Source organism: Lolium rigidum, chromosome 7, assembly GCF_022539505.1.
Source record: "Lolium rigidum isolate FL_2022 chromosome 7, APGP_CSIRO_Lrig_0.1, whole genome shotgun sequence".
In the NCBI taxonomy this organism is placed as follows: Eukaryota; Viridiplantae; Streptophyta; class Magnoliopsida; order Poales; family Poaceae; genus Lolium; species Lolium rigidum.
The window spans coordinates 317,709,034-317,781,122 of record NC_061514.1 but is presented as its reverse complement, the minus strand read 5'-3'; the positions used below and the strand labels follow the sequence as shown (position 1 = coordinate 317,781,122).

The 72,089-nt window shown below is 40.6% G+C and overlaps 1 protein-coding gene across 1 annotated transcript; it reads left to right on the top strand.

The window, feature by feature from the left end:
• Positions 1 to 32,573: 32,573 nt before the first annotated feature.
• LOC124675496 (lon protease homolog, mitochondrial-like) lies at positions 32,574 to 42,347 on the top strand. Its single transcript, XM_047211576.1, has 20 exons — positions 32,574 to 32,885; positions 33,520 to 33,585; positions 33,688 to 33,882; positions 33,975 to 34,040; positions 34,127 to 34,168; positions 34,658 to 34,780; positions 35,256 to 35,354; positions 35,932 to 35,997; positions 36,082 to 36,168; positions 36,473 to 36,512; positions 36,611 to 36,782; positions 36,866 to 36,990; positions 37,549 to 37,679; positions 37,776 to 37,880; positions 38,064 to 38,177; positions 38,877 to 39,044; positions 39,880 to 39,981; positions 40,386 to 40,640; positions 41,267 to 41,785; positions 41,906 to 42,347. The coding sequence occupies exons 1-20, from the start codon at positions 32,574 to 32,576 to the stop codon at positions 42,086 to 42,088; spliced, it is 2,970 nt and encodes a 989-aa protein (XP_047067532.1). The 3' UTR covers positions 42,089 to 42,347.
• The last annotated feature ends 29,742 nt before the right edge of the window (positions 42,348 to 72,089 follow it).

The window sequence follows — 72,089 nt, the reverse complement described above, 5'->3', positions numbered from 1 at the left end:
CCTTGATCATAGTATATCATTCTCCTCTCTTGACCCTTGAAAACTTCCTTCACACCAAACTCAAAACAAACTCATTAGAGGGTTAGTGCATAATCAAAAACTCACATGTTCAGAGGTGACACAATCATTCTTAACACTTCTGGACATTGCTCAAAGCTACTGGAAGTCAATGAAACAAAGAAATCCATCCCACATAGCAAAATAGGCAATGCGAAATAAAAGGCAGAATCTGTCAAAACAGAACAGTCCGTAAAGACGAATTTTAAAACGGCACCAGACTTGCTCAAATGAAAATGCTCAAATTGAATGAAAGTTGCGTACATATCTGAGGATCACTCACGTAAATTGGCATAATTTTCTGTGTTACCTACAGAGAATTTTGCCCAGATTCGTGATAGCAAAGAAATCTGTTTCTGCGCAGTAATCCAAATCTAGTATGAACCTTACTATCAACGACTTTACTTGGCACAACAAAACACTAAACTAAGATAAGGAGAGGTTGCTACAGTAGTAAACAACTTCCAAGACACAAAATAAAAATAAAGTACTGTAGCAAAATAACACATGGGTTATCTCCCAAGAAGTTCTTTCTTTATAGCCATTAAGATGGGCTCAGCAGTTTTAATGATGCACTCGCAAGAAATAGTATTTGAAGCAAAAGAGAGCATCAAGAGGCAAATACAAAACACATTTAAGTCTAACATGCTTCCTATGAAAAGGAATCTTGTAAATAAACAAGTTCAAGAAGCATAATGCAACAAGCATAGAAAGATAAAACAAGTGTAGCTTCAAAAATTTCAGCACATAGAGAGGTGTTTTAGTAACATGAAAATTTCTACAACCATATTTTCCTCTCTCATAATAACTTTCAGTAGTGTCGTGAGCAAACTCAACAATATAACTATCACATAAAGCATTCTTATCATGAGTCTCATACATAAAATTATTACTCTCCACATGAGCATAGTCAATTTTATTAGTTGTAGTGGGAGCAAATTCAACAAAGTAGCTATCATTATTATTCTCATCATCAAATATAGGAGGCATATTGTAATCATAATCAAATTTATCCTCCATAACAGGTGGTAACAAAAGACTACTATCATTATAATCATCATAAATGGGAGGCAAAGTATCATCAAAGTAAATTTCCTCCTCAATGCTTGGGGGACTAAAAAGATCATGCTCATCAAAACCAGCTTCCCCAAGCTTAGAATTTTCCATAGCATTAGCAACAATAGTGTTCAAAGCATTCATATTAATAACATTCCCATTAGCATGCATATAAAGTTCCATGGGTTTTTTAATTCTCTCTTCAAACACATCATGTCCTAATTCAAGATAAAGTTCATAAAGATCTCTCATATTTTTGTTGTTTTCCATTATGCCTAACTAGTGTAAACAAAAAACAAAAAGTTGCAATTGCAGGATCTAAAGGAAATAGCTTCGAGCACACACACAATGGCGCCAGAAAAGTACTTTACCTGGAACCGGAGTATGAGTGCCTTTTACCTTTCCTCCCCGGCAACGGCGCCGTGAAAATAGCTTGATGTCTACGCCCTCCTTTTCCTGTAGACGGTGTTGGGCCTCCAAGAGCGAGAGGTTTGTAGAACAGCAGCAAGTTTTCCCTTAAGTGGATCACCCAAGGTTTATCGAACTCGAGGGAGGAAGAGGTCAAAGATATCCCTCTCATGCAACCTCGCAACCACAAAGCAAGAAGTCTCTTGTGTCCCCAACACACCTAATAGGTGCACTAGTTCGGCGAAGAGATAGTGAAATACAGGTGGTATGAATATATATATGAGCAGTAGCAACGGCACCGGAAAAGTGCTTTGCCCGAGACGGTAAACAAGCGGTAGTAACGCAGCAGTAGTAATGCGAGAAAACAAGAAACAAGCAGCGATAGCGTATTTAGGAACAAGGCCTAGGGATTAGACTTTCACTAGTGGACACTCTCAACTTTGATCACATAACAGAATAGATAGATGCATACTCTACACTCTTTGTTGGATGATGAACACATTGCGTAGGATTACACGAACCCTCAATGCCGGAGTTAACAAGCTCCACAATTCAATGTTCATATTTAAATAACCTTAGAGTGTAAGATAGATCAACACAACTAAACCAAGTACTAACATAGCATGCACACTGTCACCTTCATGCTAAGAAAGGAGGCATAGATCACATCAATACTATCATAGCAATAGTTAACTTCGCAATCTACAAGAGATCACAATCATAGCCTACGCCAAGTACTAACACGGATGCACACACTGTCACCATTACACCGTGCAGGAGGAATAAAACTACTTTAATAACATCACTAGAGTAGCACATAGATAAATTGTGATACAAACACATTGCAATCATAAAGAGATATAAATAAGTACTTCACTATGCCATTCATAACAGTGAATAAGTATTCTGTGAAATATAGCATAAGAGACCCACACGGTGCACACACTGTCACCTTCACACACGTGGGACAAGGAGTCTCCGGAGATCACATAAGTAAAATTCACTTGACTAGCATAACGACATCTAGATTACAAGCATCATCATATGAATCTCAATCATGTAAGGCAGCTCATGAGATTATTGTATTGAAGTACATAGGAGAGAGATGAACCACATAGCTACCGGTACAGACCCCGAGCCTCGATGGAGAACTACTCCCTCCTCATGGGAGCAGCAGCGGTGATGAAGATGGCGGGGAGATGGCAGCGGTGTCGATGGAGAAGCCTTCCGGGGCACTTCCCGTCCCGGCGGCGTGCCGGAGACGAGACTCCTGTCCCCCAGATCTTGGCTTCGCGATGGCGGCGGCTCTGGATGGTTTCTCGTACCGTGGCTTTTTCGTATCGAGGTTTTAGGTCGAGGACCCTTAAATAGGCGAAGAGGCGGCGTCAGAAGGTCGAAGGGGCGACGACACCATAAGGCGGCGCGGCCAGGGCCTGGGCCGCGCCGGCCTATGGTCTGGGTGGCCTGTGGCCCCCCTCTGGTCCTTCCCGGGTGTTCTGGAAGCTTCGTGGAAAAATAGGATGCTTTGGGCGTTGATTTCGTCCGATTCCGAGAATATTTCGTTACTAGGATTTCCGAAACCAAAAACAGCGAGAAAACAAGAATCGGCCCTTCGGCATCTCGTCAATAGGTTAGTTCCAGAAAACGCATAATTATGACATAAAGTATGCATAAAACATGTAGATATCATCAATAATGTGGCATGGAACATAAGAAATTATCGATACGTCGGAGACGTATCACTAGACAAGTTTGTCATCGTATTCATCGATGATATCTTGATATATTCCAAGAACAAGGCCGAACATGCTGAACATTTGAGGTTAGTGTTGCAAACACTAAGGGAACATCAACTCTATGCCAAATTTAGCAAGTGTGAATTTTGGCTAGATCAAGTGGAATTCCTTGGTCATGTTATTAGTAAAGATGGAATAGTCTGTTAACCCGAGTAAGGTAGCAGCGAGTTCTAGAATGGGAAGCACCCAAGACTCGTCAAGGAGATCCGAGGATTCCTAGGAATGGCAGGATATTATCGAAGATTCATAGAAGGATTCTCCAAGATAGCAGGACCTATGACGAAGCTGTTAAGAAAGAACACACCATTCGTGTGGTCAGAGGAGTGTGAGAAGAGTTTTCAAACTCTGAAGGAGAAACTCACCACGGCACCGGTGTTAGCAGTTCCGGAAGTTGGCAAGGACTACACCGTGTACTGTGACGCATCCAAGCATGGATTGGGTTGCGTACTCATGCAAGATCGGAAAGTGATATCTTATGGATCGAGGCAACTCAGACCTCATGAAGTGAATTATCCAACACATGACTTGGAATTAGCAGCAGTCGTATTTGCACTCAAAACTTGGAGACATTTTCTTTATGGAGCCAAGTGTGAGCTCTATACCGATCATAAAAGTCTCAAATATTTCTTCACCCAGAAGGAACTCAACATGAGGCAGAAAAGATGGCTTGAACTAATCAAGGATTATGATCTGACAATCAATTACACTCCAGGGAAGGCCAATGTTGTAGCAGATGCCTTGAGTAGGAAGAGCACCGGAGGAGTGGAACAAGAAATCTCACCGGAGTTGAGGAAGGAAATAAGTCAAGCCCAAATACAACTTTGGGAGAAGGAAGCTCATGAAGGATTATCGGCGTTGCAAGTAGCCGATGAGTTAAATGTTAACTCGAAGAATGAGATAATGATGGGTCAGTCTGGACAATCCATTTATCGTTGAGGAGATGAGAAGAATAGATGAAGGAAGACCATCAGAATTTCACCGCGGAGAATCTGGATCATTATGGTTCCAGAAGAGAATTTGCGTTCCGGATATTGCTGAAATTAAGGAAGTAATACTCCGGGAAGCCCATCAAACACCATATTCCATACATCCGGGAAGTACAAAGATGTACATGGATCTAAAGGAACTATTCGGTGGAATAACATGAAGAGAGAGATAGCACAATATGTGGCGGAATGCCATACCCGCAGTGAGTCCCGAGCAGGAAAGTTACAACCTTTACCTATTCCAGAGTGGAAATGGGAGGAAATAGGGATGGATTTCATCACCGGACTACCCATGACTAATAAAAAGAAGGACATGATATGGGTAATCGTGGACCGGTTGACGAAGAGTGCACACTTCCTAGCGGTAAATCAGCAGGATAAAGGAGAGAAACTCATCGATCTTTAAATCAAAGAGATCGTGAGTAAGCATGGAGTGCCTAAGAAGATAGTGTCGGATCGAGGATCCGTGTTCACATCAGACATTCCGGAAGCAACTACACGAAGCTTTAGGATCCAAGTTGGACTATAGTACCGCTTACCATCCCCAGACAGGTGGACAAACCGAGAGAACCAACCAGATCTTAGAGGATATGCTTAGGGCTTGTGCCCTAGACTTCGGAGGATCATGGGAGGAGCACTTACCACTAGCAGAGTTTTCATACAATAATAGCTATCAAAGCAGCATCAAGATGGCACCGTTTGAAGCTCGTATGGAAGGAAGTGTAGATCACCGATATGTTGGTATGAAGCTGGAGCAAGCAAGGAGTTTAATCTCGATTATGTCCAGGAAAAGCAACAAATTATTGACATTATAAGAGATAGGCTCAAGATCGCCCAAAGCCGACAAAAGAGTTACGCCGATCAGAAGAGGAGAACATGGGAGCCACGAGTTGGAGACATGGTATATCTTAAGGTAAGCCCGATGAAAGGACTCCAGAGGTTTGGAGTAAAAGGAAAGCTCAGTCCTAGATACATCGGACCTTTCAAGATTTTGAGTCAAAACCGAGGGTTAGCCTTTGAATTGGAATTACCGGGAAGGTTATCTCAGGTTCACAATGTATTCCATGTGTCGCAACTCCGAAAGTGTCTGAAAACCCCTGATGAACCAGTATCACATGAGGAGCTCGAGTTGCAACCAGACTTGACTTACATCGAGAAGCCAGCAAAGATTCTTGAGGAAAACTGGAAACAACTCAGGAATCGAGCCATAAAATACTGCAAGATACAATGGAAGCATCATCCCGAGAGGGAAGCTACCTGGGAAAAGGAGGAAGACCTGAGGAAAACATACCCCGAACTCTTCAGGTATTACAACCACAACTTCGGGACGAAGTTTTCTTTAAGGGGGAAAGGCTGTAATGTCCCGGGTTTAGAGACGATCGAGGGGTAGATTTTAGAAAGGGATGTGCATTGCATTGTAATTTACGGGGAAATTTCGCGCTTTTAAACAAAAACTGCATCGAAGGGGGACAAGTTTCTCTCTCGACACCTTACAGGGTTAGGGTTTCGAGAGTGCGACAAACCTGTTCCTTATTCAACTAAACTAGGGTTTTGAGAAGAGAGTGGAGAGTTTGCATCACAAACTTAAGTTGCATGATTGAATTCTAAACTAAGTTGTATGATTGAATTCAATCCAAATTTGAATTTGAATTTCAAATTCAAACATCAAATGATTATCACATAATTCAAACTTGAGATAATTTCATAAACAATTATCAATAATCAAGATTATAAGTAATACAACAATTATGTAAAGCTCATTAAGGAAAATGGGAGCTTTATTGATAATCACACATAATACAATGTCATTTACAATATCCAGAATAGATATATGATATATTACAATACATTACACAAATTGGGAAAATAGAAAAGAATATAAAAAGAAAAGTACAAGGATAGATTCTATCCTAAATACTACAAGATCATCTTCATTTGATCTTGGACTTGATCATCTTCTGGATCATCTTGATCAGCTCACTTATACCCTGCACACAAGCACAACAAAGCAAAGAATTATGCCAAGTGGCATTGCCACTTGGCAAGGTTAGAAACAAAATAGAACTTGAGCGAGATATGGATCAGCTCGCCGAGCCGATCATCTCACAGCCAAGGATCAAGCCGGATACCAAGTATCGGTACACACACACACACCTAGTAGCTCACAAGGCACGTGTGCATGCAGCACAACACACACACACAGCTCGTGTGTCACCAAGAGAGCCAGGCCTTGCTGTCGACCGAGAGATCAACACCGGGCTCATATAAAACCTTTTCCACCGCCGGATTCAACGAGCTCATCGGCAGACATCAACTCGGGTAAGTCACAAGAACACAAGAACAGAGTTGAACAGACCACCGTCGTTCAACAAATCTTCACAACCACGGAACTGAATCCAAGCACCACAGGCTTGCTAGGAGGAGCAGGGCAAGCATAAGATCATCACAGAAGCAAACCCTCTACACCAACACCCAATCTAGGAGCTGGAGTGAGGTATAAACAAGAAATCATGGGCAAACAACTGTTTTGCTCATAAATAAGCATGTGCATAACATATACACAAGCCGTAGGGGTGTGATTACCCCGTGTGCATCATCATTTGGTGATCAAACCATTTGATGCCGGCAAAAAGGGAATTAAGCCAGAAGAAATCATCCCGGGGAAGAAATGGTCAAACCCATTGTGTTAACACTCGAGGTAAACCAAAGAATCCAGCAAGGGAAAGATTCACAGACTAGCCTACCCAACTCACCTAGCACTACATGGTTTGCTAACCATCAGACAGATAGGCAACTTGTGCCTATTCTAGTTTGTCAACAGCAAAGAGCACTGGAAATCCAACAAGGATTGCCCAGTGATGTATCCACAAAGCCACAACAAGCCACAGAGATGGGGAGCTACCCATGACAGCATCAAAGAGCTGCCAGGGCCACCTCAACCCATAACCAACACCTTAAGCCACCACATCATCACCCAGTAGGGTTCAGTAGTGGGCTAGGGTACCCAACCAGTGGTTGGCATCCATCTAGCCCTAACAAATTCATTGAAATGATCATCACTGCAAACAGTTCACATCATTTATCCATCTAATAAAGCAAGCTGGATAGCGGTCTATGTACTTTGTCCTGGAGGTGGACTTTTTAGGCATAGATGCATGCTGGATAGCGGTCTATGTACTTTGTCGTAATGCCCAATTAAATCTCACAATACTCATCATATCATGTATGTGCATTGTCATGCCCTCTCTATTTGTCAATTGCCCAACTGTAATTTGTTCACCCAACATGCTATTTATCTTATGGGAGAGACACCACTAGTGAACTGTGGACCCCGGTCCATTCTTTTACATCGAATACAATCAGCTGCAATACTTGTTCTACTGTTCTCTGCAAACAATCATCATCCACACTATACATCTAATCCTTTGTTACAGCAAGCCGGTGAGATTGACAACCTCACTCGTTTCGTTGGGGCAAAGTACTTTGGTTGTGTTGTGCGGGTTCCACGTTGGCGCCGGAATCCCTGGTGTTGCGCCGCACTACATCTCGCCGCCATCAACCTTCAACGTGCTTCTTGGCTCCTACTGGTTCGATAAACCTTGGTTTCTTACTGAGGGAAAACTTGCTGCTGTACGCATCATACCTTCCTCTTGGGGTTCCCAACGGACGCGTGTTGTACGCGTATCAAGCTCTTTTTCTTGCGCCGTTGCCGAGGAGATCAAGACACGCTGCAAGGGGAGTCTCCACATTGCAATCTCTTTACTTTGTTTTTGTCTTGCTTTATTTTATTTACTACTTTGTTTGCTGCACTAAACCAAAACACAAAAAAATTAGTTGCTAGTTTTACTTTACTTACTATCTTGTTTGCACTCTATATCAAAAAACACACAAAAAAATTAGTTACTTGCATTTGCTTTACTTATTTCAACATGTTTCCTTTTAATTTTACTGTAAAAGATATACCTGTGGAACAAGGGTCTATAATTGGGAGAGATAATATAGAAGAATTTTTCACCCATGTTAGTATGCATGAAGATCTTAAAGATATACCTCTTGCAAAAGTTGTCCCTACTTATGAAGATGCCTCTATTTGTTTGGTACGCATGATGGAAGCTAGATTTATTAGTCTCAACCCCATGATACAACACATGTTTCTTACACTTTCTGATATGGAGAGGGGAGATAAGAGAGATTTTGTTCTAAAAGTCTTAGTGCGAGAATTTGCGGATATAGCTAAAGAAGCTAGAAAAGTTTTTAGTAAGCATGATAGGCTTGGTATGATCACCGATTTTAAAAGAACACTTGAGAAGATGGATATGGATAGAATTAAGTATACTAATAATGTTAATAATGGTGGGGAGATTAAAGCACCAATACCATGTAAGCTCCTAGCAATGCATGAGGCACTAGAAAATAACTATGCTTGGCTTGTTCCCGAAAATTTGTTTGATGAGAGTAGCAAGCCCAAGACTAATGAAAAGGGAGCCGCTGAAACTTATGTATCCAATATACTATGCATGGTTGAGAAAACTCCACACCCCGCTGTAGATGCACCATCTCTTGATAATACTTGATACACACTTTCTGTGCCTAGCTGAAAGGCATTAAAGAAAAGCGCTTATGGGAGACAACCCATGTTTTTACTACAGTACTTTTATTTTATATTTGAGTCTTGGAAGTTGTTACTATTGTAGCAAACTCTCCTTATCTTAGTTTTGTGCATTGTTGTGCCAAGTAAAGTCGTTGATAGTAAGGTTCATACTAGATTTGGATTACTGCGTGAAACAGATTTCTTCTGTCGTCACGAATCTGGGCCTAATTCTCTGTAGGTAACTCAGAAAATTATGCCAATTTACGTGAGTGATCCTCAGATATGTGCGCACCTTTCATTCAATTTGAGCATTTTCATTTGAGCAAGTTTGGTGCCTCAATAAAATTCGTCTTTACGATCTGTTCTGTTTTGAAAGATTCTGCCTTTTATTTCGCATTGCCTGTTTTGCTATGCTTGATGGATTTTTCGATACCATTGACTTTCAGTAGCTTTGTGCAATATACAGAAGTGTTAAGAATGATCATGTCACCTCTGAACATGTAAATTTTGATTGTGCACTAACCCTCTAATGAGTTGTTTTGAGTTTGGTGTGGAGGAAGTTTTCAAGGATCAAGAGAGGGAGATGATACAACATGATCAAGGAGAGTGAAAGCTCTAAGCTTGGGGATGCCCCGGTGGTTCACCCATGCATATATCAAGAAGACTCAAGTGTCTAAACTTGGGGATGCCCAAGGCATCCCCTTCTTCATCGACAACATTATCAGGTTCCTCCCCTGAAACTATATTTTTATTCCATCACATCTTATGTGCTTTGCTTGGAGCGTCTGTTTGTTTTTGTTTTTGTTTTGTTTGAATAAAATGGATCCTAGCATTCTTTGTGTGGGAGAGAGACACGCTCCGCTGTTGCATATGGACAAATATGTCCTTAGGCTTTACTCATAGTATTCATGGCGAAAGTTTCTTCTTCGTTAAATTATTATATGGTTGGAATTGGAAAATGATACATGTAGTAGTTGCTATAATGTCTTGGATAATGTGATACTTGGCAATTGTTGTGCTCATGTTTAAGCTCTTGCATCATATACTTTGCACCTATTAATGAAGAAATACATAGAGCATGCTAAAATTTGGTTTGCATAATTGGTCTCTCTAAGGTCTAGATAATTTCTAGTATTGAATTTGAACAACAAGGAAGACGGTGTAGAGTCTTATAATGTTTACAATATGTCTTTTATGTGAGTTTTGCTGCACCGGTTCATCCTTGTGTTTGTTTCAAATAACCTTGCTAGCCTAAACCTTGTATCGAGAGGAAATACTTCTCATGCATCCAAATTCTTGAGCCAACCACTATGCCATTTGTGTCCACCATACCTACCTACTACATGGTATTTCTCCGCTATTCCAAAGTAAATTGCTTGAGTGCTACCTTTAAAATTTCCTTTCTTCACCTTTACAATATATAGCTCATGGGACAAATAGCATAAAAACTATTTTGGTATTGAATATGTACTTATGCACTTTATCTCTTATTAAGTTGCTTGTTGTGCGATAATGATGTTCCTGGAGACGCCATCAACTACTCTTTGTTGAATATCATGTGAGTTGCTATGCATGTTCGTCTTGTCTGAAGTAAGGGAGATTTACCGCTAGAATGGTTAGAGCATTGCATAATGTTAGAGAAGAACATTGGGCCGCTAACTAAAGCCATGATCCATGGTGGAAGTTTCAGTTTTGGACAAATATCCTCAATCTCATATGAGAAAATTAATTGTTGCTACATGCTTATGCATATAAGAGGAGTCCATTATCTGTTGTCTATGTTGTCCCGAGTATGGATGTCTAAGTTGAGAATAATCAATAGCGAGAAATCCGATGCGAGCTTTCTCCTTAGACCTTTGTACGAGCGGCATAGAGGTACTCCTTTGTGACACTTGGTTAAAACATGTGCATTGCGATGATAATCCAGGTAATCCGAGCTAATTAGGACAAGGTGCGGGCACTATTAGTATACTATGCATGAGGCTTGCAACTTGTAAGATATAATTTACATAACACATATGCTTTATTACTACCGTTGACAAAATTGTTTCTTGTTTTCAAAATCAAAGCTCTAGCACAAATATAGTAATCGATGCTTTCCTCTTTGAAGGACCTTTCTTTCACTTTTATGTTGAGTCAGTTCACCTATCTCTCTCCATCTCAAGAAGCAAACACTTGTGTGAACTGTGCATTGATTTCTACATACTTGCATATTGCACTTGTTATATTACTCTATGTTGACAATATACATGAGATATACATGTTACAAGTTGAAAGCAACCGCTGAAACTTCATCTTCCTTTGTGTTGTTTCAACGCCTTTACTTTGAATTATTGCTTTATGAGTTAAATTTTATGCAATACTTATTGATGCTTGTCTTGAAGTACTATTCATGAAAAGTCTTTGCTATATGATTCATTTGTTTACTCATGTCATTTACATTGTTTGGATCGCTGCATTCATTACATATGCTTACAATAGTATGATCAAGGTTATGATGGCATGTCACTCCGGAAATTATCTTTGTTATCGTTTACATGCTCGGGACGAGCGGAAACTAAGCTTGGGGATGCTGATACGTCTCCGACGTATCGATAATTTCTTATGTTCCATGCCACATTATTGATGATATCTACATGTTTTATGCATACTTTATGTCATATTTATGCATTTTCCGGCACTAACCTATTAACGAGATGTCGAAGAGTCGATTCTTTGTTTTCTGCTGTTTTTGGTTTCGAAATCCTAGTAAGGAAATATTCTCGGAATTGGACGAAATCAACGCCCAGGGGCCTATTTTACCACGAAGCTTCCGGAAGACCGAAGAGGAGACGAAGTGGGGCCACGAGGTGGCCAGACACCAGGGCGGCGCGGCCCAAGCCCTGGCCGCGCCGGCCTGTCATCTGGGCCCCTCATGTGGCCCCCTGACCTGCCCTTCCGCCTACATATAGTCTTCGTCGCGAAACCCCCGCATGCGAGAGCCACGATACGGAAAACCTTCCGGAGACGCCGCCGCCGCCAATCCCATCTCGGGGATTCTGGAGATCGCCTCCGGCACCCTGCCGGAGAGGGGATTCATCTCCCGGAGGACTCTACACCGCCATGGTCGCCTCCGGAGTGATGAGTGAGTAGTTCACCCCTGGACTATGGGTCCATAGCAGTAGCTAGATGGTTGTCTTCTCCTTATGTGCTTCATTGTCGGATCTTGTGAGCTGCCTAACATGATCAGGATCATCTATCTGTAATGCTATATGTTGTGTTTGTTGGGATCCGATGGATAGAGAATACTATGTTATGTTGATTATCAATCTATGTGTTGTTTATGATCTTGCATGCTCTCCGTTACTAGTAGATGCTTTGGCCAAGTTGATGCTTGTAACTCCAAGAGGGAGTATTTATGCTCGATAGTGGGTTCATGTCTCCGTGAATGCTGGGGAGTGAGAGAAACCTCTAAGGTTATGGATGTGCTGTTGCCACTAGGGATAAAACATTGATGCTATGTCCGAGGTTGTAGTTATTGATTACATTACGCACCATACTTAATGCAATTGTATGTTGTTTGCAACTTACTACTGGAAGGGGTTCGGATGATAACCTGAAGGTGGACTTTTTAGGCATAGATGCATGCTGGATAGCGGTCTATGTACTTTGTCGTAATGCCCAATTAAATCTCACAATACTCATCATATCATGTATGTGCATTGTCATGCCCTCTCTATTTGTCAATTGCCCAAGCTGTAATTTGTTCACCCAACATGCTATTTATCTTATGGGAGAGACACCACTAGTGAACTGTGGACCCCGGTCCATTCTTTTACATCGAATACAATCTGCTGCAATACTTGTTCTACTGTTCTCTGCAAACAATCATCATCCACACTATACATCTAATCCTTTGTTACAGACAAGCCGGTGAGATTGACAACCTCACCTGTTTCGTTGGGGCAAAGTACTTTGGTTGTGTTGTGCAGGTTCCACGTTGGCGCCGGAATCCCTGGTGTTGCGCCGCACTACATCTCGCCGCCATCAACCTTCAACGTGCTTCTTGGCTCCTACTGGTTCGATTAACCTTGATTTCTTACTAAGCGAAAACTTGCCGCTATACGCAGCACACCTTCCTCTTGGGGTTCCCAAAGGACGCGTGCTGTACGCGTATCAAGGCTCTGGCCAAGTTTTTACTCTTAACTCCAAGAGGGAGTATTTATGCTCGATAGTGGGTTCATGCCTCCATTAAATCTGGGACAGTGACAGAAAGTTCTAAGGTTGTGGATGTGCTGTTGCCACTAGGGATAAAATATTGATGCTATGTCCGAGGATGTAGTTATTGATTACATTACGCACCATACTTAATGCAATTGTCTCGTTGTTTTCAACTTAATACTCGGAATGGGTTCGGATGATAACTCTGAAGGTGGACTTTTTAGGCATAGATGCATGCTTGGATAGCGGTCTATGTACTTTGTCGTAATGCCCAATTAAATCTCACTATACTCATCATATCATGTATGTGCATGGTCATGCCCTCTCTATTTGTCAATTGCCCAACTGTAATTTGTTCACCCAACATGCTATTTATCTTATGGGAGAGACACCTCTAGTGAACTGTGGACCCCGGTCCATTCTTTTACATCGAATACAATCTATCGCAATACTTGTTCTCATTGTTCTCTGCAAACAATCATCATCCACACTATACATCTAATCCTTTGTTACAGCAAGCCGGTGAGATTGACAACCTCACTGTTTCGTTGGGGCAAAGTACTTTGGTTGTGTTGTGCAGGTTCCACATTGGCGCCGGAATCCCTGGTGTTGCGCCGCACTACATCTCGCCGCCATCAACCTTCAACGTGCTTCTTGGCTCCTGCTAGTTCGATAAACCTTGGTTTCTTACTGAGGGAAAACTTGCCGCTGTACGCATCACACCTTCCTCTTGGGGTTACCAACGGTCGCGTGCTGTACGCGTATCAGTAGCACTCAAGCAATTTACTTTGGAATGGCGGAGAAATACCATGTAGTAGGTAGGTATGGTGGACACAAATGGCATAGTGGTTGGCTCAAGGATTTTGGATGCATTAGAAGTATTCCCTCTCAATACAAGGCTTAGGCTAGCAAGGCTATTTGAAACAAACACAAGTATGAACTAGTACAGCAAAATTTACATAAGAACATATTGCAAGCATTATAAGACTATACATTGTCTTCCTTGTTATTCAAACCCTTACTAGAAAATATCTAGACCTTAGAGAGACCAATCATGCAAACCAAATTTTAGCAAGCTCTATGTATTTCTTCACTAATAGGTGCAAAGTATATGATGCAAGAGCTTAATCATGAGCACAACAATTGCCAAGTATTACATTATTCAAGACATCATACCAATTACTACATGTAGCATTTTCTGTTTCCAACCATATAACAATTAACGAAGCAGTTTCAACCTTCGCCATGAAAATTAAAAGCTAAGAACACATGTGTTCATATGAACCAGCGGAGCGTGTCTCTCTCCCACACAAGTATGAATTTATTCAAACAAAAACAAAAACATACAGACGCTCCAAGTAAAGTACATAAGATGTGACCGAATAAAAATATAGTTTCAAGGGAGGAACCTGATAATTTTGTCGATGAAGAAGGGGATGCCTTGGGCATCCCCAAGCTTAGATGCTTGAGTCTTCTTGAAATATGCAGGGATGAACCACCGGGGCATCCCCAAGCTTAGAGCTTTCACTCTTGTTGATCATATTGTATCATCCTCCTCTCTCGACCCTTGAAAACTTCCTTCACACCAAACTCGAAACAAACTCATTAGAGGGTTAGTGCATAATCAAAAATTCACATGTTCAGAGGTAACACAATCATTCTTAACACTTCTGGACATTGCTCAAAGCTACTAGAAGTTAATGGAACAAAGAAATCCATCCCACATAGCAAAAGAAGCAATGCGAAATAAAAGGCAGAATCTGTCAAAACAGAACAGTCCGTAAAGACGAATTTTATAGAGGCACCAGACTTGCTCAAATGAAAATGCTCAAATTGAATGAAAGTTGCGTACATATCTGAGGATCACTCACAAAAATTGGCATAATTTTATGAGTTACCTATAGAGAATTCAACCCAGATTTGTGACAGACAGAAATCTGTTTCTGCGCAGTAATCCAAATCTAGTATGAACCTTACTATCAAAGACTTTACTTGGCACAACAATGCAACAAAACTAAGATAAGGAGAGGTTGCTACAGTATTAACAACTTCCAAGACTCAAATATAAAGCAAAAGTACTGTAGTAAAATAAACACATGGGTTATCTCCCAAGAAGTTCTTTCTTTATAGCCATTAAGATGGGCTCAGCAGTTTTAATGATGCACTCGCAAGAAATAGTATTTGAAGCAAAAGAGAGCATCAAGAAGCAAATTCAAAACACATTTAAGTCTAACATGCTTCCTATGCATAGGAATCCTGTAAATAAACAAGTTCATGAAGAGCAAAGTGACAAGCATAGGAAGATAAAACAAGTGTAGTTTCAAAAAAATTAGCACATAGAGAGGTGTTTTAGTAACATGAAAATTTTCTACAACCATATTTTCCTCTCTCATAATAACTTTTAGTAGCATCATGAGCAAACTCAACAATATAACTATCACATAAAGCATTCTTATCATGAGTCTCATGCATAAAATTATTACTACTCCCAACATAAGCATAGTCATTCTTATTAATTGTAGTGGGAGCAAATTCAACCAAGTAGCTATCATCAAATATAGGAGGCATATTGTAATCATAATCAAATTTATCCTCCATAACAGGCGGCACCAAAAGACCAATATCATTATAATCATCATAAATAGGAGGCAAAGTATCATCAAAGTAAATTTTCTCCTCAATGCTTGGGGGACTAAAAAGATCATGCTCATCAAAACCAGCTTCCCCAAGCTTAGAATTTTCCATATCATTAGCAACAATGGTGTTCAAAGTATTCATACTAATATGTTCCATGGGTTTTTCAATTTTCGTATCAAACCATCCATGTCTTAACTCAGAAAAAAGAATAAAAAGCTCCATCTTGCTTTCCATTATGCCAAACTAGTGATAAACAAGAAACAAAAAAATGCAATTGCAGGATCTAAAGGAAATAGCTTCGAGCACTTACAACGGTGCCGGAAAATAGCTTAGTAGCCGAGATCCGGAGTGTGAGTACCTTTTACCTTTCCTCCCCGGCAACGGCGCCTGGAAAAGTGCTTGATGTCTACGGGTGCTTCTATTCTTGTAGACAGTGTTGGGCCTCCAAGAGCGAGAGGTTTGTAGAACAGCAGCAAGTTTCCCTTAAGTGGATCACCCAAGGTTTATCGAACTTAGGGAGGAATAGGTCAAAGATATCCCTCTCATGCAACCCTGCAACCACAAAGCAAGAAGTATCTTGTGTCCCCAACACACCTAATACACTTGTCAGATGTATAGGTGCACTAGTTCGGCGAAGAGATAGTGAAATACAGGTGGTATGAATGAATATGAGCAGTAGTAACGGCACCAGAAAATAGCTTGATACTACAACTGGCGTGTGGTTGATGGTGGGAATATTGCAGGCAGTACAGATGCAGTAAAACAGTAAACAAGCAGCGATTTCAGTATTTGGGAATAAGGCCTAGGGATTATACTTTCACTAGTGGACACTCTCAACATTGATCACATAATAAAACCACTCTACACTCTGTTGTTGGATGATGAACACCACTAATTGTGTAGGATTACACGAACCCTCAATGCCGGAGTTAACAAGTTCCACAATATTCGATATTCATATTTAAATAACCTTAGAGTGCATGATAGATCAACACAACTACACCAAGTACTAACATAGCATGCACACTGTCACCATCACACTATGAAGGAGGCATAGATCACATCAATACTATCATAGCAATAATTAACTTCATAATCTACAAGAGATTACAATCATAACCTACGCCAAGTACTACACGATGCACACACTGTCACCTTTACACCGTGCAGGAGGAATAGAGTACTTTAATAACATCACTAGAGTAGCACATAGATGAATAGTGATACAAAACACATTGCAATCATAAAGGGATATAAATAAGCACTTCACTATGCTATTCATAACAGTGAATAAGTATTCTGTGAAATATAGCCTAAGAGACCCACACGGTGCACACACTCGTCACCTTTACACACGTGGGACAAGGAGTCTCCGGAGATCACATAAGTAAAATTCACTTGACTAGCATAACGACATCTAGATTACAAGCATCATTATATGGATCTCAATCATGTAAGGCAGCTCATAAGATCATTGTATTGAAGTACATAGGGAGAGAGATTAACCACATAGCTACCGGTACAGCTCTTAGCCTCGATGAAGAACTACTCCCCCTCATGGGAGACAATAGCGGTGATGAAGATGGCGGTGGTGTCGATGGAGAAGCCTTCCGGGGGCACTTCCCCGTCTCGGCGGCATGCCGGAACAGAGACTCCTGTCCCCCAGATCTTGGCTTCGCGATGGCGGCGGCTCTGGAAGGTTTCTCGTACCGTGGCTTTTCCGTATCGAAGATTTAGGTCAGGGACCTTTATATAGGCGAAGAGGCGGAGTCGGAAGGTCGACGAGGGGACGACACAATAGGGGGGCGCGGGCCCCCCTCTGGCCGCGCCAGGGTAGTGTGTGGTGGCTCTCGGGTGTTCTGGAAGCTTCGTGGGATTCTAAGACTCTTGGCGTTGATTTCGTCCAATTCCGAGAATATTTCCTTACTAGGATTTCTGAAACCAAAAACAGCAGAAAACAGGAACTGACACTTCGGCATCTCGTCAATAGGTTAGTGCCGGAATATGCATAAATATGACATAAAGTATGCATAAAACATGTAGGTGTCATCAATAAAGTGGCATGGAACATAAGAAATTATCGATACGTTGGAGACGTATCAACCCTTTACTCCGATGAAAATCGAAACATAGATTATCAATGCTATTAGAGTATCTGCCCAAGGGAGAGCATATCGATGTGTTCTTTATTAATCTATGTCATAGACTGATGAGAAAATTTGTAGCTCAAATTTGTAGCTCAAATTTGTAGTTCAAAAAATTATTCAAATCTCACATTACTATGATTGGTACAAAAATTCCGTTACAATTTCCGTAGCAACGCGCGGGATATCAACTAGTATAGGATATGTTTCATGTACACATGATATCTCTTCATATAAGACGAACATGAGTTATCTAGCCCGTGTAGGGGGAATTATTAAAAAAGTATAAACAAAATAATTTTATCATTTTTGTGTAGCTCAAACAAAGTATTGCAAACTGAGGTTTTTAGTTACATCATTGACTACATAAATATCTCTTACAATGTTTTAATATGATTATTTATTTTTTAAATAAAGGCATCATGGGAGCTTGAAATCTCTACTCCACAATATTGTGATACTTACTACGATGCAAGGGAAATCATCAAGTTCTACAAGAATCCACTAGTGTTGCCGCGGCGATCCGCATGGATGCGTGAATGGATTATGTTGCAGCCTACCATGCAACCTTCATAATCACAGACTATAAAGATCACGTGCAATCCAACTCACCTCTCTTAGGAAAATTCATCATTCCTCATTTTGTTTACATATGTTTTGTTTTTGCAATGCTTAATTAAGTTCCGTTAGATTTCTTCTAGACTCACCTTCCTTTTAAAACATCAATTTATTTTAACTCTAAAAAATATTTAATTACTCTCACCAATTTTGATCTCCGGTAGTAATATTTGAGCATGCATATTATTTTGTTCGTAATGGTGAACATTTATGATGTATACAAATATTTTTTGGGTATATATCATATGTTTTTATCGGATAAATATTGCATGCCAATCATGAAAACCCAAAAATATATAAACACATACGGCCAAATTAATCCAACTATGTAATACCTCATATGTTGTTGCAGGAATGTGTTGGTAAAAAATCTAAATAATTACATAAAAATTCTAAAAGGATAATTTGTGTATATGATATAAAAATATAATGTCTTGTTAAAACCTGGCACTTTGCGTAAATGAATTCCCAAGACGAAGTTGGTGGTAAGTACAAATATTGTAACATAATACCAAATTACTAACGATATATAGCATGACCATGGTAACATTTGGTTGAATGTATGGTCACCAATTTACTTATTATAGGAAAAATTGATAACTACATTCAAACCAAAAGATATATTTCTAGAAAATAAGATGTTACTCTAAATCAAGAAATATGTGCATTTGCCTCAAACTGAGCAACATACTTGTTCATTCTTTTTTAAGGCTTAGTTGTTTTATAATTTTAGTCCACACTGAGAGAACTAGTACTAGCGAAAGTGTAAAATTAATCTAGAATCACTCGGGGTGCTTGTGATAATTTTAACATGCATGAAAAAGAGGGGAAGGCCACTTACAAAGGATTAGAAAATTCCAAGCCCGAGGCTGGTGCCGCCACGCCCTTCTTTCACATGAATATAGTTCTCAAACACCAATTCCCTCTTCTCCGTTGGTATCCCACACCAGTATCAACAACCATGAAGTAAACTCAGCCGAGTTGGGATCATTCTAAAGTGGCATGCAAGTATTTTGCGCGGCTTCGTCCTCCCTTGCATGACGCTTAACAATGATCCCAACTCAGTTAAATTTTAGTTTGAGGTGGCTCATACAGGTGTTGGGATACCAAAGGAGAAGAGGTAGTATGTGTTTGAGAACCTCAAGGGGGTTCTTATCATGGAGAGTCCTAGGGATGGGGACGTTGGCCCATGCTCGGAGTACAACATGGCCTTGATCATGAAGTTGATGGCGTTGACGAGAAAGTTGTCGAGAATTTTTTGAACCTCTTGAAGTCACCGACGATGACATCGCACCGGAAAATAGAAAAGTCAGAGGGTCGCAGACCACCTCAACGTCTCTTTTCATGTCGGGGACGTTTGCCAAATCCATGGACTCCTCAAGCACGTATGTAGTGTTGAATTGTTCCTCCCCCAACAACAACTTTCCGGACTCCACCTTGATCATGTCTAGTATCATGTTGAGTATATCTGCATGTGCAAACATACATTTTACAATAAATTGATGATAAATCAGGATATGCACGATAGAAGAACTTATCGCTTCTATATCCAAAAACACACATAACCAAGATAAAGAGTAAATGTGAGTCCCACAATAGACAAAATACTAAAGATATGGCCTCACTACCAGTTATATGTGGCCACCTATTTTTTTTGTATGACCATCTATTTCAACTAACTTCAACGTTAATATATTTAGAAACTAAAATCTAGTTGTTTACCAATCTGATATTTGTTTTGATGCAATCATTTGCATTTTCATATTAAAAAGAACAAATTAAATGTATAAATTTTTACTCTTTTAGACCTAAAATTGTAAAAAAATTATTTGAGTAACTTTACCTTTTATGGCATGAAAAATACGTAGTGATAGATTACATTAGAAAAATTTAAAAGTACAAAATATATCAACTAAATAAAGTAGCAAGTAATACATAGCATTTATGTATATATGCACTGACGGACCTGTCAGACAAAGGAAACTCAGACAAAAAAAGCATCCAAAGAGCAACCCCTTAATATGTGCACAAGCTTAATTTACCTAGTGGAGGCGCCTCCTATATGGGGTTCTCCTTTTACATTGGAGATGAAATAATAAAAAGTAAAAAAAAAGTTACTTCAACAATTACCAACAAAAAGGTTTTGGATGCCACTTAATACATCCAATACTTATCCAACACGAAGAAAGCAAACATCACTAAACACATAAATTTGGTTCCAGCAACGGCGATGCCGACTTTGAGTACAATCTTACGCACGATTGAGGGAAAATACTTGTGCTCAGCCTGCCCCAAGCAAAACCTGGCGATGAAGATAGTTGAACACACAAAAAATCTAGAGACACACATCACACAATTGATATAAATTTCTTAGATGGCAAGACAGAGAACTAGACAGATGTGAATTTTTAAATCATGAAGGTTCAAAAAAATATTGTAAATCATAGGGTGGGGGACGAGGGTAAAAGCAGAGTAAGGAGCAACGACGTGGGGAACCGGAGAAGTCGATCAATATTAGGTATGTTTTTTCTTCATAGAAGAAATGCATCCCTTCATACATAGTTGATAATTATGAATGCATCCAAAATAAGGTGTAAGCATGTACGACCAAATTAATTAAACCAATCGATATCCCACAAGTTGCTGCGAGATGTGTATTTCAAAAATATCTTAAGAATTACATAAACAAATGCTAAAAATAGAATATGTAAATAAGAGTTGCAAAGAGAATTATTATTAAATACCTTGTGTTTTGGCACAATGAATTCCTAGTATCTAATTTTGGGTAAGTACAAATGCTATAACACGGTATCATATTACGCGTCGCACAAACACGGAAGGCATCATAACGATGGGTTAGACTGCATCCACATGGTGGCGCCCCTTCTCTTCTTCGATGGTGATCAGGACGATTTGGGCGCATAGGGAAAGGCATCTAGTGCGTCTGGATTAGGGATCGGATTTGGATGTTATGGAGGGGAATTTGTGGAGAGCGTCGTTGGATGGAAGGAGGCATGGGTGGAATGTGATCTAGATCTAGGATTTGTGGTGGCGGCTGGGAGGAAGACGAGAGACGCTGCTAGGGTTAGTTTATATAAGAAGGGAATCGAGTGTGATCTCTTTTGGCAGGCCTCACATAACTATGTTTTAGAGGGAAGAAAGCGACGGGCCTGCTATGTTTTGATGGGCCATACCAATTTCTCTATGGATGGGAGCAAAGATGTCGCAGGGGATCTTCATCCGCTTATATGGGTTGATGGGCCTGAAGCAGATCCATCACAAAATGGTAGAATCCATTATCAAATTGTGCCATCCGAGCATATACAATAGGAAAAACTCCCCTGATGTGCCAATTTTCGTTATTATAGATGTTATCATTAGATTCGTAGAACAAATTGCATCATCCCTTGTGGGGCCTCGTAAACCATTAAAGAGTTGATGAGTGTGCCATTTCTATTTTTAAAAAACATGTGAAATAATTATGACTTTGATTGCATATTAATAAATGATATTTATATATTTATAAAGTGAATGAAAATTATATGCTAAAAATGACATCATTTCTTCGACATATAGGATATGTTTCATGTACACATGATATCTCTTCATATAAGACGAACATGAGTTATCTAGCCCATGTAGGGGGAAATTATTAAAAAAGTATAAACAAAATAATTTTATCATTTTTGTGTAGCTCAAACAAAGTATTGCAAACTGAGGTTTTTAGTTACACCATTGGCTACATAAAGATCTCTTACAATTTTTTAATATAATTATTTATTTTTTAAATAAAGGGGTCACGGGTGCTAGAAATCTCTACTCCAAAATATTGTGATATTTACTGCGATGCAAGGGAAATCATCAAGTTCTACAAGAATCCACTAGTGTTGCCGCGGCGATCCACATGGTTGCGTGAATGGAGTATGTTGCGGCCTACCATGCAACCTCTCCTTGAAGTCAAGGTTCCACCTTCATAATCACAGACTATAAAGATCACGTGCAATCCAACTCACCTCGATCTCTTAGGAAAATTCATCATGCCTCATTTTGTTTAGATATGTTTTGTTTTTGCAATGCATAATTAAGTTCTATAAGATTTCTTCTAGACTCATCTTCCTTTTAAAACATCAATTTATTTTAACTCTAAAAAATATTTAATTACTCTCACCAATTTTGATCTCCGGTAGTAATATTTGAGCATGCATATTATTTTGTTTGTAATGGTGAACATCTATGATGTATACAAATATTTTTTGGGTATATATCATATGTTTTTTTCGGAGAAATATTGCATGTTCAGAAAGCCGACAATCATGAACACGCCAAAAAAAATATAAACACATACGGCCAAATTAATCCAACTATGTAATACCTCATATGTTGTTGCAGGAATGTGTTGGTAAAAAATCTAAATAATTACATAAAATTCTAAAAGGATAATTTTTGTATATGATATAAAAATATAATGTCTTGTTAAATACCTGGCGCTTTGCGCAAATGAATTCCCAAGACAAAGTTGGTGGTAAGTACAAAAAATTGTAACATAATACCAAATTACTAACGATATATAGCATGACCATGGTAACATTTGGTTGAATGTATATGGTCACCAATTTACTTATTATAGGAAAAATGGAGAACTACATTCAAATCAAAAGATATATTTCTAGAAAATAAGATGTTACTTTAAATCACGAAATATGTGCATTTGCCTCAAACTGAGCAAGATACTTGTTCATTCCTTTCCAAGGCTTAGTTGTTTTATAATTTTAGTCCACACAGAGAGAACTGGCAACTAGCGGAAGTGTAAGATTAATCTAGAATCACTTGGGGTGCTTGTGATAATTTTAACATGCATGAAAAGGAGGGGTGGGGGGGGGGGCACTTACAAAGGATTAGAAAATTCCAAACCCGAGGCTGGTGCCGCCATGCCCTTCCTTCACATGAATATAGTTCTCAAACACCAATTCCCTCTTCTCCGTTGGTATCCCACACCAGTATCAACAACCATGAAGTAAACTCAGCCGCGTTGGGATCATTCTAAAGTGGCATGCGAGTATTTTGCGCGGCTTCGTCCTCCCTTGCATGACGCTTAACAATGATCCCAACTCAGTTAAATTTTATTTTGAGGTGGCTGATACAGGTGTTGGGATACCAAAGGAGAAGAGGTAGTAGGTGTTTGAGAACCTCAAGGGGGCTCTTATCATGGAGAGTCCTAGGGATGGGGACGTTGTCCCATGCTCGGAGTACAACATGGCCTTGATCATGAAGTTGATGGCGTTGGCGAGAAAGTTGTCGATAATTTTTTTGAACCTCTTGAAGTCACCGACGATGACATCGCATCAGAAAATAGAAAAGTCATAGGGTCATAGACCAACTCAACGTCCCTGTTCATGCCGGGGACGTTTGCCAAATCCATGGACTCCTCAAGCACGTATGTAGTGTTGAATTGTACCTCCTCCAACTGCAACTTTCCGGACTCCACATTAATCATTTCTAGTATCGTGTTGAGTATATCTGCATGTGCAAACATACATTTTACAAAAATGGATGATAAATCAGGATATGCTTGATAGAAGAACTTATCGCTTCTATATCCAAAAACACACATAACCAAGATAAAGAGTAAATGTGAGTCCCACAATAGACAAAATACTAAAGATATGGCCTGACTACCAGTTATATGTGCCCACCTATTTTTTTGTATGACCATCTATTTCTACTACCTTCAATGTTAATATATTTAGAAACTAAAATCTATTTGTTTACCAATCTGATATTTGTTTTGATGCAATCATTTGCATTTTGATATTAAAAAGAACAAAATAAATGTGTAAATTTTTACTCTTTTAGACTTAAATTGTAAAAATAATATTTGAGTAACTTTACCTTTTATGGCATGAAAAATACGTAGTGATAGATTACATTAGAAAAATTAAGAAGTACAAAGTATATCAACTAAATGAAGTAGCAGGTAATACATAGCATTTATGTATATATTCATTGACGGACCTGTCAGGCCAAAAAAACTCACACAAAAAAAAAAGCATCCAAAGAGCAACCCATTAATGTGCGGACAAGCTTAATTTACCTAGTGGAGGTACATCCTGGGACAATAAGAAGAGCTTTAATTATTCTCCTTTTACATTGGAGATGAGATAATAAAAAGTAAAAGAAAAAGTTACCGCAACAAAGTAATATATTACGAACAAAAAGGGTTTGGATGCCTGTTCAAAAAAAAGGGTTTGGATGCCACTTTATACATCCAATACTTATCCAACACGAAGAAAGCAAACATCATTAAACACATAAATTTGGTTCCAGCAATGGCGACGCCGACATTGAGTACAATCTTACCCATTATTGAGGGAAAATACTTGTGCTCGGCGTGCCCCAAGCCAAACCTGGCGATGGAAGATAGTTGAACACACACAAAAAATCTGGAAACACACATCACACAATTGATACAAATTTCTTAGATGGCAAGACAGAGAACTAGACAGATGTGAATTTTTAAATCAATGAAGTTTCAAAAAAATATTGTAAATCATAGGGTGGGGGACGAGGGTAAAAGCAGAGTAAGGAGCAACAACGTGGGGAACCGGAGAAGTCAGTCAATATTAGGGTATGTTTTTTCTTCATAGGAGAAATGCATCCCTTCATACATAGTTGATAATTATGAATGCATCCAAAATAAGGTGTAAGCATGTACGACCAAATTAATTCAACCAATTGATATCCCACAAGTTAATGCGGGAATGTGTATTTCAGGAAGCTCTTCAGAATTACATAAACAAATGCTAAAAATAGAATATGCAAATAAGAGCTACAAAGAGAATTGTTGTTAAATACCTTGTGTTTTGGCATAATGAATTTCTAGTATCTAATTTTGGGTAAGTACAAATGCTATAACACGTTACCATATTACGTGTCGCACAAACACGGAGGGCATCATAACGATGGGTAAGACTGCATCCACATGGTGGTGCCCCTTCTCTTCTCCGACGGTGATCAGGACGATTTGGCCGCATAGGGAAAGGCAGCTAGTGCGTCTGGATTAGGGATCAGATTTGGATGTTATGAGGAGAATTTGTGGAGAGCGTCGTTGGATGGAAGGAGGCATGGGTGGAATGTGATCTAGATCTGGGATTTGTGGTGGCGGCTGGGAGGAAGACGAGAGACGCTGCTAGGGTTAGTTTATATAAGAAGGGAATCGAGTGTGATCTCTTTGGCAGGCCTCACATAACTAAGTTTTAGAGGGAAGAAAGCGACGGGGCCTGCTATGTTTTGATGGGCCGTACCAATTTCTCTATGGATGGGAGCAAAGATGCCGTAGGGGATCTTCATCCGCTTATATGGGTTGATGGGCCTGAAATAGATCCATCACAAAATGGTAGAATTCATTATTAAAATAACATATTAGATAAGATTTCTCGAATGTTTCCGCAATTTTTTCAATCCATGTCTCCCCAAAGCATTATGACATCCAATGGCCAACCCGTGAGGACACGCGTAATCATCAGGACAAAGCTCCATGAGCCTTTCGCACGCACCCATGTAGTACTTCGAGTTGCTGGATGCTAGCTCCTGTCCCTGCCCAAGTCTTCATCGTATTTGATATGCAACAACTTCGATAGTCTTGCAAAGGGTTGTCTATCAACTACGAAAAAAGAATATTCGTGGTAAACATAAGGATGAAATTTCTCCATATGACATTCCACAAAGTTAGGTCTCAGTTGTTAGTTTAGTTTAAAATGTTATGATAAGCTAATTCCCTATATTAATGTTCTAGTTTTCGTTCTTGTTTTCCTTGTATTTTTCTAAGCACATTGAGACCATTCTAAATTTGGTACGGGTGGACAGTACAAGCAAATCTCGGTGAGAGCGGGTGAGCATGGCTTCTCCCATGTTGTGGGGCCCAACATGGATTGTGGCCAGCCCTCTAGGTCGTGGCCGTACAAGGGTCCACGCCATGAGATCACGTGGTGGGTCATATCCGCGCAGAAGAATGGCTCTCATATACAAACCTCGTATGCACGAATCCGCCCTACGCCATGCCTCCATACGCACGAGCTACCGGTGCCTAAGGCCTGCGCCTAGGAAGTGCCTACGCGTCGCAAGGTTTTCTGTCACTTCTCCCCCATTCCTCGCCCATTGTTCCCAATGAGTGCATTTTCCATCATGTTTTACCTTATGTTTTGGCATTAGTAGTGTTTTGATATTTTACGGCGCTCATATGCACATATTCTGCTTGTTCCACAAAGAGCTCGGAAATAAAGAGGTTGGTGATCAAATCAATTAAAGCAATCGGTTCTTAGACAAATATGCTAATTCGAGGTATTAAACATTTTCCATACACCCACCCATGCACCTGGGGATCAAGCCAATGAAGAAATTCATGAAGTCACGTTAACACAAGAGCTAAGAGCATCTCCTCTCAAGATCCCCTTATGGCATCCGGCGCCTGACTGTATAGGGGTGCCGGCGCGTAACCCCTAAATAGGGGGTACCGGCGCCCAGTCGCATCCCCAAACGCCTACCCCAAATTTGAAGTATAAAAACATACGCCGATCAGATTTTTGGCCCACAAAAAGATCATTGTCTCGACGAAACACATCGTCGCAAATGGCAAGTCTCGATGAACACATCGTCGCAAATCGTGGCATAGAAATGTCTAGAGAACCAAAAAAAGGAGGCACGTAGGCCGACCGGCATTAGATAAATCAAGCAATTTCCTCCACCGGCGAATTGGAGACGATGGTGGGCGTCGTCCATGTAGTGTTCAGCGATGGCGGTGAGGCAGTCGACGGGGAAGCATCAGTGGCCGGTGGAGTAGTAGCCATCGCTGGAGTCGTAGTGTTGGGCTGGGGCGCGGGTGGAGCTCGACTCTCGGCTACGATCGTGGTGCGCTACGCCGCACTCCAAGCCTTGACGTCGTCGTCATGGCGCTGGTGTTGACGAGCAGGATCGCCATGTCCTCTTTCCTCTTCTTCGCGATGATGTTGGCCTTGATCAGGTCGAGCTTGATGTCATGTCTCTCCATGACCAACACCCACTACTAGGGTGGAGGCGGGGAGGGGGACATGGCGGCCCATGTCCTCTTTCCTCTTCTTCACACGAAGCTTTTGAACCGTTTCACGGGTTATTCTAAACCTTCTAAGACCTTTCACGCTGTTGTATTACCTTTCGGTACCTTCTAGAAATATCCGAAAACTGTTCTAAATACTCTCGTCATTATTTCGGACACCTCCCAAACATTCTAAGAATTTCCGAACAACCTTCGGGACCGCTTCCTTCTTTTTCTTCATTCGTACTCACATTCCAAATGTTGTTAAACCTTAAGCTTGCGAGCATATGTGTTCGGATATACTAGAACTTGTCCGGAACGACCTTCCGCAACAATGATCGATGCAGTGCGCTTGATAACCGCAACGATCCCTACATATAACATGAAGATGTCAGTCGTGTGAACCTTCAGTATTACTATTCGATACATGTCGCATTGCTTATCGATACTTTACATAGCCCGAGGTGAAACTCTAGGTTCCTCGTTACCCAACATGTACTCCTTCACTCATGTTGTACCACTGATGTTCTTGTGACATAAAAAATGAGTCACGTGTCCGGCCAAAGGATGACGAACATCATGATGCATGAATAGGCACCCAGAGTGTATCTTTCCATTGTTGGAGTAGGAATTCCCATGATCATATAAAATGACACTATGACATATTATCTAAAAATGCAAGAAGATCATCTTTATTGTTACTCGGTTACGAGGTGACGTTTGAAGATCTTGTAACATATTTCATAATAATATCATGGTATAGCGATCTTAGTAGATGTGATACTTAGTATTTGAAAAAACACCAATAACTATATTGATAATGAGTTTCACGATATATCAGTTGGGGAGTATCCATCAACGTTCTACAAACAATGTTGATCTCATATGTTGCCGGCAACCTCGTAACAAATTTTAATTATTTCCCTATAGTCGGGAAAACGAGACTATCAATATCACATGAACCAGTTATAGAAGCGTGACTAAAGATATCTTATTTGGTGTTTATGATTCGATACATGTAACTAGGTTTCTTTCCAATATCACAATAACCGGAGCTAATATAATTATAACATAGAATATAAACTTTAATTATAAACCAATAAATATATAATAATACAACTTCTCTAGGACATATTTCCTTTAACGGTCACAGCTTCTAACCTAAAGACTCCGGGACATAACCCAGTGCACCCAAAGGAAAGGTCCAAAGGATCTAGCCCGAGCATCACCCCGCATCCCGATCTCCAACCGTAGGAGACTAAGATGCTCTAGGTCCCCTCCCCGACACCTAGGGATGAAATTTGTAGCACCCAAAGAAAGGAGCCAAAGGCTCCGAGATCTAACCGAGTGCACGTAGAGGAAACCCTACTTGTTGCTCGGAAGAGTGTGTCCAGTCCCTCCGGTGCTGCTTGGCCATGTGGATTTTTTTCTTATTTGATAAAATGCTTCTAGCCGGAAAGGGTGACACTTAATTTACATGATTAGTGATAACTGTTGACAATGCTAATGTAGATTATTCCAAATGCTATCCAAGGAGTTGACCTATTTAGGCATTATTATAGATTATAGATAAATGGTCCAAAACAAAAAAATAATTAGAGTTTATCCTAGGAGGCTACGCTGGAAGGAAGATGTTAACGACACATAGAAGGGAATGACGCGTCAAAGTGTCACCCAAACGTTAACCTAATGACATTCGAGCGTACCAAAACAAGGAAGGATAATCAAATTCAATTAATTTTGGTCGCGTTTAATTTTAATTTTTGTGAATAATTATGTAGGTAATCACTTAATATCCGTGCAACTATTTTTTTACTAAATCATGGAAGCACTATTAACATCTTTATATCTATTTTAATATTTTGCTAGTATCGCTTAATCTATATCTATACCTAATAATAAAGGAGCTAAGGTTTCTGCCAAAATTTTCGTCAACGCTTTTTATTGGACCGTTTTACCCTCCCACCAAATCGCATAATACACCCAATGCCACCGTACCGGTTGGGTTATATTTTTGGCGGCCGACGGGGCGCTCCTTTCCCCTCCGCAGAATTCTTCCGGATACCGCGCCCCACCTACCCCGTGTCTCGTGGACTCGTGCTCCTCCTGGACTCCAGACCCAGACCCAGACGACTCCTCTCTCACGCACGCCACCCATCCTCTATTAATACTCCCATCGATCTGTCCCTCCGTTCCACTTCTTCCTTCCTTCACCTTGAAGATTCAGGCGTTCGTTCAAACACCTGGTAGGATAGAGATCGATCCAAGTATGACGATTAGGACCTGTAGAGGCCTGGTGATGAAGGTGTCCAACGATGGAGATCGGCCGGCCCGGTGTGCACGTTCCAGGGAAGCTTCGTTTGGCCGTTCTCGGTTGGAATCCGGCAGGTCTTGCCAGGGAAGCGAAACAGGCAAGGTAGAGAGGGTCTGGCCGCGAGGAATCGTTTCGGGGCGGCGGCAGCTCGCCGGATTTTGACGGCGGCGGGAGGTGATGTTCACCGGGGGAGAGAGAAAGACAGGCTGCGTACCTGTTCAGAGAAGATAGAGAATCAGGGTGGGCTCCACAGGTAGCAGTTCATGAAGGCTTAACGGCTCTACGCTTAGCTCCTGAATCGGTTGGGAACTTGAGATAATTATCGGCAGAAAGTTAATTTTCGGCGTGCCCTGGACCTTACGCCGGCTCCCGGATCCATCCGCCTCTAGCGGCCGTCGCCGGTCCCCTTCTACCTCGAGGTATCAGTGGGTCTCGCCTCTAATCGCTAGATCCGCGTGTGAGCCTGGGACTAGCTACGAGAAAGAAAAGACACTGCGCAAGGAGGATTTGATTCCCAGACATGCGACTTGCTTACCCCAATCAGCGGGGCTATGCAAAAAAAATCTGGCAGATTCGTTTGGGCGAACAGAAAGCATAGCGCGCGGGATTTCTATTCATGCGGTGGCGAAACAGATGATGTGATACTGGTTTCTGACATGATAGGATCCACTTAGCAGTTGGGCAGTACCATACTAGCCTTGCTTTGATTTTTTTTTTGTTTGTTGGTCTTGCTTTGATTTAACTAACTTCACGTTCTGGACGCAAAATATGCTTGGTGTATGTGGACTCGATCCAGTGTTTTTTCATTCCTCTCCATTTGTCATCATTTTCTTTGTACTGCTTTGTTCATTACTCTGCATTTGTGTTCATTTTTTTAGAACTTAGACTTTTGATACATTAAAATAATAACCATATTTTGTAATAAGTTACCTTCTATTTTAAAGTTTTCAGTGAATTTTCAGAGAAACCTGGATTTTTGAAATTTTCATTCAATTTTATGTCATGTGTATGAACTATTCAGCGAACTAAGAAGGATTATTTTTGGCTATTTGAACAAATTTTAATTAATACTACTAAAGATAGGTCTAGGCCAAATGCGGCATCAGACTCTGGCTCTGATGAGAAACGGACGGGGTAGAGACGATGTAGGAGGCAGCCGGAGATAGAGTGGGAGTGGAGTCGTCGAAGTTGCCGATGTGGGATAAAAGGAGATCGTCGGCGCGAACGAGGCTGCACCGCCGAATCAAAATCCTAGGCGCCGTGCAGGGTGGCCGGGTTTGATTGGCTAACTAAGGTGTGCTACGTAGGTGAGGAAGATGCGTGTGCCGCGACAGTGCGGCGGAAATTGGCGAAGGCTCATCTCGGCGAAGAATAAGCTACAGATACATGCGCGTCTAGCCGCAAGCCGTCTTGGTTGTTGTTCATGGAGTCCAACAGTATCGCACACACGAAGGACATCCATTGAGCAGATCGAATAAATATCATCTGGCCGGAAGTAAGAGTCCTCGCGTGTCTCCAGCCAGCCCGCATCCTATGACACACGTCGTCGCATCCATGACCTTCCCGTTACCTATCCATTGAACCTTCAGGTTCCGGCGGTAGGTTTTTTTCTCCTGAAGACTCTTCGGATAATCAACAACTCTATTACTACAAATAATCAACAACTCTATTACTACAATTGATGAGAGGTAACTGAACGAGTGAGCTTGGCTTGTGTGTAATTGACATAATTTTGCAAGGATTCGATCTTGATTCGCCTCTTGTATATATGCGGTGTCCAAGCAAAATCCATCGCACTCCACAATTTTCATGAAATTCGTATGTCACTGCAATGACTAGCCTGTCCTACTTGTGCAATTGATCGAGTCGGCATCACCTGAATGCATGGACATGGTTATCGCCCGATGTCCGCGGCTATCGGAGGTTGTTCTTATGTCCTGATCTGCAGGACATCATCGGAGGTGAATGAGCTTATTGGTTCTTAAAATCATGTTGGTGTGTATCCCTAGCGTCGGCTGACCCCATAGAAGCCCATCAAGTTGTACTGCGCTACAGATGGGCGGTAGCGGCCGGATACTTGCCACGCCGGTGCCTATCACTGTCCCATCCGACAACGGTCAACCTATGGGGGTGATGAGTGGGGGTCAGTGATTGGAGAGGTGGGCGGTGGAAGACCGGCTATCAGAGTGCGCCACAGGAGGCGGAAGCGGCCCATCGATCACCCTTTGAGCGGGGCATGCCTAGCACCCGAGGCCGCCGAGCCGCTGTTGTACATGGAAGGGCAGCAGGGCGCTGCCATGGATTTGTTACAAGGCGTGTAGGTCTGCTCCATGAATATGGCCCTAATTAAGTCATCATTCAAAACGTCATTAGCGGTGCACGGCTGCAGGCCGAGCTGCACGGGTACACATTTAAAAGGCAATGTCACAATATCTTTTCGGAAGCCTTGTCGGATAGTTTGCTCATTGTGTTTTTCCGGTGCAACGCACGGGCACTTTTGCTAGTTTTAACTAAAAAGTAGTAGTGTTTTAAAAAAAAAAAAAAACAAATCATAAAAAGGGTTTTGGAAGGGTTTCGCTCGCCGCTTGGCTCATTTCTTTCTTCCTCCCCAAACCACAACTGCAGAGCGACGGCGCACGCACATCTGCGGCTGCTCGCCGAAACCCTAGCGTCCCATCGCCTAACCTCCCGAATCCTCCATGCTGCGCGCGGCGGCAGCTGCCGCCGCCGCCTTCCCGGCGCGGTTCGCCGCCGCGCCGGCCGTGGCGGCGGCGGAGGAGATGAGGTCGCCGCTGCTCAGGGTCTTCGGGACACTGAGAAGCGGCCGGAGCTCGGCGCTGAGGACGAGGGCGCGCTTCTGCTCCAGCTCCTCCGGGAGCGATTCCGAGGCCGCGGCGGCGGCGGCGGCGGAGGCGAAGGCCGAGGATGCGGTTCCCGCGGAGGGTGAGGCGGAAGGCAAGGCATCCTCCGCCATCGTGTCCACCAACCCCCGCCCCGAGGACTTCCTTTCGGTGCGCCCTCTCTCTCATTTTCGATAATAGCCGCCATGTTTAGTTCCCTGGATCAACCATTGGGTGGAATTTTGTGCTGTAGTAGTAGAATCTGTAATTCGGTTTTGTTTAGTTTTCTGGATCAACCATTTGGTGGAATTTTGTGCTGTAGTAGTAGTAGAATCTGTAATTTGGTTTGAGCTCGGGATGTTTGGTAAATGAACCCTTGATTTTCTGTGGAAGGCGACTTTACGCCAAGAGGGAAAGGATTGGAAAGCAGAGCCAATTAGTAACGGGAGTAATATTCATGAGGCGCTAGGAACTTTGACAGAAAAAACGCCTCCAAATTGGGGAACAACCGTCTCAACTTTGTCTAGATTTGTATGTATCTAGGCTCTAAAATGCGTCTAGATACATGCAAATTTAGACAAAGTTGAGATATTATTTTTTTACCACGGAGGGAGTATTTATTCTGGGGCCGATGTGATTGATCCATCTTAGTTGTATAGTGGAGGTTAAATGTATTTGAAACTTCATGTTACATTTCTATCAAACTTCATTGCTACAAGAAAAACTTGTAGAGTGAACAGTTGCTTTGTGATTATATTTTCATGACGTGTTCTAATTAGGGTGCCCTTCTCTTACTTTACCATAGGTCATAGCACTGCCTCTTCCACATCGACCACTCTTTCCAGGATTTTATATGCCGATCTATGTAAAGGTATGCTGCTGAGCTATTTGGTAACATCTCCTCACTTTGTAATTTCCTTCGTTTGCCTCCTATTAACCTGGTAAATTTTCCTCTCCTTTAAAAATCCTTTAGGACCCAAAGCTGTTGCAAGCCTTAATAGAAAATCGCAAAAGATCAATCCCGTATGCTGGGGCCTTTCTTGTAAAGGATGAAGAAGGTACTGACCCTAGTATCGTGGCCAGTCCAGATTCAGACAATAAAAGCATTGATAATCTCAAAGGGAAGGAGTTGTTGAAGCGTCTTCATGAAATTGGCACACTTGCTCAGGTAATTGATGATTGGAAAGACTGGGATTGTCTTGTGCTAACACGGTCTTATGTTAATATGTTTTCTGTAACTAGTCTTTGTTGTTTATGTAGATAACCAGCATCCAAGGGGATCAGGTGGTGCTGCTTGGCCACCGGCGTTTGCGGATAACTGAGATGGTGAGATACGTTAAAATCCACTACCATTCAGTTTCTACTAGTTAGAGTTGGTAACTTTGTTTACATCAAAATTCAAAAAATTGCAGGTCGAGGAGGACCCACTTACAGTTAAAGTTGACCATCTGAAGGTAACTCTACAATGATACCACTGATTCCCATGTTTTCTTTTATTATTGTATCTGCCATTATGGATATATCTAATTCCTCCCTCCTCCACCAAATTGGAAATTGCTGCTCAAATCCCTCACACAGAAATGAACAAGTGCACTATAGTTTTGTTTGGTGAAGCGAAAGGGAAGTCTGTGTATGATCCTAAGTTCTGCTACAGCTGTGAATTCTAGCTGCATCCATGTAGTACTACTTTATTACATACCAGAATTTAGACCACCCTCCTTTTTCTTATTTTGCATTTGCTCTTCCACCGTTGTGGGATTTTTGATGATTTAGAACTTCTCTAGCTTGTTTCGCATTGTATAATTTTTGATGGCACATGATTAATTCAATCTGTATGCTTAGTTAACCCTGATTCCACCATGAACTAAATGCAAGATTGTTTCATTGCTATGTGTTGTCAGAAGATACCTTGCATTTTAAATAATTTAACTTGTCATTCACAGGAAAATACCTACAATAAGGATGATGATGTCATAAAAGCAACCTCATTTGAAGTTATATCAACTTTAAGGGAGGTCCTCAAGACAAGTTCCCTTTGGAAGGATCATGTCCAAACCTACATACAGGTGTGAATTAGGTCCTTAACTTCTTCATCTGTGGATGAATGTATCTTCTATCATTTGTTTGATTATTGTATCGAAATCATAGAACTTTTCCAACCTGTAAAACACAGCTGGTGTTTTGATTGTTGGAATGATGTGTGAAATATCCAACATAGGCAGGCTAAGCGGTATAAGGAATCCTATTAAGTCCTTCCATCCTTTTTAGTTGCTGAAAGTGAATAACAGGTAGTGTGATGACTAGGAGAGGCGTATTTTTCTCTCCCAGTTACCAGTCCCTGCTGGTAGTCAGTTAGTGTCAGGCTGTAATGACAATATATAATAGAACTGTAAGCAGTGGCCATGTCAGAGTTGACATTGAAATCCCTGATCATAAATCTAACATGTATTTTCATTGTATACCTACGCGTTTCCTATTTCTTGGATGCTGTTCGCTTACACATTGACTTTCTGATTATTTTGCTCCTTTCACTTGATTCAGCATGTGGGTGATTTTAACTACCCACGGTTAGCAGACTTTGGTGCTGCTATTTCTGGTGCCAACAAGTTGCTTTGCCAGGAAGTGCTCGAGGAATTAGATGTAAGAAGCTTTTGGTTAACTCCTTTCATTCTACATTTATTTTCTACTCTATATTAATTCCCTAAGCAATCTGGATGTTTCTTCAAACCTACAAAGTTCTTATCCACTCAAAATTGTATACTTCTGCATTCATTGATGTTTAGAGGACATGGAAACTGTAAATTGCCATGTGCACTGGTCTTATTTGTTCTTCAGTTTGACTTTACAATCTAAATATTAAATTGTGAAATATGATCACTTCATCTACCAATTGAGAAGTATTCTCATGGTCATATGGCTCAGCAGGAGATTACGTTCTTTTGCTTCTTCTCCACTGATCATACTTATTGGCCTTCTTCAAACCAATTCGAAAGCACAAGAATACTTGGTGAAACGATAATACTGGTCCCTGGACTAGCAAACTATGCTCCCAAATTCACAAACACAATCAATTGTGAAAAATAACTATAAGATACTTTGCACCAGCAATGCAACACTGAGTTATGTGCTCTTGAAAGAACAATATGTTGTTCAGAGTGCATGCTATCTTTCTTGTCTTCCTTTTTATTCAAATGTTGTACTTGTATTTCTGGAACAGGTAGATAAGCGTTTGAAGTTAACTCTTGAGTTAGTAAAGAAAGACATGGAGATCAGTAAGTTACAGGTAATTCATTGTCTTAGCTCATGTTCTTAGTTTCAACTCTTAGTTAGAGCTTTCTTGATCCTAATGAACTTATACTTTGTCCAGCAAGCAATTGCAAAAGCAATTGAAGAAAAAATTAGTGGGGATCAGCGACGTTATTTATTGAATGAACAACTTAAAGCAATCAAGAAGGTACTTCATTACTCGCTATTTCTTCTACTACGTTGATTATTCTCCTTACAGTCTGATTTTTAAATAATTACTGATGTGTAATCTAGCACTTTTAGTGATCCATGATGCTATTGATTTTCATAAAGTGGTAGAATGACCAATCATTTCATGCCCATGCTAGAACTATAAATTGACCAATGCAAACATCTGGTCTATGCTTCTTGAACCATATGTGCATCCCAAATGTGAAATATAAGAGTTTTAATCTGTCAGGTTGATGTTTTGTTGGTTCTTCACTATTACTCACCTTGTCTCACGTTTGCAGGAGCTAGGTTTGGAGACTGACGACAAGACAGCATTGTCTGGTTTGTTCTTGAACTGTCACACTTATTGCCAGTTAATGTGTTGTTTATTAATTTTTTCATTGCCACTTCATAATTAACCAACTATCTATGGGTTGCAGCAAAATTTAGGGAAAGGATTGAGGCAAAGAAAGACAAGTGTCCTCCTCATGTTTTGCAAGTCATTGAAGAAGAGCTCACCAAGCTACAACTGTTAGAAGCCAGTTCTAGTGAGTTCAACGTAACTCGTAATTATTTGGACTGGCTGACGGTATTGCCATGGGGAAATTATAGGTTTGCCTTTATCCGCCTTTCTTTGCGAAACATAGGTCAGGGGGCTCAGGGCCTTTATGTACTTGTTTGTCCTTTTGTTGCAGCAACGAGAATTTTGATGTTCATCATGCCCAAGAAATCCTTGATGAAGATCATTATGGTCTCAGTGATGTTAAAGAGAGAATATTGGAATTCATAGCAGTTGGGAAGCTAAGAGGGACTTCCCAAGGTTTTATTTCTCCCTATCATATTCTTTCTATTTTGTGTTTTGAAGTATGCCATTTATATGCAAGGTGTAGATGCTTCAAATGTTATATTGGCATCCTCATATATACCAAATTCATGAACAATGACAAATAAATGATCTGATTTCTCTACTTCATCTTAGCTCACCATGTGGTAAAGCTAGATTTTGAAAGTTGCTGCAGACACTTCTGATAGACATACTGTAACTAGATTGCTCACTTCGTTCTTGCTAAAATTTGGTACTCCCTACGATCATGAAGAGTGTCATTTCGGACATACATGATCTTCAGAACGTAATGTTAGTCTCTAGGCTTCATTGTAATATATTCACAATACCAGTGAAACGATAATATCGTGAACATACTTGTTTATATAATCTACACATTGTTTTTGCATGCCATCAATATTTCAGAGATATACTAGTAGCAGTTTAAAGTTTGACTCTAAACAACACTTCTATGTGACTGGAAGGAGCACCTTGCTTCATGTCTCGCCTGTAGCTATTCAACCAATGACTTTGTTCATTTACCATTTATAACAGGAAAGATCATATGTCTTTCTGGGCCACCAGGAGTCGGTAAAACTAGTATTGGCCGCTCTATTGCACGTGCATTGAACAGGCAGTTTTACAGATTTTCTGTTGGAGGTTTGGCTGATGTGGCCGAAATCAAGGTACACAACAAATATCCATGTCATGTCTCGTATCAAGTGCCAGTATTGTTTAAAACTAGTTGAGCAGACGCTCGAATAACATTTTAACAATTTTAGGGGCACCGGCGTACCTATGTTGGTGCAATGCCAGGGAAGATGGTGCAATGTCTCAAATCAGTCGGGACAGCAAACCCTCTAGTATTGATAGATGAGATCGATAAGGTACTGTAACAAATTGGTTATGTTCTATTCGTTTGAGATGCCAATTACTTCGCATAATATTTTGTGATTCGTTTAGACATCAACTACATATTCAACAACAATTTATCTTGTTAGCCACTAGGAAAATTTTGGTTAATGTGCATTAATTTGATTATTCAACTGGATATCTTTGTTTGCTGGCAGCTTGGGAGAGGGCATTCTGGTGATCCAGCGAGTGCATTGCTGGAACTTCTGGACCCTGAGCAGAATATTAATTTTCTGGACCACTACCTTGATGTTCCTATTGACTTATCCAAGGTTAGGCTGTTTCTTTCTCAAGGTCATTTTTTTCATTTTACCTATATATACACTTGGGTAACTTCAGTTTACAGTTCAAAGCAACTTTTTTAAAGTCCCCTCACCAGTTGTAACAGACCTTATTTCAGTTTGCATCTCTTGGCATATCCATACATCTGGCTGTTACGCTTGGGCGTGCTGCATGCTTGTTACTGTGCTATCACATGCAGTGTTTGTGCTATTAATTGATGTGGCGCAATAGAACAATACACTTGACGCCTTGAGAGTTCTGGTTCAGTTAATGTGTCGTAGCTCTGTAGACAGAGGCTCTTGCCCCTGGAGGCAAGATGGAAGAAGCATTCTTCTAATTCTTGCCTTCTTTGTTCCTCAGAGGGTCCTTTTTATATAGATGCCTAACAATTCAATCTAGGTGCCAAGTCGTAGATCTATCTAAGATAAACTAACTATTTGGAAGATTATAGATTTAATCCCATAAATGGGAGCTGCCATGGTGGGGCCATGTACTTCCGTAGGTAACATAATGCAATATTGCTTTTTGCCTGACTCCCTTTTCTTCTCTTACTATTGGTGCTGTTTTGCTTGTGCTTCATGACTCCACTGTCATACTATTTTCTGTTTATGATGTACTTATTTTATCGAGTAAGTTTTTGAACTTAATTATTGCAAACATCATCTAATACGTTGTTTTATGAAAACCAGGTTCTGTTTGTTTGCACAGCAAATGTTATTGATACAATACCTAATCCATTGCTGGATAGAATGGAGATCATTTCAATAGCTGGTTATATAACTGATGAGAAGATGCATATTGCTCGAGATTATCTGGAGAAGAATACCAGAGAGGCCTGTGGCATTAAACCTGAACAGGTATCTGCAGACTAGCTATTCAATTTACTTTATTTTCTAGTATTGGCTATCACTTTATAGTTTAATTTTCTACGAAATGGAAGTTCACAACATGACCAAGAAAAACTAGTGATCAACTGATCATGCTTTGATTTTATGGTATGTTGAACACAGTTGAAATCTTACCAAGTTATCCTTGTTAGGTATGGCCTCTAAATTCTTATAGCTTTTTGTGCATTATTGCTCCGCATAAGTTTTCTTCTAATAATGTTGTGAAACTGTGGTCATCGTAATAACTTACCAAATCTAGTTCACTATAAGGCTCCCAGTGGACTTTTCTTTAGATCATGGTTGGGATTACGGACTTAGATAGTGCATTGTGCTCTGCGGTCAGGGTTACATCGACTTAGGGGGGGGGGCAGATTCCAGGGCTGTATTTGGAAAACTGTATATGCATGTGGTCTTGTAATTTGAATGCTTCTCAACAGTATCCCGTTTATTTTTGGCAGATATTTTTTTTTGTCTCTGTTTGCAACTTACTAGACCTGTTTCTGATTTTTTTTAAAGCCTTGTGCACTTACTCCGTGATCATTGCATAGGTAATAGTTCAACATATCCATCTCTGATTTCCTTATTAAGGTTAACACTCCTGTTATATGGCTTCCTGTCATTAATAAGAACAAAAAGGAAATAATGATCACATTTAATTATGAAATTTAGATGTAACTGCACTAGTTGACAATTAGAGTACGGGACTTCTAGTGATATGTGAAATAGAACTATAAGCCTTGCATGTTCTTTGCAAGTACATTGTTAATTTCAGCAGCTTTAACGGCCCATCTACAAACATGTACAGGTTGAAGTTACAGATGCTGCCCTCCTTGCCTTAATTGAAAATTACTGCCGAGAAGCAGGGGTTCGGAACCTTCAAAAGCAGATTGAGAAAATTTACCGGAAGGTATTCAACATAGTGTTAGCCTAATGATCTTTGATCTATTATTTTTGGAGCAAGGAGAAGTTGTCTACTATGATCAATACAGTTTTAAAGGAGGGTGATACAACTTAAGATTAGTGTTTGTCCAATACTAAATTCAAACATCATGACATCTTCATTATTTTTTTGTGTCTGCTTAGTCTTGAGAAAAGTATGTATTGGCACCTTTTTTTTACTAGTTCTGCTAAAAGAAGCTATTTACAGTTTAAACTGATTGCAACAGTGTTTAATCAGTGTTCAAGTCATTTCATGAAAGGCTGCTAGTTGAGAGTTAATGCTCCCATTCATACCCTTATTCCGTAGCTCTTCATTAATGAACATAACTTATCCTTCTACATAATCTATACACCCTGTTACCCTTCTTCCAGATAGCTCTGCAGCTTGTCCGCCAAGGGGTATCAAACGAGCCAGCCCTGATTGCCACAGCAAGCGATGAACTTACTGTTGGTGGTAGCGAAGCAATGGTGAAAGATGAGAATTTGAAGGATCCTGCTATCGAAGATGCCGCCTTGGTCAACAGTATAATTGATCCTGCCCCTGAGGAAGTGAAGGAGGTACCATTGACAGAAGAAACTCTTGTAACTGAGCAAACTCTATCAGTGGACAAATTGAACACATCAGAGGTAGTATATAATCATCTTTCATTCTGGTTGTGTTTCATATAGATAAAACACTGATAGCTTGATCCTGAATATGGTGCTCTACTGTAACGTGCAAACCCAACACATCAGAGGTAGTATATAATCATCTTTCATTCTGGTTGTGTTTCATATAGATAAAACATTGATAGCTTGATCCTGAATATGGTGCTCTACTGTAACGTGCAAACCCAACACATCAGAGGTAGTATATAATCATCTTTCATTCTGGTTGTGTTTCATATAGATAAAACATTGATAGCTTGATCCTGAATATGGTGCTCTACTGTAACGTGCAAACCCAATGATTTCCATGGTATTTATGTGGTGCTAATTGACACATCTGATGACCTAGAGGTAGCAGATCCAATAAACTGGTGTATTCAAGGAATTGTCTCGACTCTTGAATGAATCTATTGATGTTTCATCAAATTTATTACGTAAATACTGGATACAATTGTTGGTTTTCCAAAAACCATGGATGCCACTGTTGCTAACTTAACAAAAGTTTATTTTTCTAGCTGACTTAAGAACTGTTTTGATAATTGATAATGATAATATATTACAAGTTTATGTGGGTCACCTATTTACCCGAGTTCTGTATTTTGCAGGGCAACAAAGACGCAGAGGAAGCACAAGAAGAGGCAGCAGGCAAGGTAGTTGAGAAGGTACTAATTGACTCATCAAACCTTGATGATTTTGTTGGGAAACCTGTATTCCAAGCTGAGCGTATATATGAGCAAACTCCTGTTGGAGTGGTCATGGGTTTAGCTTGGACTTCTATGGGTGGCTCTACTTTATACATTGAAACAACGAAAGTGGAGGAAGGAGAAGGGAAAGGTGCACTTGTGATGACGGGGCAGCTTGGAGATGTCATGAAAGAGAGTGCTCAGATTGCTCACACAGTTAGTAGAGCTATACTACGCGACAGGGAGGCGGAGAATCAGTTCTTTGCAAACTCAAAGTTGCACTTGCATGTTCCTGCCGGGGCCACCCCTAAGGATGGCCCTAGTGCTGGATGTACCATGATTACATCAATGTTGTCCTTAGCTATGGGAAAACCTGCCAGGAAGGACCTAGCAATGACTGGTGAAGTAACACTGACTGGCAGAATCCTCCCAATTGGCGGGGTATGTTTCCTCTACTGCTAACCCAAACTTGGTTTGGTGAATCCCTTTATATGTAAAACTTGTGAACTTCACTTATTCACTAAAACTCTAATTGATTGATTATAATTACTCCTGAAATAGGTAAAAGAGAAGGCCATTGCTGCACGGCGAAGCTCGATAAAGACAATCATATTTCCATCAGCAAATAAAAGGGATTTCGACGAGCTTGCTCCTAACGTGAAGGAGGGTCTGGAGGTTCATTTTGTTGACACATACAGTGAAATATACGAGTTAGCTTTCAAGGGCGAGCCAGAAACAAGCTAGCAAGCACTTCAGAACAAAATGTTCAGATTGCACAAGGACTGAAAACTCGAAGAAGTTTGCATCTTAGACCATTCTTAGCAACATCAAGAGTAACTTATTGCTGTAACCAATTTTTTTCTAGTGCTCAACGTGGCAAAACTTGAGGAAATTTTGGTAAAAATGTTTGTAGCTAGGTAGCTGAGGAGGTATCTCGAATAAGAAAAGAAATTCTCTTTGGGGGAGACAAAAACAGAATGCACAAGTTTTGCGGCTTTTACAATTTTGTGTGTGTTCCTATGAATTGTTAGTATCTTAAAAGATGGGATATAAATTTTACTGTCTGAGTATTTGATGCGCAGAGAGATTAGACATGGTGATATGTCCATTTGCAAATTTTTGTTGTCGGCATATTCTAGGGCCTTGACTAGCACCTTTTGTACAGACATCACCAGGTTTGATTAACAACAGAAAATTGTAATAAATTCTAGTGCCTGTGAACCAGTTTCTTCTTTAGACCTGCAGATTAAGCATTGTGCCTTTGATGCACGGGTGAGAAGCCACTGCCATGATGCAGCGACAGAATAAGCATGTGCCTTCAATCCCAACTCAACGTCCACGTCATTTAACACCAGGCAGAACCTCCTACCTAGGTAAGTTTTACTGTTACTTAATTAGGTCTACAATTTGTGACGTCTTGGTATGTGTACTCGTATAATACTCCCTCCGTTCGATAGGAGCACGATTCAGTTAGAGCATCTTTCAGCTCAGGGCAACCGTGGTCCATGGGTACCTTCTGACCATTTTCAACAGAGCCTGCAGATGAATAAGTTGAGATATGAGGGGTTTTTATTTTTAGAAACATAAGTTGAGATATGAGGGTTTTTATTGTTACAAATATAGTACAGAGGCTGATGCTGGTAAACACACGAACTCTTCTATGAACGCATACACAACCTAGAGCCTGCGGATGAGTAAGTCGAGAGATGATGATTTTTATTTTTTACAAACACGGTACAAAAGCAAGCTGGTAAACGACTAAACATGCATGTACTCTCACCCTATGAAAACACACACACAGACACCCTACATGGCTACTCCATGAGTACCTTGGAGAGGCTTGGCCCTTGGCCGGTAAATGAGGTTGATGAAATCATCCTGTGCATCTCACTATCGACCACTAAAAAATATCACCGATTCCTGGATTAAATCTAACGAAATGTGAACATACCTATGCGGCTATGTCAAGTCTAGGACTTGAATCTGGGTGAGTTGATTTCACCACAAGGAATCTAACCATCAAAGTTACGCTTAGTTTGTCAGCGAGAGATGATGGTATCTCAGAGCTACGGTTCAAGACAAAAAACGAATAAGCAATTTAACACTGAATAGAAGACCAAAGCATTAGGCTGTTTTTTTTTGTTGAAACATGGCGCAATGACATCGTAAATTCAATACTTATTAAATTGACAACATCGACTTACCATTTGTAATCACTATGATGCAAGTCTGAATAAATGGGGGCAAACTTGGCATGTGCTGGGTTGAGCGCACAGGCAGATCTCGTGTGGTAGATAGAGCTCCACTATAGCCCGGACATACTCTTATCTTTTTGCAAAAGAAAATCTAGCTTTTGCAAACCTCTTCTTGACACAATCAACGGAGTGGTGAGCAAGGACGTAGCGATCACGGGCGAGAAAAAACTTCCACACATTGTACCTGTCCATGTACGGAATAAGACCGATGATAGAGCCGCAGATCCCTAGTCAGTTGCGTTTAGACCAGTATTTTCTGGCGCCGTTGCCGGGGAGGTAAGGTAAAAGGTATTCACATCCTCCGACTATTAAGCTATTTCCTAGCATTGTTGCCGGTGTGTGAGTGCTCGAAGCTATTTCCTTTAGATCCTGCAATTGCATCTTTTTGTTTCTTGTTTTTATTTTCACTAGTTAGGCTTAATGGAAAACAACAAAAAAATTAGAGATCTCTATGAACTTTATATTGAACTAGGACATGATGTGTTTGAAGAGAGAATTAAAAAACCCATGGAACTTTGTTTACAAAATAGTTGTAGCAATGTTATTAGCATGAACTCTTTGAATACTATTATTGCTAATGCTATGGAAGAATTTAAGCTTGGGGAAGCTGGTGATATTTTTAGTCCCCCAAGCATGGAGGAGAAAATTTACTTTGATGATACTTTGTCTCCCATTTATGATGATTATAATGATAGTGGTATTTGGTGCCACCTACTATGGAGGATAAAGTTTATTATGATTATACCATGCCTGCAATTTATGATGATTACAATGATGGTTGTGATAGTTTTACTCCCACTATTACTAATAAAATTGATTATGCTTATGTGGAGAGTAATGATACTTTTATGCATGTGAATAAGAATGCTTTATGTGATAGTTATATTGTTGAGTTTGTTCATGATGCCACTGAAAGTTATTATGAGAGAGGGAAACATGGTTATATGCATCTTAATAATATTAAGTTTCCCCTCTATATGTTGAGAATCTTGAAATTGTGCTTGTGTTGCCTTTCTATTCTTGTTGCTTTGTGCTTACATGACTTGTTTATCTACAAGATTCCTATACATAGGAAGTGGGTTAGACTTAAATTTGTTTCATACTTGCTTTTTGATGCTCTCTTTTGCTTCAACTCTCATTCTTATGTGAGCATCATTAAAATTGCTGAGCCCATCTTAATGGCTATAAAGAAAGCACTTCTTGGGAGATAACCCATGTGTTTATTTTGCTACTGCTTTGTTGTGTCTTGGAAGTTGTTACTACTGTAGCAACCTCTCGTTATCTTTATTTTATTGCATTGTTGTGCCAAGTAAAGTCTTTGATAGTAAGGTTAATACTAGATTTGGATTACTGCGCAGAAACAGATTTCTTGCTGTCACGAATTTGAGTAGGATTCTCTGTAGGTAACTCAGAAAAATCTGCCAATTTACGTGCGTGATCCTCAGATATGTACGCAACTTTCATTCAATTTGAGCATTTTCATCTGAGCAAGTTAAGTGCCCCTGAAAAATTCGTCTTTACGGACTGTTCTGTTTTGACAGATTCTGCCTTTTATTTTGCATTGCCTCTTTTGCTATGTTGAATGGATTTCTTTGTTCCGTTAACTTCCAGTGGCTTTGTGCAATGTTCAGAAGTATTAAGAATGATTGTGTCACCTCTGAATATGTGAATTTTTGATTATGCACTAACCCTCTAATGAGTTTGTTTTGAGTTTGGTGTGGAGGAAGTTTTCAAGGGTCAAGAGAGGAGGATGATACAATATGATCAAGAAGAGTGAAAAGTCTAAGCTTGGGGATGCCCTCATGGTTCATCCCTGCATATTTCAAGAAGACTCAAGCATCTAAGTTTGGGGATGCCCAAGGCATCCCCTTCTTCATCGACAACTTATCAGGTCACCTCTAGTGAAACTATATTTTTATTCCGTCACATCTTATGTACTTTACTTGGAGCGTCTGTGTGCTTTTATTTTCGTTTTGTTATTTTCATTCTCTGAATAAATTCATGCTTAAGTGGGAGAGAGACACGCTCCGCTTGTTCATATGAACAATGGTGTTCTTAGCTTTACTTTTAATGTTCATGGCGAAAGTTAAAAGCTGCTGCATTTATTGCTATTTGGTTGTAAACAGAAAATGCTTCATGTGGTAATTGGTATAATGTCTTGAATAATTTGATACTTGGCAATTGTTGTGCTCAAATATATCATGTTTAAGCTCTTGCATCATGTACTTTGCACCTATTAATGAAGAACTACATAGAGCTTGTTAAAATTTGGTTTGCATGATTGGTCTCTCTAAAGTCTAGATATTTTCTGGTTAAGGTGTTTGAACAACAAGGAGACAATGTAGAGTCTTATAATGCTTGCAATATGTTCTTATGTAAGTTTTGCTGTACCGGTTCATACTTGTGTTTGCTTCAAACAACCTTGCTAGCCAAACCCTTGTACTGAGAGGGAATACTTCTCGTGCATCCAAATCCTTGAGCCAAAACCTATGCCATTTGTGTCCATCATACCTACCTACTATGTGGTATTTTTCTGCCATTCCAAAGTAAATTGCTTGAGTGCTACCTTTAAAATTTCATTCTTTGTCTTTGCAATATATAGCTCATGGGAAAATAGCCTTAAAAACTATTGTGGTATTGAATATGTCGCTTATGTATCTTATTTCTTATAAGTTGCTTGTTGAGCGGTAACCATGTTTCTGGGGACGCCATCAACTATTACACCTTTGTTGAATATCATGTGAGTTGCTATGCATGTTCGTCTTGTCTGAAGTAAGGGTGATTTTTCATGATCAAATGGTTTGAGTATACATATTGTTAGAGAAGAACATTGGGCCGCTAACTAAAGCCATGAATCATGGTGGAAGTTTCAGTTTGGACATTAATCCTCAATCTCTTATGAGTATATTATCTGTTGTTGAATGCTTATGCATTAAAGAGGAGTCCATTATCTGTTTTTTATGTTGTCCCGGTATGGATGTCTTAAGTTGAGATAATCAAAAACGAGAAATCAAATGCGATCTTTCTCCTTAGACCTTTGTACAGGCGGCATAGAGGTACCCCTTTGTGACACTTGGTTGAAACATATGTTATGCAATGATAATCCGTGTTAATCCAAGCTAATTAGGACAAAGTGCGAGCACTATTGGTAATCTATGCATGAGGCTTGCAACTTATAAGATGTATTATACATAACACATATGATTTATTACTACCGTTGACAAAATTGTTTCTATGTTTTCAAAATGAAAAGCTCTAGCACAAAAATAGTAATCCATGCTTCCCTCTGCGAAGGGCCTTTCTTTTACTTTATGTTGAGTCAGTTTACCTACTTCTTTCTATCTTAGAAGCAAACACTTGTGTCAACTGTGTGCATTGATTCTTACATGTTTACCTATTGCACTTGTTATATTGCTTTATGTTGACAACTATCCATGAGATAAACATGTTGAAGGAAGCAACTGCTGAAACTTATATCTTCCTTTGTGTTGCTTCAAAACTTTCTACTAAGAATTTATTGCTTTATGAGTTAACTCTTATGCAAGACTTATTGATGCTTGTCTTGAAAGTACTATTCATGAAAAGTCTTTGCTATATGATTCAGTTGTTTAAGTCATTGTCTTTACCATTGCTTTGAATCACTTCATTCATATCATATGCTTTACAATAGTATTGATCAAGATCATGTTGGTAGCATGTCACTTAAGAAATTATCCTTGTTATCGTTTACCTACTCGAGGGCGAGTAGGAACTAAGCTTGGGGATGCTTGATACGTCTCCAACGTATCTATAATTTCTTATGGTCCATGATAGTTTTATGACAATACCTACATGTTTTATTCATACTTTATATCGTTTTGATGCATTTTTCGGCACTAACCTATTAACGAGATGCGAAAGAGCCAGTTGCTGTTTTCTGCTGTTTTTGGTTTCAGAAATCCTAGAAAGGAAATATTCTCGGAATCGGACGAAATCAACGCCTAATACCTTATTTTTCCCGGAAGCTTCCAGAGCACCGAAGAGGGGCCAGAGGGGAGCCAGGGGGGCTGTAATATCCCAGGTTTAGAGGCAATAAAATGAGAGAACACCAAAGTGTGCATTGCATTCATGCATAGAAAATCCGGGGAATTTTCGCGCTTTCAAATAAAACTTACCACAGATGAATCGAAGTTTCACTTGACTTGCTGGAATTGAAGTAGATCATCAAGTCAAGCGCTATAAACTTCACTGTGATCTTTGTTAAAACCTTGTTTTGGGTAGAGATGATTTGATCTATGGATTAGATCAAATGGGATTATATTTACAACAACACATTCTTTAAGAATCAAACCTTAACTTATTAACACTTAAAAGTTAGCAACTACCTTTGTGTGTAATTTAATTTACTTCTAAACTTATTACCAAATAAGGTAAACCACAAGGTCTAAAGTGCATAAAAGCCACACATTCTTATTTAAATCATAACTTATTAAATACATAGAATATCATAAAACTAAATCCATTTACATTACAAGTTATAGTTCAAACTATTTGAATCAAACTAACTATGAGTATTTTGGAACTCATATGATCATGCCTTGGTGAAATCAAATACCAACTATCCAAATTTGAGGAATAACATTCAACCTTGATCTTTTGATCAATATTATAATATAAATCCAATCCAATATGATATAGTGACTCATCCACAATAATAAAACCATCCACAAGATATTTAGTAACAAATGCCACTTGGCTATCCAAAAATAAATCATATGAGAGGATAATGATCTTGCCACATAGGATGAAAATATCTACATGACTTGCATCCCAAGCTTTGCCACCTCATGCTCAAAGGATTGCTATGGATGAGGGCATGACAACCAAGCACCTTACTCATCAAACCAACACAAGAGTCACCACCTATGTGTCATGATACTAGAGCTTGCCCAAGCCTATAAATAGAGCCACACCCTTCATCCATTTCATCACCTTGTAGCATGATACAAGGAAGCAAACACTTGAGACCTTCCATATGAATTAGCTAGGATCAAGATGAAGAAGCTAGGAGGTGGAGGCATACCACAAGAAGAAGGTTTATCAGATTTCCTGAAGAACAAGCTACAGAAGATACCAAGGTAGAATTCCTAGGCAAACCATATATTTAGAGGATCATATCATCATCTCTTGAGTAGGACCTTAGGAAACCAATTCCATAATCATAACAATTTGGTATTAATTAGAAACCCTAAGAATCTAAGTGAGTGTGATGAGAGGAATGATAAAGAGTGATTAGTGAGGAATAAGTGGATCTTGTCTAATGCATGATTATACCTTGTAGACAAAGATGATAAGTTAAACACATATGATTAATAGATCTCATCTATCACATAAAATAATAAGTATATCATTAGTAGTTAACCTCAAACCAATCCTCATGCCTTGTATGGAGGAGTAAGGGCATTAAACCTAAACCTTGTTTATCCAAACATTAGAGACAACCCTAGTATTACTTTGATACAAGATTTCTACCTAAGTTAGGAGAAATAACCCTAGTCAATTAAACATAACCTAGTCTTATGCCCATGATTCATAATTCTTAGTTGTGTATCACTTGAGTGATCACAACTAAAACCATAAGATCACATTTGAATACCAATTCAAATATCCCTTTAGAATCATAAGTAGAACCCTGCCATGCCTCATGCCTATTGATACTTAAATTAGTGAATCATTATCAAAACCCTAAACCTCTTCACATAGGATCCATCCACCTAAAATATTGTTCCCTAACTTGTGTATCATAGATCACAAGTACACATTCCAGCTAGAAGTGCTAAGCAAGAGTCATAACCATAAAGTTATCCAACCATTTTCTTAAACCTTAGAAATAATTCTCCACATAAAATCATGGTCCAATCCATCCTTATTACCATTTGCTTTAAACTCTAGCCATAATTAAAATAGATATGAACAATCAATATTGTTAAGCACACTAGTTAAACCTAATAATATTTTCATTATGCACATGTTCTAAATTTCAAGTCATTTAAATAGATATGGTTCCTAAATTAAAAAAGGGAATTGAGATAAATAACTAAACCATTTCTATTTTACTCAAGCCTCACAAGATATCAATTAAATCCTAAACTAAATATTTGTTTAAACAACAAAATTATACAGTGAGCATTGTTACCAAGTTATATTGATATTCAAATGTTTTAGAATCTGCAAAGCAAAACCAGAATTCAAATTTGAATCCAAATAACAAATAGAAACCAGGAAATAAAAACAGAAAAGAAAATGGAAAAGAAAAGAGGTGAGAGAGGGGCTTACCAGGCTTACCTGTTCGGCCGAGCCCAACAACGCAGCCCACCAACTTCGCCCAGCAAAGGACCAGGAGCAGCCCAGCCCAAACCAAATACCGTTTCGGTTGCTTTAATATTCGTGCGAGAAGAAAAGACTCGTCGTCGTCGTCTCCGAGCACGACAGCGCGAAGCCAGTAGGCCACGACCTCGTCGACGATAAGCACGCCCCGGACGTCGCCAGACATCTCAGAACCGCGCCCAACTAGAATCGCGTCCGAGCCTATCCGCGGACGAGAAGATCTTTACCAAGCAGAAGTCTCCAGAGACCGCCACCTCCCGACCATGGCCGTCGCCGTGTCGAGGCCACAGGGCTTCCCTTGGCCTATAAATAGGTGGAGGGCATCGCCGTGCACGCCTTGATCGCCTCCACCACTTCAAACCTTCTCAGACACTCCCTATATCCCAAATTCGTCCACTCTCTATCGCCGGAGTCGAAGACGAAGCCGACGGAGGAGGCCACCCCAGCCTCTGGCGCGTGGTCCAGGAGGAGCGCCTGGACTCAAGGAGCATCTGGGAGGAGCCCAGCATCCAGGGGAGCCGTGTGGAGGATCAATCTCGGCGTTCCCTTCTGCAGCACATCGCCGGGAAATCGCCAATCGCCGTCGTCTCCGTCGACCATCGCCGGAGCCGACCACACCTTGAGCTTCAGGGTGAGCATACGCATCTGTAGAGCTAGATCTCACATGCTAGAACCTCCTGTAGCCTCCGATTCGATTTCCACCGGAGTAGCACCGTCGCGGGACATGGTTTCCGATGAAGCTCCGGTGACCATTAGCCCATTCCGCCACCACCATCGTGTTCCTCATGTCGTGGGGATTCTAGAGCACCTATCCGCGCATCCGGGGATCCCTAAATCGCTAGCGCCGCCGTATACTGGTCGCCGACGTTTAGCCGCCGGCGAGGGTGACGTGTCTGGCGGGACCCTTTGGTTGCTTTGACTCGGTCAGCTGCCAACGAGGCAGGTGACCTGGACTTGGTCCCACCTGTCTGTGTCTAGGGGTAAAAGTGAACCGGTAGGTTTAGTATTTCCACTTATTTATAAATTCCATAAAATCACTGAAACTTTGTAAAACCATATAAAATTCATTTCAACTCAGAAAAATATGAATAATATATCAAAATGCTCACAAAAATAAACTCTATTCAAATAAAATATAAAACAAAAATGTGTGACAAAATAAAAATCCATTTATTTTTAACTTCATTCATTATGCCTTTTCATTTATTTGAAGCTTAATTTGAATTCAATAATTAGTTAAGTTTCAAAATTAAATCTTAGCTATTCAAGTAAGAAAATAAAATGTTAAGATTAATTTTCTTAATCATGTTTTCATTAACTTAAATATTAGTGGTAATCCATAAACCCTAATTTGAAAATTGTTATTTTCTATTTTCTTAAACAAATACAAATTCTTGTGAAAACTAATAAAAGGTCAAACCATTACTGATTTTGTTTCAAAGCAATTAGTAACCACACCTATATTGCCAATTATAATTTTAAGAGTTGTACCATAATTTAGAAACCCTAGTTTTAATTTAAATAAGACCTTAATCCCATTATTTTATGTGTTCATCCTTAATTGTTGCAATCCTAAAACCCTAGGGGTTTAGCCCATGTGATCATATCCACTTCACCTTTACATGTAGAACCTTAATAAACAACCAATGAGTGCATACTCATGATTCACAAAAATAAAACTAGGTACAATTCACATGAGACCATCATTTCATGTCTTAATTTTTGGGTAACACCTATATGATCCACTAGTGCCACCTAGATGTAAACCCTAGCTTGTAATTAAGGTAGTGCCATTGATCACCACTCATATATACCACACCATTATAATCAACCTCAACCAGACAAACCCTAGTAGAACCATAATGATGAACCCTAATACCAATCTTGTGTAGCAATTCACATCACATGCTCCTATCCAACTAAACCCTACTTAGGAAATGATAAGCCACTTAGCTTAGAAACCATTAGAGATTATTTAGTAAAGTAAATGAATCCAATAGTAAACCCTAATAACAAACCTATGGAACCATCTTAATAACCATCCTTTGAAATGATGTATAGGAGAAACCATAGCAATAAATCTACCAATACTTGCTATATAGAAATCCATTCCAAGTTAAGAACCAACTAGTTCCTATTAGTGAACTAAATGAATCCAATAGTAAACCCTAGAAAGCCATAGCTCCTATGTATAGTAGTTCATATTCTTATTTAATTTGTTCTTCAAAAGTTATTCTTTTGAAGTACAAATGTTTATTAAACCATAAAATTCCTAGTTCCTATTTAAAGTACTTAATATTTCTAAATCAACATGTTCTTCAAAAGTTATTCTTTTGAAGTATATAATATAAGTAATCATCAACCATGTCCTGTAGAACTTAAAATTGACAACTGTTTTTCACATATTATTCCACCACTATTCTTTATGTGTATGATTGTTATGATGTCTTATATCACTTGATTATGATGCTAATATAACCAAACCCTAATAAGAACCTTGTTTGAGAACCATTCTAAAAGTGCAACCAACCCTAAAGAAATCTTTACAACTCATACATCCTAAATCATCGAGGTTAGGTTACGCTCGGGACGATTGCATCTCATACTATGCATTATAGCATCTTTGCCAGTTCTTTAAACATTGTCCTTACCGGACGATGATGGTATTTCAGAATTTGGAGTTATCACGTATCGAAGCTTTTGCCTGCATAATCTTGCAGTCAAGAAAGGCAAGTTCATCGCTTGCTCATGTCATTTGATTATTTGTATCAAACTATATGCAAAGTACTATACTTATCACTCATGCATTGAAAAGCAAAGTATTATTTTACAATTATGAATATGACTATGTGGTGGGCAATGGAACCATGGTATGTGTTGATATGGTGGAGGTTCCATTGCAATGGGTTATATCACCCTAGGATTAATTACCAATGCCGTCCAGTGATTCTAGCGCCGTACAAACCGCGTTGACCATGAGATCTATAATGGCTCTGGGGAAGCCAGCCGTATCTTTTCCCTTCGCACGCCAACGGATTGGTAGAGCCGGCGGGGTGTTGGAGGCACTGCCGTAGGTTGGGATAGCCTTTTAAATCCCCATCCATTAGTGATGATGGCTCTACGATCTATGAAGGATTGTCCAAAGTACACCATGAGTAAAGCCGTATTATCGGGGAAGTCTACTGGAGGTGTGCGGGTGGACAAAAGGGTGGGTTTGCAGGTCGCGGAGAAGGCGGTGTGGGCTTGGATCTTTATACCTGGCCTCACACCAAAGGAAGTGTGAACGGGGGCAAGTCCTCGCGGATGGCAAAAAGGGTGAGATCTCTTGTGGGAAAAGTAACGCACCTCTGCAGAGTGTATCAAATTGTGGCTGTCACTCCCTGTTCCGGGAAGGGAACTGCGAACGCGGCGAGAAAGGAACTCCACGAAGTTCTAGTCAACCTCGTGAAGACCGACGGGCATAGTTTTCAGAATAAAATAAACCTTTTGAAGAAATGATTACAAAAACTTGCATTGGCCTATGACTTTATGGTCTATGGTTGTAGCTAGTGCATGATACACATATTTCCTAATATGAACTTGCTGAGTACGCTCGTACTCATTCTATCTCGTTTGAACCCCCTTCTTAGATCAAGGCACCGAAGGAGAAACTACCGTGGAACTCGAAGACAAAGGAGTCAACTGCAACGAGATGAAGAATCCAATCAAAGGAGTCAATGGAGTCAACTTCTGCATCAGCTATAATGGATACCTAGACTAGTAATAGAAGGGAACCTTTCCATAATCCTAGCACCTAAGTAGCTAGATTTCTATAGCAAGCCAGTTAGCTCTTAAGCTTGAGTTAGCAACAAGTTAGACTGCGAGTCATTCTTCTGGAGTTTATTTGAAGTTTTACCTCACTGTAAAGTAGGAGGCTGTGTGAATCTTATGTAAACAGTTCGTGTGTACTTCTATAGACATACCTTGGACTTGCATATGTTTCTGTTGTACCACTCTGAGAGATGTAATATGAGTGGAACGATGTTTCACTTGTGTTATGTCAACGACTTGTGTACTACACCATGCGAGTGGTACGCTGGGTCATCACAGTCGGTATCGGAGCAAATGCTTTGACCCTAGGATTAAAACCCTTTAAAGGAGACCTATAGGTTTGGTAGTGTCTATAGGAAGTTGTCTTAGCCAAACCAATTATTCTTTTGACTTGAGATGGGTATTCACTTGAGAATAATCCTGACACACTTGAGTCAATCTTTCTTATCTATCTTTCTTAAGTAAAGTTAGTTAGTTATCTTGCTTCATTCCAAATAATTAGAACACCATTGAAGCTTAAGATAATTGGTGGTAGTAGACCACAGTTGGTATACAAAACATGGTAGTCCAAAGAGAGGATACAACCATAAGGAAGATATCCTATTGGAAGAAGTATACCAATACAAGTATGATTAAGTAATAATCATTCAAAATGTCAAATGACTGATGTTAAGTAAGGGAGATAAGTTATATAAGGTAGTATATGTCTATGATGAGTCAATCATAGGAGGTAAGGAAGAGTGATAGGAGTTATATAAGTCTACTTTTCATGGTAAAGTTGGTAATCATATATGATTCACTTGAGAATCATGATGTGATGGAGTAGAACATCATAAGTATGATAACAAAAGGATGATAAGGAGTAGGATTTAGGGAATAGTTCGAAAGCTTAGGCCTTAAAAATCCTAATAATTGTATCAAGTATGTTAGAACCATAGTCCTTAATTTAAAGAAGGCTTATTTAGAGCATATCACATAGAGAAATCCTAGAGTTATAGGTGGTATATTCTAAACAATCATGTGTTTAGAGTAGACATGTTAGAACTAATTGTATTATAGGAAGTAGTCCTCAATAGCACATATATATGGTATACTATTTTGTTAGTACTTCCAAAGAAAACTAGGTTAACTTCAACTATCCCAGGCCATTTTGTTTCAAGTTTGTCTCATTGCAAATGTGCAATTAAGATAAATATTGAGACAAATAGTAGAAATTCACGTATTTGTGCTAAGTATCACAACCTAAACCTATCTTATGTGGTGTTATATACTACACATCTGATCCTGATGTTTAGGGATGTCTTACCCAATTATTATATTCAGGCATATAAGGATGTGTATTATAAGCACAAAGCTGGATCTTCTTGGATTTTATTGAATCTTCATTGATTGACTAGATCCATACATGAAGTTTGACTTTGATATGCAAATGCATGTTGCAATATCAAGCTCTTACTTGATGTTATAGGTCTAGAGGGTAAAGGTATTCGTGTGAGGAAGTGACGAATTCTGAAGATTTTGAAGATAAGATGAAGGTTCACTAGAAGAAGGAAGTAAAGTTGTGGGAAGTAACCACAACAATCTGAAGGAAGGACCAATCAAAACTCACTTTTATCCTTAATCAAGGAGTACTTCAACATGGAAGTATCATGGAAGTGAGAAAAATAGTGAATATGGAGCAGTAGAAGTAGAGCTGTATTCATTATGGAAGAAGGGAATGCAAGTGAAGTCACTTAAAATACTATTTTCATAGTATCCACAAGTGGTTTTCTTGCAAAACAAACCCTGGAAGAAGGAAAATAGACAAGTGAAGTCATAGCTGGTATAATAAGACCGCAGCTGATATAGGATTAATCATGAAGAGAAAGTATGTGAAGTGAGGTATATCTTAACTAAAACTATAAAAGTAGCCACAACTGGTAGGTAGATATTGACTAGAACCATAACATAGCCACATCTGGTATCCAATAAGCCACATCTGGTACTAGGTAGTCTGCAGCTGGTACCAGATAGCCCACAGCCTGAACATTTCTTTACCCTAAAAGAAAGAGGGATTCCGCAGCTAGTATTTCACAGCTGGTATCTCGTAGTTGGTAAATATTTAGTCGGAGGATTCATAATGGATACCCACAACTGTGTGGATACACCACAAAGAATTCTTCGTGAGACTTTTGAAAGGTACAAAATATAAACCAGACTTAAACCAACTATCTAACCTTGGAGTTTAATGATTAGAAGAAAGGAAGTTTGAAGATCATTAGTAAACTCCAAGGGGGAGAGGAAGGCTGAAGGAGAAGTATTAAGAAATTGTTTGGAGTATGATAGACGGAGAAAAAGGTCTGAACTGAGAGGAAGTCCGATCTTATTTTTATAAGGTTGTTGGGAAGTATCCATATAATAGTACTCTCAGGAGGTTGTCAGACCAGAAGCCGAGGTTCATATCTCGAGGAAGTAAGGGTTAGACCTTAACTTGAGTAGGTAATTGTAATTACTCCAAAACCAAGAGAACTTAAGTAAGCTTAAGATAATGAAGTTGGATGAAGAAGATGTCGGAGGACAATCCAAGCTTAAGAAGATACTAAGACCGAAGGAGTTTGACCATACCAAAACATAAGCCTAGTAGAAAGATTCCTTTCATGGAACCTAAAGAAACCAAAAGGAAGATAACTAGTATAAACTAGAAGCCATGATTGGATGGACTAAATGAGTCTAATCCATTCGTAGGACTAAACAACCAGGACCATGCCTATTGTAAATACCTTACTAAGTACCATTACTTTCGTTATGGTAGTAAGGGAAAACAATACCTTACTTTAAATAAATCCTTTAGAATTAAGGTTTGAGTATCGCAGCTGGTAAATCGTAGTGCCATATTACACCGCAGCTGGATTATCGCAGCTGGTAGAACCAAGTTTTAAGTACCCAAATAGGAAGATGTCACCACAGCCATTAGTAAAGCCCATTAACACAATAAGATGTCTTAATCCAAGAATCTTTGGATAGTAAGCCTATAAGCTTAGAGTGTTGGAAGAAATCATAGAATAGAAGAAAGTATCAGTGCCAGACATCAGAAGACTTCCGGAAGGATCTGGACAAGGGATATATTCCACTATATCTAGTGTGATCACCATGGAGTTGAAGGATGGTGATCTGTTCAAGACATTTCAACATTCCGAAACATGAGAGCGTTCGAACTTCGGGACGAAGTTCGGTTTAAGGGGAGAGGCTGTAATATCCCAGGTTTAGAGGCAATAAAATGAGAGAACACCAAAGTGTGCATTGCATTCATGCATAGAAAATCCGGGGAATTTTCGCGCTTTCAAATAAAACTTACCACAGTAATTGAAGTTTCACTTGACTTGCTGGAATTGAAGTAGATCATCAAGTCAAGCGCTATAAACTTCACTGTGATCTTTGCTAAAACCTTGTTTTGGGTAGAGATGATTTAGATCAAATAGAATTAGATTATATCAACACATTCTTTAAGAATCAAACTCTAACTTATTAACACTTGAAAGTAGCAACTACCTTTGTGTGTAATTTAATTCACTTATAAATAAGTTAAACCACAGGGTCTAAAGTGCATAAAAGCTACACATTCTTATTTAAATCATAACTTATTAAATATATGGAATATCATCAAACTAAATCCATTTACATTACGAATTATAGTTCAAACTATTTGAATAAAACTAACTATGAGTATTTTGAAACTCATTTGATCATGCCTTGGTGAAATCAAACCCAACTATCCAAAATTGAGGAATAACCTTCAACCTTGACCTTTTGACCAATATTATAATGTAAATCCAATCAAATATGGTATGATGACTCATCTACAATAATAAAATCATCCACAAGATATTTAGTAACAAATGCCACTTGGCTATCTAAAAATAAATCATATGAGAGGATAATGATCATGCCACATGGGATGAAAATATCTACATGACTTGCTTTCCAAGCTTTGCCACCTCATGCTCAAAGGATTGCTATGGATGAGAGCATGACAACCAAGCACCTTACTCATCTAACCAACATAAGAGTCACCACCTATGTGTCATGATATTAGAGCTTGCCCAAGCCTATAAATAGAGCCACACCCTTCATCCCTTTACTCATCTTGTAGCATGATACATGGGAACAAACACATAGAGCCACTCCATATGAATTAGCTAGGAACAAGATGAAGAAGCTAGGAGGTGGAGGCATACCACAAGATGCAGGTTTATCAGATTTCCTGAAGAACAAGCTACAGAAGATTGCAAGGTAGAATTCCTAGGGAAACCATATATTTAGAGGATCATATCATCATCTCTTGAGAAGGACCTTAGGATATTCCAAGACATTGATAAGTGAGAGAAGTTATAGATACTAACTCATAGCCATGAATTAATGATAAGCATTATTAGTAGAAGTACTAAACCTAGTCTATGTCATGTTAATATCTGATACTTGGATGGTGAGAACCCTATGTCCAATAGTCCAATACACTTAAGAAGCTAATTACCATAATTATCACAACTTGGTATATAGATTACTAAACCCTAAGAATCTAGGATGAGTGTGATGAGTGGAATATTAAAGAGGGATTAGTGATGAATAAGTGAATCTTGTCTAATGCATGATCATAACTTGTAGATATAGATGATAAGTTAAATCATATGATCACTATGTCTCATCTAACACATAAAATAATAAGTAGAACCCTGCCATGCCTCATGCCTATTGATACTTAAATTAGTGAAGCATTATCAAAACCCTAAACCTCTTCACATAGGATCCAATCCACCTAAAATATTGTTCCCTAACTTGTGTATCATAGATCACAAGTACACATTCCAGCTAGAAGGGCTAAGCAAGAGTCATAACCATAAAGTTATCCAACCATTTTCTTAAACTTTAGAAATAATTCTCCACATAAAATCATGGTCCAATCCATCCTTATTACCATTTGCTTTAAACTCTAGCCATAATTAAAATAAATATGAACAATCAATATTGTTAAGCACACTAGTTAAACCTAATAATATTTTCATTATGCACATGTTCTAAATTTCAAATCATTTAAATAGATATGGTTCCTAAATTAAAAAAGGGAATTGAGATAAATAACTAAAACATTTCTATTTTACTCAAGCCTCACAAGATATCAATTAAATCATAAACTAAATATTTGTTTAAACAACAAAATTATACAGTGAGCATTGTTACCAAGTTATATTGATATTCAAATGTTTTAGAACCTGCAAAGCAAAACCAGAATTCAAATTTGAATCCAAATAACAAATAGAAACCAGGAAATAAAAACAGAAAAGAAAATGGAAAAGAAAAGAGGTGAGAGAGGGGCTTACCAGGCCTACCTGTTCGGCCGAGCCCAACAACGCAGCCCACCAACTTCGCCCAGCAAAGGACCAGGAGCAGCCCAGCCCAAACCAAATACCGTTTCGGTTGCTTTAATATTCGTGCGAGAAGAAAAGACTCGTCGTCGTCGTCTCCGAGCACGACAGCGCGGCGAAGCCAGTAGGCCACGACCTCGTCGACGATAAGCACGCCCCGGACGTCGCCAGACATCTCAGAACCGCGCCCAACTAGAATCGCGTCCGAGCCTATCCGCGGACGAGAAGATCTTTACCAAGCAGAAGTCTCCAGAGACCGCCACCTCCCGACCATGGCCGTCGCCGTGTCGAGGCCACAGGGCTTCCCTTGGCCTATAAATAGGTGGAGGGCATCGCCGTGCACGCCTTGATCGCCTCCACCACTTCAAACCTTCTCAGACACTCCCTATATCCCAAATTCGTCCACTCTCTGTCGCCGGAGTCGAAGACGAAGCCGACGGAGGAGGCCACCCCAGCCTCTGGCGCGTGGTCCAGGAGGAGCGCCTGGACTCAAGGAGCATCTGGGAGGAGCCCAGCATCCAGGGGAGCCGTGTGGAGGATCAATCTCGGCGTTCCCTTCTGCAGCACATCGCCGGGAAATCGCCAATCGCCGTCGTCTCCGTCGACCATCGCCGGAGCCGACCACACCTTGAGCTTCAGGGTGAGCATACGCATCTGTAGAGCTAGATCTCACATGCTAGAACCTCCTGTAGCCTCTGATTCGATTTCCACCGGAGTAGCACCGTCGCGGGACATGGTTTCCGATGAAGCTCCGGTGACCATTAGCCCATTCCGCCACCACCATCGTGTTCCTCATGTCGTGGGGATTCTAGAGCACCTATCCGCGCATCCCGGGGATCCCTAAATCGCTAGCGCCGCCGTATACTGGTCGCCGACGTTTAGCCGCCGGCGAGGGTGACGTGTCTGGCGGGACCCTTTGGTTGCTTTGACTCGGTCAGCTGCCAACGAGGCAGGTGACCTGGACTTGGTCCCACCTGTCTGTGTCTAGGGGTAAAAGTGAACCGGTAGGTTTAGTATTTCCACTTATTTATAAATTCCAGAAAATCACTGAAACTTTGTAAAACCATATAAAATTCATTTCAACTCAGAAAAATATGAATAATATATCAAAATGCTCACAAAAATAAACTCTATTCAAATAAAATATAAAACAAAAATGTGTGACAAAATAAAAATCCATTTATTTTTAACTTCATTCATTATGCCTTTTCATTTATTTGAAGCTTAATTTGAATTCAATAATTAGTTAAGTTTCAAAATTAAATCTTAGCTATTCAGTAAGAAAATAAAATGTTAAGATTAATTTTCTTAATCATGTTTTCATTAACTTAAATATTAGTGGTAATCCATAAACCCTAATTTGAAAATTGTTATTTTCTATTTTCTTAAACAAATACAAATTCTTGTGAAAACTAATAAAAGGTCAAACCATTACTGATTTTGTTTCAAAGCAATTAGTAACCACACCTATATTGCCAATTATAATTTTAAGAGTTGTACCATAATTTAGAAACCCTAGTTTTAATTTAAATAAGACCTTAATCCCATTATTTTATGTGTTCATCCTTAATTGTTGCAATCCTAAAACCCTAGGGGTTTAGCCCATGTGATCATATCCACTTCACCTTTACATGTAGAACCTTAATAAACAACCAATGAGTGCATACTCATGATTCACAAAAATAAAACTAGGTACAATTCACATGAGACCATCATTTCATGTCTTAATTTTTGGGTAACACCTATATGATCCACTAGTGCCACCTAGATGTAAACCCTAGCTTGTAATTAAGGTAGTGCCATTGATCACCACTCATATATACCACACCATTATAATCAACCTCAACCAGCAAACCCTAGTAGAACCATAATGATGAACCCTAATACCAATCTTGTGTAGCAATTCACATCACATGCTCCTATCCAACTAAACCCTACTTAGGAAATGATAAGCCACTTAGCTTAGAAACCATTAGAGATTATTTAGTAAAGTAAATGTGAATCCAATAGTAAACCCTAATAGCAAACCTATGGAACCATCTTAATAACCATCCTTTGAAATGATGTATAGGAGAAACCATAGCAATAAATCTACCAATACTTGCTATATAGAAATCCATTCCAAGTTAAGAACCAACTAGTTCCTATTAGTGAACTAAATGAATCCAATAGTAAACCCTAGAAAGCCATAGCTCCTATGTATAGTAGTTCATATTCTTATTTAATTTGTTCTTCAAAAGTTATTCTTTTGAAGTACAAATGTCAATCAAACCATAGAAGCCTAATCCTTCTTTGAAATACTAAATATTTCTTAAACAACATGTTCTTCAAAAGTTATTCTTTTGGAGTATAGTAGAAGTAATCATCAACCATATTTTGTAGAACTTAAAATTGACAACTGTTCTTTACATATTATTCCACCACTATTCTTTATGTGTATGATTGTTATGATGTCTTATATCACTTGATTATGATGCTAATATAACCAAACCCTAATAAGAACCTTGTTTGAGAACCATTCTAAAAGTGCAACCAACCCTAAAGAAATCTTTACAACTCATACATCCTAAATCATCGAGGTTAGGTTACGCTCGGGACGATTGCATCTCATACTATGCATTATAGCATCTTTGCCAGCTTCTTTAAACATTGTCCTTACCGGACGATGATGGTATTTCAGAATTTGGAGTTATCACGTATCGAAGCTTTTGCCTGCATAATCTTGCAGTCAAGAAAGGCAAGTTCATCGCTTGCTCATGTCATTTGATTATTTGTATCAAACTATATGCAAAGTACTATACTTATCACTCATGCATTGAAAAGCAAAGTATTATTTTACAATTATGAATATGACTATGTGGTGGGCAATGGAACCATGGTATGTGTTGATATGGTGGAGGTTCCATTGCAATGGGTTATATCACCCTAGGATTAAATTACCAATGCCGTCCGAGTGATTCTAGCGCCGTACAAACCGCGTTGACCATGAGATCTATAATGGCTCGGGGAAGCCAGCCGTATCTTTTCCCTTCGCACGCCAACGGATTGGTAGAGCCGGCGGGGTGTTGGAGGCACTCGCCGTAGGTTGGGATAGCCTTTTAAATCCCCATCCATTAGTGATGATGGCTCTACGATCTATGATGGATTGTCCGGAGTACACCATGAGTAAAGCCGTATTATCGGGGGAAGTCTACTGGAGGTGTACGGTTGGACAAAAGGGTGGGTTTGCAGGGTCGCGGAGAAGGCGGTGTGGGCTTGGATCTTTATACCTGGCCTCACACCAAAGGAAGTGTGAACGGGGGCAAGTCCCTGCGGATGGCAAAAAGGGTGAGATCTCTTGTGGGAAAAGTAACGCACCTCTCAGAGTGTATCAAATTGTGGCTGTCACTCCCTGTTCCGGGAAGGGAACTACGAACACGGCAGGAAAGGAACTCCACGAAGTTCTAGTCAACCAGACTGACGGGCATAGTTTTCAGAATAAAATAAACCTTTTGAAGAAATGTTTATGAAAACTTGCATTGGCCTATGACTTTCTGGTCTATGGCTGTAGCTAGTGCATGATACACCTATTTCCTAATATGAACTTGCTGAGTACGCTCGTACTCATTCCATCTCATTTGAACCCCCTTCTTAGATCAAGGCACCGAAGGAGAAACTACCGTGGAACTCGAAGACAAAGGAGTCAACTGCAACAATATGAAGAATCCAATCAAAGAAGTCAATGGAGTTAACTTCTACATCAGCTATTATGGAAATCTAGACTAGTAATAGAAGGGAACCTTTCCCTAATCCTAGCACCTAAGTAGCTAGAATTCTATAGCAAGCCAAGTAGCTCTTAAACTTGAGTTAGCAATAAGATAGACTACGAGTCGTTCTTTTGGAGCTTTATTTGAAGTTTTACCTCACTGTAAAGTAGGAGGTTGTGTTGATCTTATGTAAACAGCTCGTGTGTACTTCTATAGACATACCTTGGACTCGCATATGTTTCTGTTGTACCACTCTGAGAGATGTAATATGAGTGGAACGGTGTTTCACTTGTGTTATGTCAACGACTTGTGTACTACACCATGCAGTGGTACGCTGGGTCATCACAGGGGCCCCACCCCACAAGGCGGCGCGACCAAGGGGGGGGCGCCCCCCTATGGTCTGGCTGCACCAGGATTCCTCCGAGGCTGCCCTTCCGCCTATATAAAGCCTCCAACGTGAAAACCCTAAAGGAATAAGCCACGATACGAGAAAAGTTCCAGAGCCTCCGCCATCGCGAAGCCAAGATTCGGGGGACAGAAGTCTCTGTTCCGGCACGCCACCGGGACGGGGAAGTGCCCCCGGAAGGCATCTCCATCGACACCACCGCCATCTTCATCATCGCTGCTGTCTCCTATGATGAGGAGGGAGTAGTTCTCCCCCGAGGCTAAGGGCTGTACCGTAGCTATGTGGTTCATCTCTCTCTCCCATGTGATCTTTATGTGATCATGAGCTTTGTGATCTAGTTGAATATCATCTATGTGCTACTCTAGTGATGTTATTAAAGTATTCTATTCCTCCTCCATGATGTAATGTTGACGAGTGTGTGCATCATGTAGTACTTGGCATAGGTTATGATTGTAATCTCTTGTAGATTATGAAGTTAACTATTACTATGATAGTATTGATGCGATCTATTCCCCTTTCATAGCCTCGACGGTGACAAGTGTGCATGCTATGTTAGTACTCGGTATAATTGCAATGGTCTATTATGCACTCTAAGATTACTTAAATATGAACACCGAATGTTGTGGAGCTTGTTAACTCCGGCTTGAGGGAGCTCTTGTAGCCCTACACAATGAATGGTGTTTGTCATCCAACAAGAGAGTGTAGAGAAAGTAGTATTTGTTTATTCAGTTATGTGATCAATGTTGAGAGTGTCCACTAGTGAAAGTATGATCCTAGGCCTTGTTTCCGAATATCGAAACTCCGTTTATTTACTGTTCCACTGCATGTTTACTCGCTGCCATCTTTATTTCAGATTGCTATTACCACTCATATTCATCCATATCACTTGCATCTCACTATCTCTTCACCGAACTAGTGCACCTATACATCTGACAAGTGTATTAGGTGTGTTGGGGACACAAGAGACTTCTTGTATCGTGATTGCAGGGTTGCTTGAGAGGGATATCTTTGTCCTCTACCTCCCTGAGTTCGATAAACCTTGGGTGATTCACTTAAGGGAAACTTGCTGCTGTTCTACAAACCTCTTCTCTTGGAGGCCCAACACGGAATAGAAGCGTGCGTAGACATCAACCAGGAGAATTGATTACGGCTTTTACAAATGATGTTTTGATGATTTTTGGTCTATATATTATTACATGTGGACTTCTACTGTGGTCTCTTAGGCCTACCCTTCCTCGTTGGTGACAATATCATATTGTGAGGCATCGAACGCCAAGATTTTTCACAAAATGTAATTTGGAAAGAAGCTACATTGTGAACTTCAATTGATTGATAATATAATATAAGAACGTCGAGCAAGAAGTTACTTCACCGAGGGAAGCGATGCTCACACAAGTGCAGGATTGCCATGTGCTCTTTATGGGAGTACTGAACTGTGTAAAAGCATCCATCATGGTTGTTGCACCATATAGTATCAAACTGTAACTAATGCTGTTCCTATTTAAACATGATAAGAGAAATGAAATATGATCACAATTCACAAAGAGGCATGATGCATATGTGACCCAGAGAAAGGAGTAGAGACCAATGGTTGCTAGGTGCCTATGTTCATACTAGCATACACCACGTTTTGCTGTAGCGTACACAAATTTGGCAGTACTGCTTTTGCAATAAGCAATAGCGTTGAAACTCACATACATCCTAGGACATGGATGCATCAGGATTTGTGACAGCACTGACCTGTGTTTCCAAACGAAGTAACAATACCATGTTGATGTTGGCCAGCTAGACTCTTCCTCAGCACCTCCATGATTGCCAGCAGTGACAGTTCTTTGGGTTTCTTCATGTGAATGACACACTTGATCTGCTAATAATATCACCTTCACCTTTGGACAAATTCAAGGCTACTTCGATTTGGTATATTGCCCAAATAAGTGGATTTTTTTTCAAGTATTCAAGTGTTTCCAATAACTAAGAGACGATATCATGATATAAAATTACTATCATAAAGTTTTGTATTTGTGTAAAACTGTTTAAAAACCTGGCAACAAAGTTATTTTAATCTAGTAGCCAAGTACTAGTAATCTAGCAAGTAAATGTTAATAATATGGCAATTACTGGTGAAAAAGTTTGTTGAAACATCTACTCACGGCAAAGTAGACAGCGAAAAAAAATCATCGCTCTCGTATACAGTTTGAAACAACAACAAAATTCAAGTGTAAGAATTAAGATAATCTATGTCAATCCATCATTTGCATATATGAGAGAAGGTGCGATGGCAACACGATAGACTAATATGTAGCGACCGCTGATTAGTCCGGTCCTGCTATTATTTAATAAACTCATAGTTAAGAGGCATTTTTTCTTTGTTCAAATTACTTTCGCCACTCTAAAAATTGTCATTTTGTTTTCTTCATACAGAAGGGAAAAAACAAAAGCAAAACAATAAGAAAGTGGGCGAAAGCAAAATAAAATCTCCCATTCGGAGAAGAAAAATGGTCCACTCCATATTATTATTATTATGAAATAGGAGAGCAAATAAAATGCTAAAGTTTACGGCGGCAAAAGTAGGTGTGTGTGTGTGGCAAAAACAAGAAATTTGGCCTACATCGCGCCTCTCCATCTCGCTTGTACCATCGTACCCATCAACATGTACAATGCAAGAAAACATGCTATATTCACTCGTAGAGTGGGTATCTTTTGACCATCTTCAGTAGAGCTTGCAGATAAGTTGAGATATAAGGGTTTTTATTGTTAGAAATATAGTACAGAGGCTGATGCTGGTAAACACACACGAACTCTTCTATGAACGTACACAACCTAGAGCCTGCAGATGAGTAAGTCGAGAGATGAAGGTTTTTATTTTTACAAACACGGTACAAAGGCGGATGCTGGTAAACATGCATGTACTCTCACCCTATGAAAACATAAACACCCTACATGGCTACTTTGTTTAACACTGGATAGAAGACTAAAGCATTAGGCTGGTTTTTTGTTGAAACATGGCGCAGCGACATTCATTTCAATACTTATTAAATTGACAACAGCGATTTACCATTTGTAATCACTTTGATGCAAGTCTGAATAAATGGGGGCAAACTTGGCATGCTGTGCTGGGTTGAGCGCACAGGCACATCGTGTGGTAGATAGAGCTCCACTGTAGCCCGGACATACTCTATTTTTTTGCAAAAAATAAAAATCTAGCTTTTGCAAACCTCTTCTTGACACAATCAACGGAGTGGTGAGCAAGGACGTAGCGATCACGGGCGAGAAAAAACTTCCACACATTGTACCGGTCCATGTAAGACCGATGATAGAGCCACAGATCCCTACATAGTTGCAGTTACTAGTCAGTTTGTCTTTAGTCGAGGAGAATTTGTTATGGCTTCTACAAAATGATGCTTTCATGATTTTTGGTATATACATTATTGCATGAGGACTTTTACTGTGGTTTCTTAGGGCTTTTCTTTCTCGTTGGTGACAATGCCATATTGTGAGACATGGGTTAATTCTAAAAACCAACCACATTGCCGCGTGAAGTTCGTAAACCCACCAGCTAACTGCAAAAAATCACCATTATTACATGAAGTCGTTGCAACGTCCACTGAAATCGCTAGGTTAGCCGTGTTAACACAGAATCTGACACACTTAAGAATTAACAAGCCAGGCATCTAACCTTTAGGGGGTTTTCTATAAATTTTTGGGGGACCCACACGTCAGCTCCTCTCCTCTTTTTTACAGTTTGTTTTTCATTTTTTCTATTTCTTTCTCTTTTTAATTTATTTTTCGTGCATCCACCAACCACTGTCGGGCAGAGGGCTGGCGCGAGCGCGGCACGCTCCAGCACGGGGCTAACTCTGGCGGGCTCCGGCAGGACGCGGGCCCGTGGGGTGGTGCAGGGGAGGCGCCGGCGAGGGCCCTGCGGTGGTTGGGGAGAGGCGACACCGTGGTGATGGATGGGGAGAGGCAGCGGGCAGCCCAGAAAAAATTAGGGTGGGTTTTTTTAAAGACAGATAAGAGAGTTTTGCAAAAAAGTCCCAAATTGAGTAACCTTCTAACATTTGACTCTCTTCAGTTTCGCTGCCACGTCACTGTCAGTTTTTGTGTAACACGGCTAAAAACACGAATGAAACTCGCGTAATACTAGTGATTTTTTGTTTCGCCGAATATTGATGGGTTTGCGAACTTCACATCGTAGCGTGGTGGTTTTTTAGAATTAACTCGTGAGGCGTCGAATGCCAAGGTTTTTCACAAAATGTGGTTTCAAAAGAAGTTACATTGTGAGCTTTAATTGATGGATAATATAAGAGCATCTCCAATCGCGTCCCTAAAACGATCTTCAAAGGTTTTTTTTTGGACGCGTCAGACATTTAACCGGTCTTAGTTCCATCTCCTAAATGGCGCGGCCCAATACGCTGTCCGCCGGCCCCACACTCCACAGGGGGCGCTTTAGGCGCGCCGATCAGAGCGCGAAACCAGTCACGAGTGGTGGGCCTGATGCGTCAGTGACACGGAAGTCCAAAACCCGTCGCCTACCTCTGGTCAAGGCACGTTAATGGCATCGCGGCTTTTCCAGGCGGCGCAGTGAAGCTTCTCATCGCGCATGGCCATTCACGCCGGCGTTTATTGCGGCCAACGCCCCCGCAGCAGCTTCGCTTGCCGTCGTTGTATATCAGGGTGGGCATAAAAACCGTGAAACCGAAAACCGAACCGAACCTGAAACCGAACTAACCGAAAACTCGGTTTTTTCCATTAATCGCTATTTTTTCGGTTTCATTTATACTAACCGAATTAAATTTGGTAGAATTCGGTTTTTAGCCCCACCAACCGAAAAAGACCGAATAGACCGAATTGAGTAACCTACCATCAATTTGTGCATAAACCGATCATTCCATAGAAGCCCAATTGCGTTTGATGTTCCAAAAATTGTTCATTCAATGTATGACTTTGGTCTTTGATGTACTAGCTTTTTCTGAATATAGCGTGAAACCTGCATAATAGAACACGTCGCTCGAAGTCTTAGCTACCCCTTTTAATCGCTCACAAGTGATGCACCTGTACCACGAGTGTCGCAGCCTACCAAATAGCATCCCTCCACGATTGATGCTCATTTGTCGATTTCTTGCGCAGTTGATGCTTTTTGTGTTGATATGTCAATCACTATTTGCTTTCTTCGGTGATGCATACTATTTGTTCAAGTGAGTAGGTTCATTCGGTTTTAACCGAAAACCGAACCGAATTTGTCGGTTAACCGAATCTTCGGTTTCCTAAATTTTCATGCCAATTTCGGTTACCATTTTTGAAAACCGAATTTGTTCAAAAACCGAACCGAAATTTCGGTTAAAACCGAATGCCCACCCTGAGTTGTATAAAGAGCGCCCTATCATTCCTGCTCGTCCCTTCCACATTCCATTCTCGCTGCCTCGCTCTCGACAGCCGCCGCCTCCTTCCTTCCTCTCGCCACCTTCCTTTTCTCGTCAATGTCGTCGTCCCGCAAAAGCGCGCTCGCTGCGAACGGCTTCGGGCGTGGCAGCCTCACGGTGGCGGATGCGTGGGCGTTATACCACGCGCGCTACCCTGTCCCGCCGGACATGCGCTTGCCAAGCATCGGCAGATGGAGGATGGCCGTCAACGAGATCGGCGTCCCGCCGCCGCCGGGCACAGAGCGTTGGTGGGATGCGATCAGAGCCTAAAGCATCCACCTCATCGCAGAGGAGCGCCGATCCCACATGGTCCCCCACCGGCAACAACGACTAGTGGGCGGACTTCTTGCAGGTGCAGTACGACGCCGACATGGCTAGCACCGATTGCCTCGTCGGCAGGACCAACACGTGGAACAGGGAGGGGCGCCTCCGTTTCTGGGGAGTTCCCGGGCGCACCCTCCCGGATGTCATCGACGACATCCACAATGGCACCCCTAGGTTAGTAATGCCGCCTTCTCCGCCGCCTTCTCCTCGGGCTCCGGTGCGCTGGCAGCCAAGGAGGAAGGGCTCGTCGTCCTCGCACTCGCCTTCTTCGGGACGGGCGCGATAGGAGCCTTCCTCGCACCGTGCCACGCCCTACACCGTGCCGAAGCGCGAGGTGAAGGAGGAGCAAGAGTACGCGACACTGCCCGCGATTCAGAGGCGCGGTAGCATTGGCGGCATGATCACCATCCGCGAACCAGCGCGGCAGCAGCAGAGATGCGCATGCGCCCTCCTCACCCCTAAGTCGGAGGTGATGGAGGACCAGGATGAAGAGGACCAGCATGACGAGCATATCAATTCCAGCAACGACGAACCCGAGGACTGCCCAGGGCTGAACGCAGCGCTCGCAACATCATTGAACGGCAAGGACACCTAGAGGGGCTGTAAGGGTATTTTACCCTCATCCATTATTTTGGTAACAATGACACCGTTGCTAGAGTGTTCGGACTAATACATGTCTATAAGATTATTCTCAGGTATTAGCCAAATAGGCATAACGGTGTATCAATGGAACAAGAAGGTAAAGGGAGACCCCCCACTTCGACAAAAATGAAGAACGACATTTCTGCCTCTGGCCGGTCTGTGGTCCGGCTGGACCGGCCGTGGCACCGGCTGGCCCGGCGCCGACAGGCCCTTGGACCGGTGCCAACCGGGCGCTGTCCAGAAACGTCCCCACTTCCGCCTGGTGCTGGCCCGGCGCACGATCCGGTTCGGACCGGATGGTCCGGCCTCTGTGATAAGGGGATCCCAGCCAGATCCTCCTAGGTGTTGCCCGATCTTTCACAGCGAGAACCCGGGTAGATAGATACCTGCAATTACGCGCGGAACGCAACCTGAAGTAGGGGATAAATCCAGCAAGCAACGTGAGGAGAGCACCACGCCTCAAAACCAAAGTACGACAATCCTTGATGAACAAAAGAACCTCCGCAGCAACCATAATAGATAAACGGCAGCGCCATCCCCGGAGGGATGCTTCACCAAGCACACACGCGATAACGTCTAATCTTAACTCAAACTAGTTCTACCCTAACCCTAGCCGCACCATCTCCTTACATGAGGGGGTGGTGGCCGACCAGCCCTTGTGAGCCTCTCTAACTTGGTTTGGACAGGCTGATAACGCGTGAAGCACACGTCCGTTGGGAACCCCAAGAGGAAGGTGTGATGCGTACAACAACATGTTTTCCCTCAGTAAGAAACCAAGGTTATCGAACCAGTAGGAGATGAAGGCCACGTGAAGGTTGTTGGTGGAGGAGTGTAGTGCGGCGCAACACCAGGGATTCCGGCGCCAACGTGGAACCTGCACAACACAATCAAAATACTTTGCCCCAACTTAACAGAGAGGTTGTCAATCTCACCGGCTTGTCTGTAAACAAAGGATTAAACGTATGGTGTGGAGAATGATGTTTGCTTGTGAAGAACAACAGAGAACAAAGATTGCAGTTGATTGTATTTCATATGTAAAAGAATGGACCGGGGTCCACAGTTCACTAGTGGTGTCTCTCCAATAAGATAAATATCATGTTGGGTGAACAAATTACAGTTGGGCAATTGACAAATAGAGATGCACATACATATCATGATGACTACTATGAGATTTAATCAGGGCATTACGACAAAGTACATAGACCGCTATCCAACATGCATCTATGCCTAAAAAGTCCACCTTCGGGTTAGCATCCGCACCCCTTCCAGTATTAAATTGCAAACAACAGACAATTGCATTAACTATGGTGCGTAATGTAATCAACACAAATATCCTTAGACAAAGCATTGATGTTTTATCCCTAGTGGCAACAGCACATCCACAACCTTAGAACTTTCTGTCACTGTCCCGCATTCAATGGAGGCATGAACCCACTATCGAGCATAAATACTCCCTCTTGGAGTCACAAGTATCAACTTGGCCAGAGCCTCTACTAGCAACGGAGAGCATGCAAGAACATAAACAACACATATATGATAGATTGATAATCAACTTGACATAGTATTCAATATTCATCGGATCCCAACAAACACAACATGTAGCATTACAAATAGATGGATCTTGATCATGATAGGCAGCTCACAAGATCTAACATGATAGCACAATGAGGAGAAGACAACCATCTAGCTACTGCTATGGACCCATAGTCCAAGGATGAACTACTCACACATCAATCCGGAGGCGGGCATGATGATGTAGAGCCCTCCGGTGATGATTCCCTCTCTCGACGGAGGTGCCGGAGGCGATCTCCTGAATCCCCCGAGATGGGATTGGCGGCGGCGTCTCTGGAACTTTTTCCGTATCGTGGCTCTCGGTAATAGGGTTTTCGCGACGAAGAGTTTAAGTAGGCGGAAGGGCAGAGTCGGGGGGCGCTCGAGGGGCCCACACCATAGGCCGGCGCGGGCCCCTCCTTGGCCGCGCCGCCCTATGGTTAGGGCACCTCGTGGCCCCATTTCGTATCCTCTTCGGTCTTCTGGAAGCTCCGTGGAAAAATAAGACCCTGGGCGTTCGTTTTGTCCAATTCCGAGAATATTTCCCGTGTAGGATTTCTGAAACCAAAAACAGCACAAAACAGGAACTGGCGCTTCGGCATCTCGTTAATAGATTAGTGCCGGAAAATGCATATAAATGATGTAAAGTGTGTATAAAACATGTGAGTATTGTCATAAAACTAACATGGAACATAAGAAATTATAGATACATTTGAGATGTATCAAGCATCCCCAAGCTTAGTTCCTACTCGCCCTCGAGTAGGTAAACGATAACAAGGATAATTTCTGAAGTGACATGCTATCATAATCTTGATCAATACTA

Bases quoted from the DNA above. Each gene is read 5' to 3' on its own strand.
- LOC124675496 (XM_047211576.1), top strand. From the start codon at position 32,574: ATGCTGCGCGCGGCGGCAGCTGCCGCCGCCGCCTTCCCGGCGCGGTTC. The intron at 36,513-36,610 runs GTTTGTTCTTGA...TATGGGTTGCAG, and splicing joins CGACAAGACAGCATTGTCTG to CAAAATTTAGGGAAAGGATT. The intron at 36,783-36,865 runs GTTTGCCTTTAT...CTTTTGTTGCAG, and splicing joins TTGCCATGGGGAAATTATAG to CAACGAGAATTTTGATGTTC.